General features: G+C 34.5%; 9 protein-coding genes, 1 long non-coding RNA gene and 2 other non-coding genes across 25 annotated transcripts in view; 5 read left to right on the plus strand and 7 right to left on the minus strand.

Moving 5' to 3' along the window:
* The first annotated feature begins 396 nt into the window (after positions 1-396).
* LOC132059457 (uncharacterized) lies at positions 397-7,319 on the plus strand. 12 transcript variants are annotated; one of them, XR_009415583.1, is made up of 9 exons: positions 397-546; positions 1,803-2,696; positions 3,114-3,299; positions 3,502-4,119; positions 4,390-4,710; positions 5,976-6,119; positions 6,247-6,311; positions 6,462-6,761; positions 6,929-7,319. XR_009415583.1 is itself a non-coding variant. In XM_059452093.1 (6 exons), exons 2-6 carry the CDS (start codon positions 1,835-1,837, stop codon positions 5,993-5,995), a joined length of 2,007 nt encoding a protein of 668 aa, XP_059308076.1. In that variant the 5' UTR covers positions 397-546; positions 1,803-1,834; the 3' UTR covers positions 5,996-7,319. The 12 variants fall into 12 exon arrangements, 1 of the variants encoding a protein (XP_059308076.1); XR_009415582.1 differs by having other exon boundaries at positions 5,976-6,311; XR_009415581.1 differs by having other exon boundaries at positions 6,247-6,761.
* A 985-nt stretch (positions 7,320-8,304) lies between these two features.
* On the minus strand, positions 8,305-8,863 carry LOC132031203 (uncharacterized). Its single transcript, XR_009408183.1, has 2 exons — positions 8,543-8,863; positions 8,305-8,494 (listed from the first exon to the last, which is right to left on the minus strand). It is a non-coding gene; the product is annotated as an uncharacterized LOC132031203 (long non-coding RNA).
* An 8,431-nt stretch (positions 8,864-17,294) lies between these two features.
* On the plus strand, positions 17,295-19,288 carry LOC132031212 (uncharacterized). The gene is made up of 2 exons (XM_059421093.1): positions 17,295-17,467; positions 18,240-19,288. The coding sequence occupies exons 1-2, from the start codon at positions 17,408-17,410 to the stop codon at positions 18,834-18,836; spliced, it is 657 nt and encodes a 218-aa protein (XP_059277076.1). The 5' UTR covers positions 17,295-17,407; the 3' UTR covers positions 18,837-19,288.
* A 765-nt stretch (positions 19,289-20,053) lies between these two features.
* On the minus strand, positions 20,054-26,368 carry LOC132059499 (uncharacterized). The gene is made up of 9 exons (XM_059452124.1): positions 26,066-26,368; positions 24,469-24,534; positions 24,305-24,391; positions 24,186-24,218; positions 24,012-24,094; positions 21,053-21,114; positions 20,900-20,954; positions 20,536-20,606; positions 20,054-20,434 (listed from the first exon to the last, which is right to left on the minus strand). The coding sequence occupies exons 1-9, from the start codon at positions 26,310-26,312 to the stop codon at positions 20,401-20,403; spliced, it is 738 nt and encodes a 245-aa protein (XP_059308107.1). The 5' UTR covers positions 26,313-26,368; the 3' UTR covers positions 20,054-20,400.
* Positions 26,369-29,929: 3,561 nt separating this feature from the next.
* TRNAK-CUU (transfer RNA lysine (anticodon CUU)) lies at positions 29,930-30,002 on the minus strand. Its single transcript has one exon. It is a non-coding gene; the product is annotated as a tRNA-Lys (tRNA).
* A 1,334-nt stretch (positions 30,003-31,336) lies between these two features.
* Positions 31,337-31,409, minus strand: TRNAK-CUU (transfer RNA lysine (anticodon CUU)). The gene has a single exon. It is a non-coding gene; the product is annotated as a tRNA-Lys (tRNA).
* A 1,967-nt stretch (positions 31,410-33,376) lies between these two features.
* On the plus strand, positions 33,377-36,328 carry LOC132059505 (uncharacterized protein At4g22758-like). The gene is made up of 3 exons (XM_059452134.1): positions 33,377-34,101; positions 34,871-35,078; positions 35,870-36,328. Exons 1-3 carry the CDS (start codon positions 33,838-33,840, stop codon positions 36,109-36,111), a joined length of 714 nt encoding a protein of 237 aa, XP_059308117.1. The 5' UTR covers positions 33,377-33,837; the 3' UTR covers positions 36,112-36,328.
* Positions 36,329-37,341: 1,013 nt separating this feature from the next.
* Positions 37,342-43,258, plus strand: LOC132059516 (protein cornichon homolog 4-like). Its single transcript, XM_059452144.1, has 4 exons — positions 37,342-37,590; positions 39,984-40,165; positions 42,606-42,728; positions 42,815-43,258. The coding sequence occupies exons 1-4, from the start codon at positions 37,519-37,521 to the stop codon at positions 42,855-42,857; spliced, it is 420 nt and encodes a 139-aa protein (XP_059308127.1). The 5' UTR covers positions 37,342-37,518; the 3' UTR covers positions 42,858-43,258.
* A 2,906-nt stretch (positions 43,259-46,164) lies between these two features.
* On the minus strand, positions 46,165-49,196 carry LOC132059523 (uncharacterized). The gene is made up of 8 exons (XM_059452153.1): positions 49,178-49,196; positions 48,212-48,339; positions 48,054-48,110; positions 47,827-47,919; positions 47,526-47,604; positions 47,252-47,376; positions 46,832-46,975; positions 46,165-46,749 (listed from the first exon to the last, which is right to left on the minus strand). The coding sequence occupies exons 2-8, from the start codon at positions 48,335-48,337 to the stop codon at positions 46,507-46,509; spliced, it is 867 nt and encodes a 288-aa protein (XP_059308136.1). The 5' UTR covers positions 48,338-48,339; positions 49,178-49,196; the 3' UTR covers positions 46,165-46,506.
* A 2,300-nt stretch (positions 49,197-51,496) lies between these two features.
* Positions 51,497-52,050, plus strand: LOC132067329 (uncharacterized). The gene is made up of 3 exons (XM_059460528.1): positions 51,497-51,622; positions 51,724-51,780; positions 51,922-52,050. Exons 1-3 carry the CDS (start codon positions 51,497-51,499, stop codon positions 52,048-52,050), a joined length of 312 nt encoding a protein of 103 aa, XP_059316511.1.
* An 8,885-nt stretch (positions 52,051-60,935) lies between these two features.
* LOC132059533 (uncharacterized) lies at positions 60,936-66,660 on the minus strand. 2 transcript variants are annotated; one of them, XM_059452158.1, is made up of 8 exons: positions 66,494-66,660; positions 62,694-62,821; positions 62,536-62,592; positions 62,309-62,401; positions 62,005-62,083; positions 61,744-61,868; positions 61,324-61,467; positions 60,936-61,241 (listed from the first exon to the last, which is right to left on the minus strand). In XM_059452158.1, the coding sequence occupies exons 2-8, from the start codon at positions 62,817-62,819 to the stop codon at positions 60,999-61,001; spliced, it is 867 nt and encodes a 288-aa protein (XP_059308141.1). In that variant the 5' UTR covers positions 62,820-62,821; positions 66,494-66,660; the 3' UTR covers positions 60,936-60,998. The 2 variants fall into 2 exon arrangements, with proteins under 2 accessions (XP_059308141.1, XP_059308148.1); XM_059452165.1 differs by lacking the exon at positions 66,494-66,660 and adding an exon at positions 66,450-66,469.
* A 2,132-nt stretch (positions 66,661-68,792) lies between these two features.
* The window catches only part of LOC132059545 (AT-hook motif nuclear-localized protein 1-like), a 6,409-nt gene continuing 5,748 nt past the window's right edge, over positions 68,793-69,453 (minus strand). The window contains exon 5 of one of the 2 annotated variants that reach the window (XM_059452175.1): positions 68,793-69,206. In XM_059452175.1, coding sequence (XP_059308158.1) covers positions 68,967-69,206 — 240 coding nt within the window. In that variant the 3' untranslated portion in view covers positions 68,793-68,966. The remainder of the gene's footprint in view (positions 69,207-69,453) is intronic. The other variant, XM_059452182.1, reaches the window with a different exon arrangement.

Here is a 69,453-nt window from a genome sequence, read left to right on the forward strand (position 1 = left end):
AGAAAAAAATCAGTCTAAACATAAGATGAATTCCTTCTTCGTAGATTAAACTAACGTCTGATGTTTTGAACTTGAAAAATCTAATTTCATACCCGAAAATTCAAAATATGAATTGTCAAAATCAAACTTCATATCTCCCGGTTAAAGTTAAACTTTGTCAATACTAACTTCTGCCTCAAGGCTTAGAGTTTAAATTGCATTCAAACTTCAGACCTCAGATTAAAACTTCATATTCTAAAGTTTTAAACTTCAAAACTCCGATAATTTTTAAAATAGCAATCCTAGAAACAATTATTTGTCCCCTTTCCCTCCTATAAATAAGAAGAAAAAAAAAATATGGGCGGGGCACCCGACCCGGATGATAAACATGTGGAGCAGCCCAAATAGATGAAGCACGTGAGCATCACGTGATAAGGCAAAAAACCGATCTTCTCGCTAACTCGCCTTAAAATCGGCTAGGCGAGTAAAATCAAATTCATCGCCGTAGTCTTTCATTTCCTCGGATAGCCAATCGCCGATTTTTTCTCCAACCACAATAACCACCAGGTCAATTTTTACTCTCCAGTGAATATTCTAGATCCTTCTATAAACTAAGTTGTGAATTTTTTGGTTAAATCATTAATTAATTCACAAAACTTAGTTAAACTGATAATTTTATGAGCTAAACTAGAATTTTTTATTTACTAACTGGTTATTTCCTTGAATTTTGTTGTGGTTATTGTTCTTTTCTTCCAGTTGCATTTTATGTTTTAGTCATAGTATTATCTTGTAATTCCTTGTCCTTCGATATAAGTTATTATTTATTGTCTCTTGTACTTCGGTTATCCTATTATTTTGTGGTAGTTATTGTTCCTTTGTCTTGTCATGCTTTATGTACTCCCTATGTCTCAGTTTACGTGATACATTTTTCTTTTCAGTTTGTTTCAAAAAAGTGATACATTTCTATATTTAGAAATAATTCAACTGAAAACTTTCTCTTTACAACCATACAAATATTTATGACTTATTTTAGACCACAAGTTTCAAAAATCTTACTTGCCTAGTCAAACTATATCACATAAATTGAGATGGCCGGAGTAGTATTTTGTCATGGCCTCTTCATATTTCATTCTCTCTTTTTTTGGACTGCTTTTCTTGAGCTTAGGGTCTGTCAATGTAGGGATAAGGTATGCGTACACTCTATCCTCCCTAGACCCCACTTATACTGGGTATGTTGTTGTTGTTGTTATGTTTGACTGGGGAGTTTAGGATATCAATTTGACTTGTATGTTTTATCAGTGGAAGTTGAAGAAAAGTATTAAGTAATAGTTGAAAAAATAGTTTGAAAGATAGCATTTTAAGTACTCAAATGAATTTGAAGTCATGAAAGCTATACAAAACAACATTTTATTGGAATGGTGTCAAATAGTTTTGAACATTCCATAATAGAAAGGGGAAAAATAAGGTCTCAGGTTCAAATACCAGCGGAGGCAAGAATGGTAGGTGATTTCTTCTCATCTATCTAAGCCTTGGTGGACAGAGTTACCGGTACGTGTGCTGGTGTGAAGTAGCAAGTACCCCGAAGAGTTAGTTGAGGTGCGCACAAGTGGGCCCATACACCATGATTATTAAAAAAGAAGAAGGGGGGGGGGGGAGGAAGGAGTTTTTTTTTTTTTTTTACTTGGTTATTGCAATGTCATGCATTCTTGCTTACCTGATTACACTATTCATTTTTCCGTGACAATGTTTTCATCTTGTGCTAGTTTGATATGATGAAGTGTGCTGTAGTTTACAACTCATTTATAATAGTATTACTGGTACAGGGAAAAAAATCTGTCTTGGTTAGTCTATAGTTATGGTTAGAGGAAGAGATGCCTGTTGGGAACATTGTGTCCTTGTTGATGCTACTAGACAAAAAGTAAAATGTAACTATTGTCGGCGGGAGTTCAGTGGCGGGGTTTACAGGATGAAGTTTCATTTAGCTCAAATAAAAAACAAAGACATAGTTCCATGTTCTGAAGTCCCGAATGAGGTAAGGGATCACATTAAAAGTATTTTGAACACTCCGAAGAAACAGAAAAATCCTAAGAGAGCAAAACTGGATCAGGCGGCTGTCAATGGTCAGGAAAGTAGCTCTTCAGCAAGCAGTGGGACCCGTCCCCATCACGGATTTAATGGAGAGAACGGTAGTCCTTGTCCGTCTATTATGTTTGCACGCCGTTCTCCTCCAGCAATTGATGATGTTCAAAAGCAAAAACAGGTCAATGCTGATAAGAAAATCGCTTCGTTTTTCTACCACAATGGAATTCCCTTTTCAGCTGCAAAGTCCTTGTATTATCAGGAAATGGTGGATGCGATTCTCGAGTGTGAAGCGGGGTATAAAGCTCCAGGTACTGAAAAATTGGGCGGCAACCTTTTGGAGAAAGTTAAAGTCGATATTAACGATTGTTACAAGAAATTAAGGGATGAATGGAAAGAAACGGGATGCACGATCTTGTGTGATTGTTGGTCTGATGGAAGTACGGGAGCCAAATCCCTTGTGGTATTTTCCGTGGCATGTGCTAAAGGGACAGTGTTCCTTAGGTCCGTAGATGTATCTGATCATGCAGATGATCCTCATTATCTATTCAGGTTGCTTGAATCAGTTCTTATGGAAATTGGTGTTAAATATGTCGTCCAAGTAATGACAGATAGCTCTGCTGGTTACATATATGCAGGTAAGGGTGTCAAATGGACGGGTTCGACTGAATTTGGCCGGGTCAAAATGGGCTGAGTTAATAAATAGGCTGGTTATTGACCCACCCAAAAGTTACTTGGACTGAAATGGGCTAAAAGCTGGTCATAACCCAACCCGCCCAATTCTTACTAAATTTTAATTTCTTTGTTTGTTCTTTTATAATTTTAGTACCTAATAAAACTATTGTTTTTCTTTAAGATGACTATATATATAACACATATTAAATTAACAAAATATCTTTTTAAAAATATTTTAATAAAGTTTCTCATGGGTCAATTTAGGCCACATATCAGCCCAATTTTATGGGCTGAAATAGGCGGTTCAATGACCAGCTCAAACTTGGGCTGATTTGGTGGGTTATGTTTTCATGGGCTAATTTTGCCACCCCTATATGCAGGAAGGCTTATCATGGACAAGTACCCTTTGGTGTTCTGGTCTCCATGTGCTTCACATTGTATCAATAAAATGTTGGAGGATTTCAGCAAGAACGACTGGGTGAATGTTGTCCTTGAAGAGGCAAATACAATCACAAAATACATATACAGTAATGACTGGATTCTAGATATGATGAGAAAATTTTCGGGCAAGTTACATATTTGACTAGTTGGTCAAAAATAATTACATTCACTGGCCAAATATACACTATTATGTACCAATCAAAAAATATACACTATTATGTATCAAAAACGTATATTTTATGTATATTATACGTTAATATACAAAAAATATACATTTGCTATTATTTCTGTTTGAAGCTATTTATGTCAATTTCTTAAAATTTTCAGGTGGAGGGGAGTTCGTTCGACCAAGAATTACGAAGTTTGTGGCAAATTTTCTCTCATTAAGGGCCCTTGTGATTCAAGAGGATAATTTGAAACACATGTTCTCTCATGTGGAGTGGTTGTCATCCACGTACAGTAGGCACCCGGATGTCCAAGCCATAAAGTCATTGTTGTGCCTTGAAAGATTCTGGAGATCCGCACGTGAAGCTGTCTCGGTTTCCGAACCTCTGCTTAAACTGTTAAGGATTGTCGATGGAGACATGCCTGCTATGGCATATATGTACGAGGGATTTGAAAGAGCAAAAATTTCCATCAAAGCATTCTATAAGGATGTTGATGAAAAATATAAGCCGATTTGGGATATCATTGACAGGAGATGGAGCATGCTGCTTCAATCCCCGTTACATGCAGCAGCAGCATTCCTTAATCCTTCTATTTTCTACAGCCCGAGCTTTAAGATTGATTCGAGGATCAGGAATGGTTTTCAAGAAGCCATGACGAAAATGGCTTCCGAGGATAAAGATAAAGTAGAAATTACTAAACAACATCCCGTATACATAAATGCCCAAGGTGCTCTAGGGACTGAATTTGCGATAAAGGGAAGGAGGCTGAATGCCCCAGGTAGATTAATTTTTCAATCGCCGGAAGTACACTTGCATAACATAAACATGTTAAAGGTGGATGTCAGGTTTAATTCAAAGTATTTTGAACCTACCATCAAACATAATGGATCATTTTTGTCATTTTCTCTACATAAACATGTAGTTTAAACTCTAATATTGCAAGTCAAATAATCCATTTTAGGGAAGAAGTTGATAGGTTGATTATACCATTAACATATAGGAAACAAGATCTCTAATTGATTCCACATTTTCTCCCTTGTGTCCTCAGCTGATTGGTGGATGGGTTATGGTTACGAAATTCCAACTATACAGAGAGCTGCTATACGGATTTTGAGTCAACCGTGTAGTCTTCACTGGTGTAGATGGAACTGGAGCACTTTTAACAGTGTCCATGGCAAAAGACGGGACAGGTTGGAGCTGGATATATTCAATGATCTTGTTTATGTGCATTGCAATCTCTGGTTACAGGCAATTGTAAGAAGTAAAGATAGCAAATGTAAGCCAATCAATTTTGACGAAATAGACGTCGGCGCTGAATGGCCTACTGAAGCTGAAGTTGCATGCACTACTTCACCCCTTGAAGGCAGAGGTATTCCTTCATTTAGTGAATTATCTATAAATGTAAATACAAAGCTCCCGTTTGTCCGTACAAATTCTTCACTGTTTCTCAAAAAGAAAAATCAAATCGTGTTTGTTTGTACATTGGACTTATTTTTTGAAATAATATTTGAAGACGAGATATTTCAAGTGGAATTGTTTTTCACTCACAAAATTTCAAATTTTTTAACTTTTTCCAATTACTCCCTCTATTTTAGTTTGTTTGTCTTAGTTTGATTCAGAACAAAGCTTAAGAAAATGAAGAACACTTTTAAATCTTGTGATCTTAAACTAAAGATGCGTGTAATGTACCAAGATACCCTTTGAATTTTGTGGTTTTACATATGCCCATGTAGGATATTGGGTGTAAAGAGTTACTATATATAGAAAGTGACATTCTTTTTGAAACAGATAAAAAGGGAGAGTAAGACAAACAAATTGAAAAGGTTTGAGTACTATTTTTCTCAAATATCACATTTTTTGTGTCCAAACGCCTACTAAGTTTTATTTCTCTAACTTTTTATTGGCCTATCTAAAACAATAAATACCTCTGGAATATCTATAAATGGTTGCACAATTCACCCCTTATATCATTGATGTCCATCTATAAATTGAAATACTTCCTGGATTCTGAATTGAAAGTGATTTGAATATATTGATAGTTTTATCTCTGATCTGTGTTTGTGACCAGGCAGTGATTCTTTTCGTTTATTAACCTGGAACTTCTTGCTATCTGGCTTTAATGTCATGGTACAAAGTCGACATTGCTAATAAGTGAATTATGGTTAGATAGTTGAGTTGCATATGCTTGGGAGGGGGGAGCTTTGGCCTAAACCATGCATTTGTTTAAAAATCCACTTACTACGTATAAATAATTTATTCATAATCCAATAAACTGACTTTCCTATAATTTAGAACCTATGAACTTAAAATCTTAGCTCCGCCTCTGGGCCATATGCCATGATCTTAGTTGTTGGTATGTGTCTGTTGTGGTTAAAGAGTATCCACTATTCATAAATAGAAGTTATGTAGCTTATCGCTTTAGGTTGCTTTGCATGGATATCGTTTTCCTTCTCTTATTTCTTTTCATTTTTCCCGGGATGGCGTGGGAGGAATGGTCAGTGTTTGACCAATTGAATATGATTTTTGGTCCCTACTTTCTATGAAAAAAACGAAGAAAATGATCTTCAGTCAAATTCTCATTCATAGCAACCAGTATGCGTGTCTTCTTGATAATTTCAACGTTTTATTTTGAAGGTTGGTTAGACACTTTCTGAGGCACCCTGCTAGTCAAGCACTCAGAGTTGAGAAGAAGATAGATTTGTTCTCGAAACCCATCATCAAGAGGTTCATGATTGCAAATTGTAGAACGTTTCTATTGAAGCACTCATGCCAACCAGGGTAATGGTCTAGTGCATATGAATTGGTTTTGTTTCTTGCTTAATGATATGTGGAATTACCTCATTAGCTACTCTTGATAAATGATCGATATAATCGCACACTTCAGCATTCTACGTTGAATATACAGGAGAGACATATACGTGTGAAATTAATGGAATGTTAGAACAACCAAAGTAAGAACAGCTCCAGGAGGTATCGGTTTTACATTTCTACAAGTTTTCTTTCTTCCAACTAAGCTTCTCTAAAGCTTAGGACAGGAAGAACGAAAATGATCAAAACCATTTCTTTGTCGATAAGGAGAATGCAAGTTACTGAAAGAGTTCTATTGTGCTTTGATTGCAGTTATGACTCGAGGAGTTTTTGGCCTGTCTGTTCAGATACTGAAGGAAGTCACTAAAGATATCCAATAATTTTTCTAATGATGCCAGTTGTGCGCGCACACTTTCCACCTCTTTGTCATTCCTCTTAACGTGAGGTCAGCATCCGAGATATCGCAATTCAATTTCTGCTGAATGATGACAAATGAGTGTTGTGCAACCCCTAAACCACTCCAAGATCAAGTGAGTGAAGCCGCCAGATACTTAGTGTTGGTGACTTTCCATTTCTTTCACGGCTGGATGAAGTGAATCAGCATCTTCAAATGTACGATTTTTTGCATTGCTTCTCTTATTAGTTCTAGGTCATTTTGTTATCATTTTTGTGTTATTTGTTATAGTAGTTTATGCTGCGGTTTTTATTTTTCTCATGCTAATTATTAGTTGGAAAAAGAATATATTAGGAATTGAGTAATTCATTGCATATCCAATTAGGCAGCTGCAGCTGAGACGAGCTATTGTTGAAGCTCGTCCCGATTTGATCCAGAGTTTCCAGAGCATGCCGATGGTGGGAGTTCCAACGAGCCAAAACGTGGAGGAGAAGACTCTGATGAGCCATATAAAGTGGACACAGAAGTTGCACCCAAGAGTATGGCCTAGATCCAAAAATCATGGGAATGCAGGTTTAATCTCAGCTGAGACAAAGAACGATGTGATTTCTTCTCATCTGCCTAAGCCTTGGTGGTTAGAGTTATCCGGCACAAGGCAAGGTGGCCTTTCTAATGCGAATATTAGTCTTTGTAGCTCTCTTTGAAACTTCACAATGTGAGTTTTTTATTCATGCTATGCTGGCCCCTCTATTTGGGCAATACAATCGATTGCTGGATTATCAGTGCAAAGAGATTAAGCAAATTTAATCGAAACTTGAGTTTGTGTTGGAAATTATTAAGTGGTTGTTTGGTTACCGAGATTAAGATATTAACTCTGAGATAAAGAACTTGAGAATACATTTATCTCATGTTTGGTTATGGGTATTAGCTAATACGTACCAGTATAGATTTTATACAAAAATATTGGTATTAGCCATCCCATGTTGGATGTGGGATAATAATCCCAGGATTACAATTTGGGACGCCTAAAGATTTCATTTTCTTCAAAAGAGCTCTCATCTTCTAACTACTCGTCTTCGATTTAGAGTATAGATATATAGGTGAAAATTATTAAAGTTCTATTAATTATTAGAGTTTGAATCAATAATTTTAGAAATGTAAGGGGTTTAGTAGTAAAATTTTAAAGGTTGAACCCATCAAATTAAGATCCTAGATCCGTCTCCATAAAACCACATATAGGCACTCTGAAGCATAAAAGTCGGTTGGGACACTATTAAACCAAACCCCCTCCCCCCCACCCCACTCCCCTTTAATTTTTTCCAAAAAAATATTTAGAGCCCCAAATAAGTTTTAAAATAAAACCCTACATTGCTTTAAAGCAACTTTTTTTTTTTCAATTAAACCCTCCCTTAAGAAGCCCCAAATAAGTTTCTCTCCCATGACCATGTTTAAAGATAATGGTCCCTTGATCGTCTTTGAATCCTAGATCCGCCTTTATGTGTATATTTAATTGTCTTTTTAATCTTAATTTCTTACATAACGTGTATGTTCAATTATCTCTTCAATCATGATCAGATCTTACAAGTATAATTCAACTCATGTATGTTGTGAGTCTTGTGACTATTTTAAAAGGCAACAACACGGTTAGGATTAAACTATTGACTGCTACAAAACTATATGTTAAAAGATATAATAGTTCTAAAACCCTTAGTGTTATAAAACTATATAATTGAAAATAAACAAGAGAAACAAACTAATAACTTTGTAGAAAGGAGGGAGAGATTGTATTTCACTTCTTGTTGATATCCCTTACAAATTGAGAACTTAACCATCTATTTATAGAGATGGTAAATCTCTTGATGAAGTCATCAATGACAACACCAAGAGTTAAAATCAAACTTGTGTTGCTTCATTTTCTTCATTTCATACATGCCACCAAATGTACATGTACCTTGCTTCATTTTCTTCATTTCATACATGCCACCAAATGTACATGTACCTATTCTTATTTAGGACATGTGGAAAACCTAGACTATATGGACATTCATATATATATTTTATAACACTCCCCCTTGGATGTCCATTGATAGATAATATGCCTCGTTAAAACCTTACTAGAAAAAATCCAGTGGGAAAAATTCTAGTGTAGGAAAAAGAGTACATATTTCTAATAATATACATTTTGGTTGCCTCATTAAAAACCTTACAAGAAAAACCCAGTGGGACAAAACCTTGTATGGAAAAAAGAGTGCAACATGTATTAACTCCCCCTGATGAGAACTTCAAATTCAAGTATTTGAGTCTTCGCATTCCAATCTTGTGCACCATCTTCTCGAAAGTTGCGTTGATAGAGACTTGGTGATCAAATCAGCCATATTATCACTTGAACGAATCTGTTGCACGTTGATATCACTATTCTTTTGGAGCTCATGTGTGAAGAACAACTTTGGTGAAATGTGTTTTGTCCTATCTCCTTTTATGAATCCTCATTTCAATTGGGCAATACATGCTGCATTATCTTCATATAAGATTGTGGGTATTTTATCACATTTCAAACCACACTTTTCTCAAATGAGATGTATCATTGACCTCAGCCACACAACTTCACGGCTCGCTTCATGAATAGTTATTATCTCAAAGATGATTTGATGAGGTAGCCACAATAGACGCTTTGAGATCGCCAAGATATGGCAGTTCCCCCACAAATAAATACATAGCCTGTTTGAGATCTAGCTTATGGGTCGATAAATACACCGCATCGGCATAACCAACAAGATCGGTACCGCAATTGCTAGAATAAAATAAGCCCAAATCGATAGTCCCCTTTAGATACCTCAATATGTGTTTAATTCGCCCGTTGTCTCGTTGGAGCACAACTATGTCTCGCTAACACATTAACCGAAAATTCTATGCCGTGCCTCGTGGTATTGGCAAGATACATTAGTGCACCAATTGCACTAAGATATAGTACTTCTGGACCAAGAATTTCCTCATTCTTTTCTTGAGATCGGAACGTATCTTTATTCGCATCAAGTGATCGAACAACCATCAGAGTACTTAATGGATGTGCTTCATCCATATAAAATCGTTTGAACACTTTCTTTGTATAGGCAGATTGATGGACAAAAATGCCATTTGTCAAATGTTCAATTTGCAAACCAAGGCATAATTTTGTCTTTCCAAGATCTTTCATCTCAAATTCCTTCTTTAAATAATCAATTGCCTTTTTGAGCTCGCAGAGTTCCAATAAGGTTTATGTCGTCAACATATACAAAGAAGTACAACAAACTCCGATATTACTTTCTTTATAAAAACACATGGGCAAATTGCATCATTTGTATAGCCTTCCTTTAAGAAATATTCACTAAGGCGGTTATACCACATACGCCCGGATTACTTCAAACCATTAATAGATGACGTGCCTCGTTAAAACCTTATTAGGAAAAAAAAAACCCCGTGGGAAAAAGTCCTAATGAAGGAAAAAGAGTACACATATCTAGTAATACACTTTGAGAGCTGCCTCATTAAAAACCTTGCCAGGAAAACCCAAATGGGACAAAACCTTGGTTAAGGGAAAAAGAGTACAGTGCGTATTTGCTCCCCCTGATTAAAGCATCACATAATTCTTGACGATGATGTAACAAATCTTGTATACCAACTTATCATATCTTGAGATTGACAGAGCTTTTATCAGATCTGTCAAATGATCATTTGACGAACTGGTTGATGATTTGCATCTTCCTTTCTCAGATAGAGTTGCATCATCGCCGTATAATATTGTTGCAATCAGGACAAGTACATCATGACTTGCTTCATAATTTGTTGTTGTCTTTCTATGATTTGACTGTCATGACAATAATCCTTCATGGAAATAGATAACACATCTGGATTGAATTCTTATGTCGATCAGATGAATGCCCTGTATGTCCAAAACACTTGACAGTATTGGGTAGGACAAATACATTCATGTCAGGGCTTTCATTTGCAATATGCAGTTGATCTATTTCAATAACTCCATGTTGGAGTAAATTATATCATGCCTGTAGTTACAACAAGATATATAAATGCATCAACTGCACAAATATATGGTACTTCAGGACCATTTCATTTTTCTCATTTCAGCAGATATAATCAAGTGCTTTTGGAAACTCTTCAAGAGCTCCAATAATATTCAAGTCACCAACTTGCATAATAATATGAAAGGTTCTGATTATCATATAGAGACAAGGGTAAACATGATCTTATTGGTACCCTTCGTCAATAAATATTCATTAAGGCGATTTCAGTACATTCATTTAATCCATTTAAGGATTATAAACAAGTTTCCCAAGAATTTGTATATGCTTCAGGCATTTTGAACCCTTCAGAAATTTTCATATAAATTTTGTCAAGTAATCCATATAGGATGTGAAAACATCTATTTTTATTTAAATGATATGACATCTTCTGGTGTCTGGACAGCAGGTCAAATAAGCTTTATGCTTACCAAGATGCGTCATTTCACTTGATAATAATTTCTACGTCAAAGATGCTTTAATAGACGTAGAATTTAGATCCTCACAATCTTTTACAATATTGCGCTATATTGTACCAAAGATATCGTCGACGATATATCATTTGTATCAGTTCTCAATGTGACATAACTTATTGAGATCTCATCACTTTCATTATTTTTAGGTACCTAACCTCTCATAAGGTTTCATAAAGTCTTATGTCGTAGGCTCTTCAAGAGCACATTGCCTCCTTATAATGATCATTGATCATTTGCTCCTCTTTCTTTTCAATGATTATTGCATTTGGAACCGATTAATCTACCACGCTTCATGCATGCTGTAGACTCTGTCCTTCAGGGACATTAGGAGCATTTTGCAGATGAAATATGAAATAGTTGGGTCAGCAAATGCTTCCAGCATTTGACTTGAATTATCTGAGGATCATACTGATGATAATTCACAACATATTTCTTAGCTGCTTATTCTCTCCCCCTTATTTTAGTGACATATGTCCCCATTTTCTTTGGGAAAATCCATCTGTGTGCATCATGATATATCCATTAATTATGTACCGCACATCAAATGCTAAAAGATGGAAATATCTAGTTCCTGACCCTGAACCAAATATGAGGGGAGAATTTATCAAAATTTATTGATCTGAAGCATACAAGTGTTGTTGTATGCAATATATCATATCTCGCATCAACATCTCAAACTCTGTTCTCATAAGCAATGGTTTGGCTATATTATGGAGGCATTTAATGCCAAACCAACTTAGATATAAATCAGCATTATCAAGATGATTGTCTTGATTACATATTCTAAAAATTATGCTTTCAACTCAATCATTTTGAGCAAGCAACTTCGTAAATGTCAAACTGCCAGTTGACAATAAACATACATGTGACCGTCTCATGGATGCATCTATTTAAGACATCACATTGAAGGTGAGTGGGCCCACATTCACCTTTTATATTTTTCAGAATTTTGGGGATTCAGTCCCAACATTAGCTGGTGTAATCAACTTATCATGAGAACAAGCAACACAAACAAATTCTTGAAGAATCTTCTAGTTCTTCAATATGTTTTTAATACTCAATTAGCACATCAGATTTAAATCAGGACGATCAAAATGGTCATGTCAACTGATAAAATTATCTGTACCCGTAGACTTCAAGTTTACTATGACGAGTGTTATTTCTTTTAATAAACTTCTGGTTTACTATTGCATGAAATTGTATATCAATAAACTTCTGGTTTATTGTGGTATATGATCTCATCATGCTTGGGTAACATTTCACTTGTGTATTTCTTACCCATAGTAACTTGAAGATATTTAATATTCCGATCATTTGTAGTCTCAATATGATAACCAATTTTATTGTTAGTAAACTTCAAAGTCTACTACAATGTTCCGATGTACCAATTACGATCTACGATGAATGGTATTATCATATATAACATCTTCAAGAGACTTCAATTTATTTATCATAATCAGATATTATTTGGACATTGCTAGTGTCATGATACTTGTAAATAAATAATTATCTCTTCTGAAGCCTTTGATCATTAATTTCCATTACCAAATATTTCTTAAATACTTATGGTACCATGAAAGCAAATTTTGACACTGCTGGTGTCACAAAATAAACATTGAATTCTAAACTTCAATATTTCAAACATCTCCTTCAGGGAGATTCATCATTAACTGAGTATTTTGTATCTAAGCTCAAACACATAATAATCAAATCCTTCATAAAGAGATATATTAATTGTTATTTCCTTCAAGGAAATCAATAACAACTAACCATAATGTATTAATGTGGTTATAGGAGAAAGCATTCTACTCTGCTTCCTTTTGTCTTAGAATGATACTTTGATATGTTTCGACGTACGACAGGTACGTGTAGCAATGTCTGAATTTCATACCACAAAAATATAACATCTACATTCCTTGTATTTTATCCCTTCAGGAGATAAGTCGTGGTATTTGTTCATTCACTTCGGGGAATGAAACCTGATTATTTAAATGTGCTTGAAATACGACGCTCATCAATAGCTTGTTATTTTGCTCAAACACAGGAAGACATTGCTTCAGAGTATTTCTCAGATATTTTGGTAATTCTTTCTGCTTCAGGAGTAAAGTTTCAGAGTTTTACTGCTTCGGGAGTAAAGTTTCAAGTTTTACCACTTCGGGGAATGGATCTATATTATCACATATTATCACATTCACTTCAGGGAATGGATCTATTTGTAACATTTATCAAAAGTTCTCATTCTTCAGGAATAGAACAAAATTATCTCTACGTGTTCTGAGCATATCAAATTATGAGAGCTTAATACCTCTTTTAAGATGTTGCTACTTCAGGAGCAAATCAAGGTATAATCATATCTTCAATTGTAATCACAATATGCTTATGATAATATTATTACTTCATGTGACATAGGCATAAATTAAAAAATATCATAAAAAAACATGATTAAGATAATTTAAATATTACATATCTGGATAATTACAAACTAAACTTCCGTGTTGTCCAGTAGTTAAAATTTCATGATTAACAAGAATAGATACAGATAGTGGCTATATTCAACAAGCATTTGTGCAACATCTCAATTACTTACCTTTGAGGTTGAGTAATAAAGCTACGAATTCAAAGTGCAAACCTTCCTCATCAAAGGTTTTCGTAGACAGAGTGTTCGGATCAATATCATACCCCAATCAAAAGAGCAACTCGTCAATCTATTTGAATCCAATTAATAGTGGTAGAGTCTCGTGCTGATAACGTGTTATAAAACTATATAATTGAAAATAAACAAGAGAAACAAACTAATAACTTTGTAGAAAGGAGGGAGAGATTGTATTTCACTTCTTGTTGATATCCCTTACAAATTGAGAACTTAACCATCTATTTATAGAGATGGTAAATCTCTTGATGAAGTCATCAATGACAACACCAAGAGTTAAAATCAAACTTGTGTTGCTTCATTTTCTTCATTTCATACATGCCACCAAATGTACATGTACCTTGCTTCATTTTCTTCATTTCATACATGCCACCAAATGTACGTGTACCTATTCTTATTTAGGACATGTGGAAAACCTAGACTATATGGACATTCATATATATATTTTATAACACTTAGCTTATACTTAAAGCTTTGTTCCTTTCCATTTAAAACCTCTCACTTTCACTAACGCCGACTTTATGAAAGTCAATAAGTTAATACACACTAGATATTAAATTAAGTAAATTTATCAACGAAAAAAATAATAATTGTTTAAATGAACGTGAATTGAAAAATTCTCTTTTCAAACACAAATGGGTGGCAAAACTACATTTATAGTAGGTGCAAGGAGGTGTTGACCTTTGGAGCTTCATTTGATTGTACAAAAGAGAAAAAAAAAAAAACAATAAAATCATGGTCGTGTGGAAAGTACAACTAATTTGGAAATCTGACCGACCAATGATGGAGGAGTACATAAATGGCTAAAAGTCAATGCGAGCCTCAGGAATAGAATCGTCTTTAGTAGATAGTGTTTTACCCTCCAAGTGGGACTTCTTGGTGCGAGTTGGGATTATTTGGGCCCCAAAATGGGCATTGAAGATCGAATGGAAAAATAAAAATGGTAGTCAATAATTTAGACGATGCAAGCTCTAAATTAACAGAATGGATTCTGAAATATATATAACTTTATCTATACTTACTTTTGACATAATATAGTGCAATGAATTTTACTGAACTTGTGAACTCATTATTGAATCCGCCACTGATTGAATGCAGGGGCAGACAAGACTTGCGTGAGAAGAAATCCGAAGAATAGACATATTTAAGTAACAACTACATTAATTAAGAGCCTGTTTGATAGGTTTAAAAAAACATAAAAAAATCGAAAAAGAATAAGCTGGGTAGTCCAACTTATTTTTTTGTCACAGACAAGATGTTTTAAAAACGGGCTCATTTTTTTGGGCTTATTTAAGACAAATGGCTTTAAAATGCCACCAAACACTTTCAAAAGTTGAAAAATTTTTATGTCGTTTTCGAACTTATAAGCCAATCCAAACGGACTCTAAAAAAGAGATGGGGCATCAATACTAAGTCGCTATATTTATTTCACTCAAGATTGATTTTTTTTACCAGGTGTTCTATTAGCGGCTTTGGGAGGTATTCCCGTTTAGCATATTTGTTTAAAGGATGGATCTTATAGTCAAGCTCCCCGTTACCTTTGCACTAGAGGGTCAATTATCGTCCAGCTCAAATGAGTTGAAGTCCACGTACTAACTGGTGAAAAGATATTTAAAATTTAGATCACTTAAAAGATAATTACAGGTAACTCTATGCAATAGCAACAACTAGTAATTCAAAATAAATAATAAGTATAACCTGTTATCAATGAATAGTAAAAATACACTTATCATACGAAAATATTTAATATATATATATATATATATATATATATATATATATAACTTAAATACTATTCAAATTAAGACAATAAGAAACGAGCTGTCCTAATTGGAAAAAACATGCCATCTTTATTACGTTTGCCGTGTACAGCATACTCTCTACTTGTATATTTTTCATAGATATGTATGTATGGACAGAGATTTGGATGCTACTTTTTGCTTCTACGACTTAGCTTGTTCATAATAAACTACTTCATTTGGGAAAAAAAAAAAAGAGAGAGAGAGAAATAAGGATAGAAAACGTCCTATTTGTTATACCACATAACTTGTGTTTGGTAGACGGGAATTAATATTCTCTTGAAAATAAATAATTTTCGTATTTACTTTCTGGTGTTTGATAAAATAAGTTCTCTATTCCAAACATTTTCGAAAAGTAGAAGACAAGTTTAAAATTTTAGTGCACGCAAGACCCTGAAGTCTCCTCCCACGGACACATCTTGGCTGGGAAAGCATAGAGATAGATGATGCCTAGAAGTTGTCATTTCTATTCAATACGATACTACATAATTTGACTTAAAAGGAAAATAAGCTTTGCTTCTTTGGACGCTAGATTCTCCCGTGGTTCGCGAGAAGGAAGAAGGATATTGCATTTGGCACGACACGATGAAGATTATTATTCAAGAGTAATGACATGTAAAGAAATCTTGCATTGGTAGGGAATCTTTAATTGGCCTTAAATGACGCAAATTCAAATTAATGGAGGTTTCAACACAAAAACCGAATAGAAGAAAAAAGAAAAGAAAAGAAATATCCAAGTTCAAACATGACGAATTCTTCTCAAACTAAAGTTAGTAGAGGAGAACACATGACATGGCAGTCTCACCGACTAACCGGCCAATGAGAAGAAAGTATAGATAAAAATATGCAATTGGCAGCAAAGATTCGTTTAGGAAGAATTGGATTACACAAGTAATGACAGCCATTGGTCTTAGCTTCGAATAAAGTAAACTCCCATACACACGGTGCTCACCTAAATGACATTTTAGGATAAGTTATATTATACACTAAGGGGTGGTTTGGTTGATGGTATTTGAATAATTAATCCCATTTTCACATGAAATAATATATTGTGTTTGGTTGGCCGTATAACGAAAATAATCTCCATACAACTAATGTGACATTTGATTGGGGGTGTTAAGTACTCCTTCCATCTCAATTTAAGTGTCTTAGTTTGACTGGACTGAAAATTTAAGAAACAAATGAGACTCTTAAATCTTGCGGTCTTAAACTTGCCGTACAGAATTGAAAAATCTACTAAATATAGAAAGAGACATTTTTTTAAACATACCAAAAAGAAAAGTAAGACACTTAAGTAATATCTACATTAATTTACGCAGGAGTTTATTATTATTTTATGCGGTAAAATATGATATAAGAGTACGCATATCAGTATAAAATTTCTCATAAGATGATCCACTGTTTGATTAGCAATATAAGAAATATTAATCACCACATAACTAATGCAATATTTGTTTGGCGATATTAAATAATAGTATTATCCGTTTCATTAATTGAATTACTAAATTAATTTGCTGTGTAGAGTCACTTGTTATCTGAGTTAGGATAAAATCTTAACTTTTGTAAGGGTGAGTGGAGAGGGGCATATATTAAAAGAAGGAAAGATTCAAAATCTACAAAATTTTAATCCTAATCCTCCCACGTTGGATTTGCCTGGATTAATGTCAACTCTCTAAAACTGACCTTTTCATTTCTTACTTTTTTGGAAACTCATTAATTTAACTTCTTTTTGTCACCTATAAAACTCTACACATTTTTAGACTTTTTGTCTTAAACATAAACATTATCTATTTCACCACCTTTTGAAACTTTGGTGCAAAGAAAATCACAATTTTCCCCACTAGAAATACACAAAACAAATTTTGAAAACAAGATATATAGAGAATGAAATTGGTTTGGTCTCCTGACAAAGCATCTAAAGCTTATCTTGATACTGTTAAATCGGTAAGTCAATCGTTTCCATTTTTGTTTCCACGAATATATGTAAAACAAATTTAGAATTTATAGTTAATGAGTTCGTAACAGATATTATATGGTGAAGAGTGAATTGTGACTTTTTCTAATTGACATTGCCTTTAGATTTAGCTTCGTTCAAGTCTTAATTCAAATAAGGAGATGTTATTAACTCGAAGTAAGCTACTTTTTGATGTTTTCTTGTATTACAATTTTTGTACTAATTTGGTCGATTTAAAATGGATGTATTATTAACAAACATTCTATTAAGGAGCATGGTTTTGACTCTTCTATGTGGTATTCATTCTCGTTTAACTCTTGAAATCACATCCAGTCGTGGAACAACCGGCAAAATTCAACCATTCACATGATTTATTTCCCTCACTTGTTTCTCATACCTCTATTGAAACAGAATGTTGCATGTTCTTTCAACGATTGGTTATTCCTCATTGTTCATATATTTTTTCTGAGGTTGGAATACAACTCATATCTCTATTGTAACAGAATGATTTCACATTTTTTTCATCGATTGGTTATTCTTCTTAGTTCATATATCTTTTTTTTTTTTTCCAATATTTATAAAATCTAAGTTGAGAGCCCAATAAGACGACTCGACTTCTTCCATAGCCCGCCCCCATTCCTTCTGCTTACAACAATCCAATAATTTCTCCAAGTAAAAAAAAAAAAAAAAAAAGTAAACATTTCATCATCTGATGCCAAACACTTTTGATGTTATTTGACGTACAATAATTTCTGTATGCAGTGCGAGTCATTACAAGAATCCAACGTAGCGGAATTAATCTCAGCCATGGCTGCCGGATGGGACGCGCAAATGATCGTAGAAACTTGGTCACGAGGCGGCATTACATCAACAAGCATAGGTCTCTCTAACGCAATTCATGAGACAGGTGGTAGACATATATGCATAGTCCCAAATGAAGACTCAAAAAATGAGTATAAATCAATTATGGAGGAAAAAACAGGAATGTCACCGGAAATTATTATTGGTGAGCCTGAAGAAACATTGGAAAATTTAATTGGGATAGATTTTTTGGTGGTAAATTGTGAAAAAAATGATTTTTCGAGGATATTAAAGGTGGCTAAATTAGGAAATAGAGGGGCAGTTTTGGTATGTAAAAATGTGAGTTCAAGAGTTGTAACGGATTTTAGATGGAAAAGTGTACTTGATGGAAAATCAAGAATTGTACGGTCTGTTTTTTTGCCTGTTGGAAAAGGATTGGATATTGCACATGTGGGACCCACCGGAGGAAAAAGTGGTGGGGCCCAAGGGAAGATGGAAAGAAAATGGATTAGAAGATTTGATAGAGAATCTGGTGAGGAGTTTGTGATTCGAAAATGATTATTTTATTTTATTTTAACAGTGGTGTTTGAGTCAGTTTGCGAGGACGTCGACTAATTCTTCATGTACCTGCTACCAATGTTGCTCAGACTCTTCAGAAATATTAACGGGTGTGTGTCGGATATTCTAAAAATACTGCATTTTGAAGAATCCGACTGCCTCCCATCAACACGGGTATCGAGTAACTATCACTGAGACTTGAACATATGAAAAAAAATCACACAGTCAAATTCTTTTGTTTTTGTTTCTTAAAAAATTGTTTTCATTTTTTTTTCTTATTATTTTTTTCTTTTATGGGGCATTTTTGGGTTCTGTATATAGATCATTACAAAGTTGACATTGTATTGTACATTTGGTTTGCCAGTTGGGTTTATGCTGGTGTGATTTTGTTGACATTGTATTGGACATTGTTTGATAGCATTTGAAACAAAGAGAAAAGTTAGAAGATTGAATTGATGTGCTATGAAAGCTTTACATTTAATTTGTCTTAGTGGAAAAATATAAAAGAAAAACTTAAGCAGGGCAGAACATGTCTGAGCAGAGAAGAGCACTAAAAGTTGAAAATAGGTAAAAATTACTATGGCAGAGTGAATTAGAACTTCGCTATGAGAATTTAACTCAGAACACCTACCTACTCTAGTATCATATTAACTTGTTAGGTGAGGTGTGTCACACACTTCAGCATTTATGATAGTTGATCAACAAAGAGCATTTAACATACTCTTGCTTACTCTTTGTGACTGTCAACAAGTCGTTCTTGCTATTCACAAGTAGTATCCACACCACTAAAAGGTTCTAGTAGGGTGATAAGTACCCTTCTAATCCTTAACTAGAGATTTCAGATTCGAGCATGGAGTCTTTTGGTAGAAAGCGCTTTACCCCTAACTTATCATTCTAATCAAAGAATAAATTATCAAGATGGTGATAATGATCAAGATGGTGATAATGATAGCCTATCATTTTCTAAAACCTCCAATGATCTGTCACTTAACTGATGAGAATATACAGTAAACATCAGATTGCGTGACGTACTTGCTGTAAAGAGAAACACACACTCAAAGAAAGAAGGAAATAAGAAACATTTTGCAGCAGGTAAGTTAACTTCAACATGCCCTCGTCTTGACCAAAATTTCAGAACGTCGTGTTGACACACTAGTGTCCGTGTTCAGGGCAAATAATTTGAACGCGCTAGACACAAAATATAAAATCAGAGTATGTTAAACTCAAAAAGACTTTGTAATCTTGCCAACAACATCTACTTAAATTATTATCACATAGCCTTTGTTCATGTTCTTAGAAACAATGGATTATTAGTGGTTACAAGCATATGAGAATAACAATAACCATTTGATCTGAAAAATGCTATAGGCTAGCTAATACATGGCGTCTTAGCTGTGGATAAAAAGAAACAAAAACATGTGCCCCGTCCACATGGACCATTCAGCCACGCATGAATTATAATCGACAGCAGAAGAAACTATAAACCAGAGTTTCTTCAGTAAACTTTTGATTTCACAAACCCCTCATCCGTCGACCTTTTTTTTATATAACATAGACTTGCTTCTCATGCAAAATTCTTTTCCTTCCCCATAACAGCCCTGAAATAGTACAAAAGTATTTTAGGGGAGTGCTAGATTACAGATACAGAAGAATGGTGAGAATGGGATTTGCAAAGAATAAAATGGTTGAGAGTTCTTACAACTTGGAAAGCTTTCTCGCAAGCCCATCAGAAGGTGGTAGCGGAGCATATGAAGCAGCGTTAATTATTTCCTGTTTCATCACACCACCAGAAGTGGTTATTTAGTTTTCCTCAACAAGCATCACAGGCAATTAAGGACAACAAGCAAAAACATTCTACGGCTCATATCTGAAAATATCATAGTTTGTCTATACTCTATACCCAACTGTGCTTATATGTGGTTCCTTGTCCTTGTTCTACCTCTAGGCGCTAGATTTAGATTGAATAAACGCACCAGTCCAACAGAATCTTAATTAGAGTTTTCTTTTGCATAGCATATCTTTTACTACCTTTGTGCGAAAATAGAAAATACACGCAATAATACCTGAAATTTCCCAAGCAATTTCTGCTTTTTGGCCACAACATCTTCAAAATTATTCCTAGAAAACAAATAGAGCAGGATAGTATTATGCCACGGTAAAGGACAAGCAAGAGAAACCAAGAACGAATTGGAAATCACTAGAGATCAGATTTTAACTCTTGTTTTCTAGTCTTAGTTGAAGTAAGCACAAGCTCCCCATCCTTGATCCGACTCTTTTCCTGCATGGCCATCAGAATTTCATTTTCCTATAGTCAAGTGCTAAAAAAAGAGGGCATGATGTCCAGATTGGACAGAACATAGAAGCAGTTCACTTATTTTTGACATCGTAATATCAGAACCAGCAAAGATGTTTATAGTTAAATCAATTGAGATATGAGATACAATATGGCTTGTTTTAAGTCGTTTATAAAGCTTAGATTCTCTAGTACTAGCATGTCGAATTATGCTTATGAATGAGAGAGGAAGAACCTAATAAGTTGTCTTGACTAGTGGGTCTGAGCCTCTGACTAGGACTGTTTCAATTGGTATTACAGTAGGTACAGCCAGTCAAAAGTGCGAGGGCAGAAATACTTCTATTTAATTATCTACAACATGCTTCCTCACGTGCGAGCTGATCCTTAGTTAACAGGCATTGGTGAGACTCGAATACAGAACGTCTACCTGCTCTGATTCCATGGTTGAACCGCATAATAACTTCATCTAAGAGTTAATGTTGTTAAAAGAGAACACATTTATCTAGTTATTCTAGGTCTGCAACACTTCTTTTACGCTAAAATCTTTTGATAGCGCACCCTTAAATAAAGAGAAAATATCTCTTTGTTAGATCGTAGAAATTGTTTGATATTTTGCTAAGAGTAATAAAACAGCTGAGTTGCACCAACTCAGGCCAAGCAGACTTAAAAGGGAACATTTCCTAGGAAAATGCTTCCAAGACACAAAACTCGGCTTGCAACAGAACCCCTCAAAATCACCTAAAAGATATGTGCTTTTTGAGAAATGGCAGAAGCAGAAGCATGTAACATGAGAACTATTTTCTAGGAAATTAAATAAAATAGTTAGATAATCCCTTTTTCTATTTTTTCCCTTTTTATTTTTTTTATTTTTTTGTCGCGGGGGCGCTGCCAGGGGAGGGGTGGGTTTGAGAAACGCCAAGTTCCCACCCAGCGAAGACAGCTAAACATAGACATCAGAGACAGTTTTTAGTCCCACTGACAAAACCATAAACTACTGAGAGGGATCAATTAGAACAAAAGTCTAGATCAAGGATTTAAATAAATATAATTAGTAAATACTTTATTAAGGAGCAACTGTGAGCATTAAGATCAATATTAAGAGCGAGATGGATCAACATTCCATGTGAACTAATTTAAAACACATCTGCCACCTTCCAAGAGAAGTCTCATACCAAGATCTCCAATTCTACTAAAGGATGTTTTAGAATCCAAATGATGGGAGAGAATACTTGATTAGTACAAGGACGGAAATGGTAAATCTTAGTGGAAGTGAGATGAAGGGATATCTTTCATCGCTTCACCCTTTTTCACCTTTAGCAGGCCCACCAAAAAAAAAATTAATCGGTTTACTCGGTTAATATTTTATCTTGTTTCAATAACTTTGAGATATAATTCTAAAGAGCAACTGTTGATTGCTTCTGTAAATCATTTTTTTCATTTACATTGTAATTTATTTGAGATATAGCCAACCCCGACTTGTTTGGGATTGAGGCGTGGTAGTTGTAGTAATATATTTGAAACACATAGGCAAGGTTTTTGGCACAAATAATTACTTTTAAGTCAAATTCCAGCCTTAATTGTAGGAGAAAAGTAAGGATGTAGAATATCACCCCCTCAAAATCCTATCCCTAGCCATCTCCTTAGCATGATGATGAGGTGTTTAAAAAACCATATGATCTTGTATGTGAATAAAACAATTCTGACTTATCTTAATGTTGCCAGAAGCATATGCCCTGGACTCAGAAAAGCTGAGACTTGACTTGAATTCTAAAAGTAGGAGAAGATGTTGCAATCGGAAAACTTGATCAACCCCTCCCCCTTTCCCCACATGAAATACACCTGGAAACACCGTTTTTAACAATATTTCCTGACAGCTCTCTATTTATCTTTTTCCTTTCATTAAAACCAAAAGTTATAACTTGAGGGTGGTTTATGGTAAGAAACCTCACCCTTCCCTATATTCTATGATCTGAACATTTCATTTATCGGGATGCATACTAACAATACTTCTGACAATCTTTTTTTCTTTTTGTCACGAAGCTAATTCTTAAGTTAAAGCTGTAGGAATCGACAAGGTCACCAAACTGACCAGATCACTCACCTCAGTCAATGTCCTTCAATCCAAATATTAGAGAACCATAAAGAACTTTGTGGTGCTGAAAGACTAGGTTATAGGGAGAGAAAGTTAGTCAAGGAAATGTCGATGTGGGAGTAGCCACATAATGTTCCATAGATGTTCTCTGACTCATCAAATTTGTCATATCTATTCTCTCAAGTGCTTCTGTGCTTGCAAATAACAAAGGGAACAAAGGGGGCTACAACTATATTTCTGCAAACTAAGATAAGAGTTAAAATTAAGTCATAGTCATTCAACCAGAGAGCGTACAATCGACACATAAACAATAAAGATTCAAAGATCTAGTTTTCCTTTTGTTTAGGATTCAAAGGTCTAGTTAATTCCACTTGAACTTCCTTTTCTCAGTAAAATTCGAAATGCAAATATTCTAAGAATTTTTTATAGGAGAATGATATTTTTTTTTTGATTAAGCACCGGGTGTCCGAGTCTCTTTGAGCCCCGACTAATCCCGGGGGTGCACAGGCCCTCGGCAAGGAGTTTCCCGCATAGGAGAATGATATTTTATTAAACCTAGTACCAAGAAAGTACTGCAAAAGTACAAAAAGGAGTATTGCATCTTCAAGAAAATAGCTCTCAACACACAAATCATAAGAAATTATTTTATTTCTATGATGAAGTCAATTTGAAATAAAGAGAAAGAATGGAAATCCGGAACTGATTAAAAGCAAGATGAAGAAAAGCACAGCGACCAAGTTTCAAGTGACATTTCCTCAAGGACATAATGTTAAAGATTAAAAAAACTAACCATGAGCATGATCCTCTCCCTGACTCTTTCACTCAACCAATCAGCATTTTTGACATCAAGCTTCATAATAATTTTTGTGCCAGCTGCAGATAAATACAAATGTTTTTTGTATAGCATTTAGGGAAGAACTACTTTATCGGGAAAAAAAAATGCCAAGTCAAAGAACTAACAAACCTGTGTTAATACTTCTAATACGATTTTTGCTTGCTGCAAAAGGAAAACAACTTCATTGATACTTACACATATAAAAGTCAATGGAACTGCTTAACATATTCTTTCAAATAAATCCTTACGTGTGCTGGTATTTTGCTTCTGAGCTCCTTTCTTCTTTTTCTTCGCGTTCTTCACGTTAAGCTTGTTTGTCTTACCCTTTGTGGCCGCTACACAGAATAACCAATTTTCTCAGACATACGTGCCGTCTATGTTGTCCGATATTGTAAATCAAGAATAAATCTACCTGCATTAGTATCTTCTGTATGACTTCTAGTGTCAACATATCCCGCAAAGCTCACAGAAACATGACCTGTGTGTGAAGGTAACATTGAGAAGAAAGCGGACCAACCATACTTAATGCAAATATCTAAATTTTAGTTTTAGGCAAATGCAGTAATCTAGTCCAATTTAGCTCCAAAAATTTACCAAATTAAACTCTCAATAAACCAAAAGCGAGGAAATAGTGCTAGATATTTTGGAGCTAAATCAGACTGATAATGCATATGTTTAAAAATATACTTCTTTGCCATTTTACAGAGGATAATTGCAACTTATCATACTCTTAGTGCAGTTTCCAAATATCTAAATTTCAGTTTTAAACAAATGCAATAATCTAGTCCAATTAAGCTCCAAAAATTTATCGAATTAACTTGCAATAAACCAACAGTGCCAAAAAAATTGTGAAGGAGGGAATATAATTATTAATTTCAAAGAAACACATTAATTAGTCTGATCAAGCTCCAAAATGTCTAGCACTATTTCCCTTCACGTGATTCAAACCAAGTAAACTTCAACTAACATTCCAAAATATACTTTTTCACCATTTTACAGAGGATAATTGTAACTTATTATACTCCTTAGCTTTAAACAAATGCAGTAATCTAGTCCAATTTATCTCCAAATATTCATCACATCGACTCTCAATAAACAAAAAGTTCCAAACAAAGTGGTACAAATAGAGTATAATGCGATTACAACTACGAATCAAGTAAAATTGAGTATAACGTAATTATAACTGTGAATCAATTAAAATTGAGTATAACCATAATTACAACTGCGAATCAAGTAAAATATACTTCTTCACCATTTTACAAAGGATTTTGCAACTTATAATACTTTTAGTTGCAGTTTCTTAATTTCAATCAAATGCAGTAATATATCCCAATTTAGCTCTAAATATGTACCAAATTTAACTCTCAATAACCAAAAACCACCACACAAATTCGGATGAATTGAGCATAACATAAGTATAGCTACAAATGAAGCAAAATTGAGTACCACATAATTATAACTACGAATCAAGTAACATTGGGTATGACCTAGAACTACGAATCAAGTATAATTGAGTATAACGCAATTACAACTACGAATCAAGTAAAAATGGAGTATAACTAGAACTACGAATCAAGTAAAATTGAGTATAACGCAATTACAACTACGAATCAAGTAAAATTGAGTATAACGCAATTACAACTACGAATCAAGTAAAATTGAGTATAACGCGCAATTACAACTACGAATCAAGTAAAAATGGAGTATAACTAGAACTACGAATCAAGTAAAATTGAGTATAACGCAATTACAAGTACGAATGAAGTAAGATTGAGTACCACATAATTATAACTACGACTCTGGACACCCTGGACAAAAAATTACAGTGTATATTTAGGGTAAATTTTCTGTGTTCATGTACATATATTAACTTTTAAACATCCTGAACATATATTACAGTGTATATTTAAGTCTAATTATTTTTTCAAACACCCTGACTGAAAGTCCTGGATCCGCCACTGGGAGGGAGTATAACGTAAGTAAAATTGAGTTGGGGATATTGAATATACTTAGCGTAATTTTAGGAATAGGTGCATTTCCAGTAGAATGAGTTCGTTCATCAGCTTGAAGAAGGTAATTATATACCGCCGGTAATCTTCGTGGAGCTGTTTTCTTCTCCAGGTAACTGAAATCCGACGACGCAAATCGAACGGCACCACCGCCGCTCACGGTGGCGCGTGGGAAGATTGAGCGCGTGGCATTAATGCTTAATAATTGCCTGGCGATCTTAGTGGTTTGCTTTAACATTGCTGCCATTTTAGGGATGAACAAAGGCTTAAACCCTAAGGGACACCAAAAGCTCCACTATTTTCAAGCTTACCTTGTTGAATATTTTAAATGAACAAAATGTCAAAAATGCCCTTAAACTATATTAAATTGAATAAAAATATCCCCGTTAATAGTTCGGTCTAAAAATGTTACTCCTAGAAAATATTAACTCATAGACAAAAATAGATAATTTGACTAAATTATCCCTAATTAAATAAAAGATTGAGATTTGATCATATAACACTTAATAAGGGCAAATATGAGAAAGTAAAGTTAATTTTTTCTTGATTTGCTAAGTGAATTTTTTTTTTTTATTCGGAGGGAGTAGTTTGGTTCAAATATGGAGGGCCCTATTATTTCTTAATTGGGTTTAATATATCTTTTTAAATATAATTATTTATTCTCTTTTTGAAAAAGGGTCAGATTTGTTATGTACTCTCACAAATAAGCTATATTTTTTCGTTGTTATAATCTTTTAATATATTTGCCCTCGTCATTTAACTTTAGGGCACTATTTGCTCATGCACTCTATGTTCGGTCATATTTACCCTCCGTCTATTAAATGCCCTTCTCCCGCCTTTATTTCCTTACGTTGCACCTACGTATAATTTTTTTCTCCCAATTTAAATTTAATTACAATTAAATCCGACCCACCCATTAAATCTGACTATGTAATAAAAATAAACCCAACTAGCTCCCCCACCGGCCACTGAAGCTCGTTGACATGGAGGAAGCAGGACAAGTTACTAAAAGTTGAAGCTTTAGTGTTATGTCATCCTATATTACTCCGTAGTTGTCTCAGTAATGCTTTCAATTAGAGATTGTACTAGTTTCCTTTTTTGCTTTTAACATTGCTGCCATTGAAGAATATACAATGGCCTAAACCCCTAGGGCACCCAAACCTTTACTCTTTTCAAGCTTGTTTATTGTTTAATTCTCTTTCAATGAAAGAATTAACAAAATATACTCTCTTTTTTCACCACAACTATTAAATATTTTAAAAGGTATTGTCAACCATAAAAGATTAAAAAAAAAAAACATTAGCAATATCATGTTGAATGTCTTTCATTTACTTTTGAACATGTTAATAGTTAAAAGTTCAGACTAAATATAAAATGTGTTAAATTTTTCTTTTCTTTTTTTTTTTTTTTTAGGTTTCTTACTCGATGTACGGTAATTGTTGTTTTACAATATATAAAAGTTATTGTTCCGAGTTCAACTTGAAAATAAATGTTTTAATCATTGTGTGTATATATATTTTCGAATTATCAATCGAGGTTCGACACGCACTTTGAGATCCCAATTTGTTCAGATTCACTTTGCATAAGGCTAATTAAAGGGAAACACATTCCCTACAGGAATTCTTTCATTTTCATGACTCAATGTGACACGTACAGGGGCGAATTTATGTGTAAAAAATGGGTCACGTGAACACATGGTCACCCGACTAAACTCAGTATACTATGTGTATAATTCGTATAAATATATCTAATATTAATTGAAGGAACACATGGTCAAACTAAACTAAATGGGGCACTGGTTAGGCTCCAGACTCAAGTGCTCAAGGTTGAGAGATCGAATCCTTGATAATCTTTTGTTGCACGTTCTATTCCTTTTATTTCTTCATTTCCCTTCTTCTAATGCAAATAAAAATGTAGTGCTTGAGATTTGAACTTGGAACCTCAAGGTAAATTTTGAACCTCCTAAACCTTCGAGCCAACTTATAGTCTTTGGGCTTATGGGATTCAAAATTTATAGATGTGCATAAAAAATAAAAATATTACCACATATATAGTGTGTATTTGTCGAGGGGGTTCGGGCGAACACTTTGCCGCCCCTGATGGTGAACCCATCCTCTTAAATTCCTGGATTCACCTCTAGAGACGTAGTGAAATATACAGACCTAACCATGATTATTTAATGTATATTTTTAACGTTATTAAATCACTTAACTAAAATAAGTTATGTTGATTTGGTGTAAACGAACGGATAACTATTTACCCCTAAAGGATCTTATTTATAGCACCATAATCGTCGGTGGTATGTTAATCTTTGTAGTGTATACACTTCCATTCCTTTTTAGGCAGAAATATACTACTAATCTAGCTATTATATCATTAATAGCACATTACTCTGTCGGCAACTTTCAACTATGAAATCATCAAATTTTTCCCTATAATTTTGTATATTCTTTATATTTTCTTGAAGTGAGGATTTGCTTATAGACAATGAAAAATGGGACGATGAATGTTTTGATCATCAAAATTCAGCTTACTTTTAGACGTAGAACGAATTGGGTATCGATTTTTTTTTTTTTTTCCATTAGATTTTGTGTACCCGCTTTAAATCCTTACTAATCCAAATTCTCCTCACGTAAGGCTCATCAAAGGGAAAAACTTTCCTATCAAGATTTTTTTCATTTTATGAGCTCAAATCCGATATATTCAGTACCTGTTTTGGATCCTCGAGTAATCCGAATTCGCGATGCATAAAGACTCATTAAAGGGGGGGTGGAAACGCTTGCAATGACACAAGTGAAAAACACATCGTTGCCTTAAGCAAAATGTCATAGACTGTTAAACTATTAAATTTTGTATGGAAACGTTAAATTATTACTCCTTTATATTTACGCTTTTGTATGAACATGTAGAGTTGCCACAAAAGGAATATAGACGGTGCATATTTTGATATTACAACTACTACGTCATGTAACCGCTTGCTAACTTGGGCAATTGGCTACTTGGATAATTCAACTGACCTTTTTTAGTAGATTTTTTTTATTTTTTATAGCCATGGTGTTCAAGCCAAGTTATGTGATTCGACTGACTTTATGTAATACTACTTGTTATCTCCCACTAACACAAGTCAGATAACACACAATTTATTAGAATCGCAATATGTTGCACTTGATCTCTTATCTTAGACAAAACTTGGTGTCATATAAAAACTCTAGAGAAGTGTCTTGAATAACTAAAAAGCTAAAATAACACCATATTCTCACATCAAATATGAGAAATTCGGAGATTAGACATCTTTACATAGGTTAAAGTTTTCCATGAACTGCAAATTCCATCCGTGCACCCTAAAAACAGTTACTGGAGTCAGTTTATTTGAGTATGTCAATTCTGTTTTTCTTTAAAAAAAAAAAAAATTCACTTGTTGCTTGTTATCCTTCTTGAGCCCAACTCCCGAATTCTCGTTGGAAGGTCCCACTTTGGAGATACAAAGCTCCTTATAAAAGAAAACCCCATCCAATGCTCGAATTCGAAACCTTCGGTCAAGTATGTCAACTATATATGTGGTGAATAAGATTAACATATAGTAAGTCTTCTACAACTACAAAATGAGGCCAGTGTCCAAATTTCTTCGTCTCTTGACTTTCTTCACAGTTGAAAATTTTAACTCGATTCCCTTTTGGTCTACGTGTCGAACGATATAGACAAATAATCATTTGCTAAGTCCACACAACGCTACATTCTTTCTGTTTAATAAGAAGACATTTTGCAAAACAATAATTGATTCCCTCTCAAGTAATACCTAGAGCTGGAATGGAACTAAAGTTGTTGACTGTTGCAAATGGGCACAAAAACCGAAAAAAATAAAAACGCCCACCGTGGGGCTCGAACCCACGACCACAAGGTTAAGAGCCTTGCGCTCTACCAACTGAGCTAGACGGGCTCTTGTTTCTATAGTCTTGTGTTTTACTACTATTAATTCGTTTTGGGCTAGTCGTTTTGGCAAGTGACCTATTAGTCCCTCCTTAGCGGATGTCGACGGTTGTCCTATTTTCTTAATCAACTAACACCCTTAGTGGAATCTAGGTTAGTATGCAGTTTGGCATCGTGACCCGACTTTGGTTCATCTCGCATGGTCAATTCAGCTTACCAAAAATCACCATTTGGATCTTTTGATTCTGTAGTGCGGCTTAACAAATTAGCTACGCAGTCAAGCAGTTTAAATTTTGAGAATATGTCGTTGGTGTTGCATTTTGAATGCTTCTAATCATTGGCTTTATCCGGTAGAAGTGATAGAGATTTGAAGATTATCACTTGAGAGTTTGTGTTGGAGCTGAGGAAGAAAGTAGAGCACATTGGGGTTGATAGCCTTTTTCTTCTCAAGTTGAACTTCATATTTTATTTATGAAATTGTTAGAAATCAGTTGGAGGAAATGGGAATATTGTAAGATTTCCTACAACAAAAAAAAAAAAAAAAAAAGTCACATAGGTGGAGCAAACCGGGAAAGTGCACAAATATCTGATTTTATGGCCGTTGTTTGAGCTGTAACAGAAGTTAATTTTTTTTAATGAGATCAAACAAATAAGTTTTAATCATCAGCATAAACCCTTCATCTAACCAACGTGATCACCTCAATATGTGATAAGTGTAAAGCAAAAATAATAAAACACAAATCAAAATTCTGAAAGGGAGAAGGAAATAAGACCCAACACAAATATGAATTTTCTAGAAAACTGTTGCAAAACTCTTGAGAATATGTCGTTGGTGTTGCATTCTGAATGCTTCTAATCATTGGCTTTATCCGGTAGAAGTGATAGAGATTTGAAGATTATCACTTGAGAGTTTGTGTTGGAGCTGAGGAAGAAAGTAGAGCACACAGGGGTTGATAGCCTTTTTCTTCTCAAGTTGAACTTCCTATTTTATTTATGAAATTGTTAGAAATCAGTTGGAGGAAATGGGAATATTGTAAGATTTCCTACAACAAAAAAGAAAAAAAAAAGTCACATAGGTGGAGCAAACCGGGAAAGTGCACAAATATCTGATTTTATGGCCGTTGTTTGAGTTGTAACCGAAGTTAATTTTTTTTTAATGAGATCAAACAAATAAGTTTTAATCATCAGCATAAACCCTTCATCTAACCAACGTGATCACCTCAATATGTGATGAGTGTAAAGCAAAAACAATAAAACACAAATCAACATTCTGAAAAGGAGAAGGAAATAAGACCCAATACAAATATGAATTTTCTAGAAAACTGTTGCAAAATAGAAAAACAGCGCCCACCGTGGGGCTCGAACCCACGACCACAAGGTTAAGAGCCTTGCGCTCTACCAACTGAGATAGACGGGCTTTTGTTACTATAGCAGTGTTCTTTTATATTGTTATCGAGGCTAGTTGCTTCAGCAAATGACATATATTACCCACGCTCGTTACTGGATGTCGACTTCCATATAATTGTCTCGTGATCTTAATTGAACATCTTTTGTGGAATCTAAGTTAGTGTCCAATTGACATCTAACCCAACTTCTGATTCATGCTAGTTCTGCTTAAGCCATCTCCAACCTTGCACCATTTTTTATACCAAATGCTATTTTGGTGTGAAAAATGGTGTTTTGGAGCTCCAACCTTGCATCATTTCTTACACCATTTTGGTGTGTGAATAGTGTTGCACCAAATTTGGTGCAACACTATTCATCCACACCACTACTATTCATCAATATTTTTTATTTTATTTTATTATATAACACTTTTAATTTTTTCATTTAGGTCCCTAATATACCTGAATATTTTTTATGTAATATCTTTATAGTATTAATTTTGGTGTAATTTTTATAAATTAGTTTTCGTATATATTAATTTTATATAAAATTGTAAGTTAATTTTATGTAAGTTATAATTGTATAAAAAAAATATAACCATCACAAAAAATGAAAAGTGCAAATATAAAATATAATATGTTGTTAATAAATAAAAAAATGTTCAATAACATAATAATTTAAAATTGAAAATACATTAAAATTAAAACACAATGTTCAATAACATAATACATTAAAATTATAACACAATGTTCAATACATTAAAATTGAAAATACATTAAATAATATAATATAGAAGAGAGAGAAGAATATAAAAGGAATATTCTTTTTTAGTGTAAAAAATAGTGTAATGGGTTGGAGTTAATTTTCACTATTTTGGTGTAAAAAATGGCGCACAAGGTTGGAGATGCCCTTATGGTCCATTTGGAGCTCTTGATTTCGTCATGTTGCTCAACAAAGCAGTCACACCATCCTATGTATTTAATTTAGGGAATATATCAAAGGCATTGATAAATATTTGAATATTATAGTGTTTGTTGATCCGCTGCTATCAGCCTAGACTAAGCTTTGCTTTTGTCTTGGTCTTTACCATATCAAACTAAGGTAAATTTCTTATAATAACCCCGATATACTAGATTATTAAAAGTTCAAAGCAAAATGTCGTTTGTTAAATACTTAACGTGCTACTCATATGGTCGTGTCCAACACTAATATAAGTTTAGTCATAATTTATTTTGTTGGTGGGGATGATGCTTAATTAAATGGTTGACATGATTTCTTTTTAAATTTACCTATTAACACAGTCCATCTGTATTGTTTCACTTGCTTTTCGTCTTAAAAATTAGATAGCCGAATTAGATTTTATGATACATCTTTTACTTTTTATTAATTCAAACTACCATGTATTTTAAACTTGGTACTTATTTTCTTGCCCTTTTCAATCTTAATTTTTTCTTACTAAATTGAATACCACGTCTTATATGATCAAGGGGTGTAGTGGAATGTTTGGAATCCCTTTTATCATGGTTAATTAAATTAAGGTTCCGGGTTCTACCCCTGAATATAGAGAATTACGAAGTCTCATATAATCAAGGAGTCGGTGTGGTGAGATGTTTGGAAACTCTTCATCGCCGTTAATCAAATTAAGGTTTCGAGTTCGAGCCCTGAAGATGTAAAACCGCTCTTTGTACGTTGTACGTAGGAAGCGCCTTGTCCCCATAAACATGTCTTATTCGACGGAAATTCAAATTAGTCGAATTAGTCAAACTTGCAATAAAGTGGAGGGAGGGTATAGTCATGGGCATTGTACTAGTACCATCATTTTCAAGTTTAGCGTGTCTTGCCCATGTCAAGCAATGGGAAGAAAAATTAAACTACAACGAGGAAAAAACATAAATTAACAACTTTTCAGTGTTTTCACGCAACCACGTTAAACATCCCCCATTAAACAACTGCCTCTACTATGAAGCAACCTCTTTACATGTCCCAAAAGAACTTCCTTTAACACGAAGCAATTAACTATTCCATTCTTGACTTTCTTCAATATTCCTTTCTCTTTGCATATGTTCACACATTCATCGGCTCGCAGGTCTATTTTCACAAATCCAATTCTCGATAGTAAATAAAATTAAGAGTCTACGTACTCAAAGAGAAGTCACTTCGAAAGCAAGGGAATCCATTTTTCTCTGAGATGCCGATAATCTGGTTTTGGTTGGTGCTATAGTAAGAGCATTAGAAGAAAGATACGGTCTTAATAAGATCCACTACTATTGAATCCATTCAGCAAACTATCGCACGTTTTGCATTATATATCTATATGTGTGTGTAAAAAACACAATAATAGAGTTAGATATACATTTCAAAACTCACGACGTCTAAATTCTAAGTACAACCTTTGTTCTTTTTGATTTTCCACCTGGTGTCCTGTATCCGTATTGAGGCCCAACTAAATTCATATTCCAATGTCACTGACCCCGATGAGTCAACGGACAACTAGGACCGTGCCACGACGAACATTATTAAAGCAGCATAGGGCAAGAAAGAGTATAGAAAGATGTAAATCTGAGCCTTGTCTTTGGAGAAATAATGGAGTTGTTGGTGAAAATGAAAATGATTGTCGACGAGATGTGACAACGTCGTTGGAGGTCCTTTACCGGCCACAAACTTGTTCGGACATATTTTTTTCTCCGGATTATCTTAATGCTCCGTCTCCACAGAGTACTCAGGTATTATCAGTTTTTGTTCTTCATTTGCTAATTCGAAAAAATTCACTGAATTATCTTTGTTTGGCATCTCAAGGGCATCTTTTGGTTGCTTGCTATTTAATTTATCATGTCATAAATTAAGATGAAATGTGTATTAATTAAGTATACTTTAGACCACACCTAGGGCTCATGATGGGATAGAGAGGATCCTTGCACCCTAAACTAAAGGATGCGTGTTCGAACAGAAAAAATTCTGGTAGACGCTTCTTCCTTTAATGCACCTTATTACACAGCATGAATTGGAATTAGTTAGGCTAGTGAATTTTGAATACTGAATGGTTATACCAGAAAACAAAAGTTAGTTATAGTTTAGTGATAAGATTGTGGTTGAAGACATGTATCATGTATTCGTTGAATTGGTATAAATACCAAGTGCAGATAAAGTATTTGATCACCTAGTAGGGGTGGATGGGATGGTTGGAATCACTTACTCTTAACTAGATGTTCCGAGTTCAAGCTCAGTGAATGGAGAACTTCGTAGTAGGATTCCCTTAATGAGCCTATCCTTAGAGAATTCAGATTAATTTAACCAATGAACTTCTCAGCTCATGTTTTTAATCTTCGTACACTATATGATTTGCTATTTCTTGAGTCGAGAGTCTATCGGAAACAACCTCTCTACTTCTCAAGGTTGAGGTATGGTCTGCGTACACTCTATACCTTCTCCAGACCCCACTTGTCGGATTACACTGGGTACGTTTAAATTAGATGAAACTTGACTTGTTGGCAGGGGTACAATAAGGATGCAAAAGTTGTGGTTAATGTGACAGTTGAGGGCACTCCTGGACCAATTCGAACCATGGTCAAGTTGGGATCAAGTGTCGAAGAGACCATAAGACTTGTGCTAAATAAATATAGAGAAGAAGGCCGCAGACCTCATCTTGATGAAACTGATTCTTCATCATTCAAGTTGTACACTTCTCACTTCAGTCTTGAGAGTAAGTCTTAAACAAAAAATTTAACGTTTTGTCCTCTTTATGTAAACGAAAACCATGGATTAGCATTCGCAGAGATCGGTTATTTTATATTTTATTTGGTTTAGTTATTTGGTATCCAAAGCCCACTAACCAACTAATTTCGAGCCGAATAGGCCACTATGGGGTAAAACAGTTCTTTCCAAGAAGTTCTCTATTCTCATAACTTGAACTCTATAGTATTTTAAAGGTTATGAGATCCCAATCATTCACTACACACCTTGTTGGTCTAGAGATAGGTTATTATTACAACAAGGAAAAGGTTTTTTTGGTGATAATAAAAATGGCCACAATAACTTAGACATTTCTGTTTTGAGAAATCACTTCATTAACCTTGTGAAAATGGATAGATGTTTGAGCAATAGAAAACTATTATGATGCTAAGAGGTTGCAATACTTTAAATTGGAATAGGATTTCACTTCTATGCGGTTATACTGACAGTCTAAATAACTTTTATACGTGTTTTTAATATGTTGTAACAAGTAACAAGTAACCTAACTTGTTTTCTAGGTCATTAATTCCCACTTATTTTGGACGGTTACCCGTAATGTAAAAAAAAAAAATTACATTGTACTTATAGAAGTTAAATTCATTGAAATATTGGCTATGTGCCTTGTATGATATCATCATGTTTTAAAATTTCCACTTTCCATTGGAAATGTAATTTTATTTTGGGACAACTACTAGAAGTAGTGAATGTTAAGTACTAAATTTTTGTTTTTCAGTAGTAATACTTTTTTATGTCTTGAAATAGGCTTGAGTAATTCAGATATGATTGGAGATGTGGGAAGTAGAAGCTTTCACCTTCGCAAGAGTAATAGTAATATTGGAAATAATTCAAGTCAGCGAGAAACAACAATGGAGACAACTTTAATGGAAGCAAGTTCCAATCCACTTATTGTTCTCTATGGATTTTTTGCTCTGAAGATCAATAAAATCATAAGAAGATCAAGCAAGCTTTGGAAATTCCTTGGTTGTATACAGTGTTTTGGATAGCTAGTTAAGTCAGAGGCGAATTTAAAATGGATTCAACAAGTTCAACTGAACTCATTATGTACATTCAACTCTGAATCACTTTACATATGCAAAATTGTTAAGAGTAACATGAGTATTAGATTTGTTACTCTACACATATTATTGCTTCATGTAAAGTGATTAATTAAGTTCACATACAATTTCACTTTATTGTGATATCCAAATTATTTAGAAACAATGCCAAGACTGCAAATTGAAAAACAAAAAGAAAGAAAGTGATGAATTTGACTTGCAGAGCTCAGGCCTTATTGTTGATATGTTGCTAAATAGATAGTTTTTCTTTCTTTGGTGTTGTTACACATTCAAGTGGACAACTTCTTATAGCCAGTTTGGATTATCATTTCTCATTATTTCATAATGTATTGTATTATTTTATTAATATATAGTATTTGGACATATCGGCATCGGATAAAGGGGGACGCGTTTGAGGACTATATGTGATGTAGGGATGACAACAAGGCGGAGATTACAGGGTATGGCGGGGAGCATGATGCGTATTTATTTGAAAAAACAAATTGGGCTGGGTTGCGATTTCAACCCGTCCCGCCTAGTTTGATATCCCTAATTTGATGACACTAAGGTTATAAATTGTAGTTATTCTAATTTAAACATATAGTACCAAAACTAGAATTCCGAATCTTAAATGATGAAATCTAAACATTGTTACTTGAACCGGGCCACATTTAGCGAGTTCACAAAAAAATTATTATACATTATCATAAAGTCAAATGAATACACGACAAACATTTATAAGTACAAGGTGTTTATTATATCAAATCAATTCAATTTATCATAGTTAAGTAATTTAATGAAGTGAAAATATATACTATTAATTAATCATAGTTAAGTGAAAGTTGTCTATGTTCAAACACAGTAAAACTTATCCACACTCGATCTATGTTTACACCAAACAATAAATACATGACATGTGCTTGTACATAAACTTTTACCACTTAACCATGATTAATTAACATGCCTTTTTGCCTTAAAACATCATCTAACTAAAATACATTTACATGATTCGATGTAAATACCGATTTTCGTTAAATACATGTTATGTATCCATTAATTTGGGGTAAATACCCCCAATATTAAGTTTCTACCGTGAATATTAAACCAAACACTAGTTTTCTAGATTTTGTAGTGATAATTTTACAATTAACCAAAAAATTGATAATGACATACTAATTTTTTTTTTTTTTTTTTAATTATTGAGAGTCCGACCAGATCAACAAAACTATCCTGACACCTTTCTTCACAGAACAACAAAAAAGCGGCGCAATACGCACCCGGCGTTCCGATCACAATCTCCAGTTATCTCTACTCTTATCGTGCGCCTCCAATCTTATCGTGCACCAGTAGGCTAAAATGGGAGATATATTGATATGGCTACTATTCTTCTTTATAGTTATAGCTATACTTGTTATGCTTATTTTTCAGGTCAATTTCCTTAAACACCAAAATTCAACCTTTTATATATCTTTTTTCTTCATTATAATACTTTTTTATTGTTTTAGAGCAATATTTTTTCCTTCTAGCAATGATTAGTGGAGAATTATAATTAGCTTACTTCTGTGAATTACGAGGATATTGAAGTGGAATGTTATGCAGATATTAGTAATACATGGATTAGTTATAAGGGAATTTATGTCATGCAGGTATTAATAATACATGCAGAGTTTAGTTATTCCATCATCTATCGTGCATTTAATAATACATTAATTTTCTCATAACTTATACATGTACTATTAGTTATACGGGTTTTTAAATTACAAACCAAGCACCATATTAAGAGCCCGTTTGGATTGGCTTATAAGTTGCCTATAAGTTCGTTTTCAAATTTTTTTGAGTGTTTGGTAACCAACTAAAAAAATGCCATTTTGTCTTAACATAAGCCCAAAAAATTAATTGGGCCCGTTTGGCTTAGTTTCATCTAAAAAAGTTTATAAAATTTAAAAAATGACTTATAAGCCAAAAAAATAAGTTGGACTACCCCAATTTTATTTTATTTTTGGCTTATAAGCTGTTTCCAGCTTATAGGCTGCTTTTTTTAAGCCCATCCAAACAGGTTCTAATTTTACAGATGAATAACTTACCCCCTGACAAGCTACTAGTGTGGTATTAGTTAGGGAAGATTTAATACCTGCATAACTCACCTCCAAACCAGCTACCAAACGACCATTGATTGGGCACGTAGTTTAAGAAACGAAAGAAGACTTTTGGAACTTGTCGTCTTAAACATATCATAACATTTTTGTGGCTATAATAAAATGGACAATTTAAATTAAATTGTTTCGAAATTTAGAAAGGATCGTTCTTTTTTAAACGGGCTAAATAGGAAATAAGTTCACATCAATTGAACCAGAGAAAGTACTATGAAATTGAGACAGATAAATTTAAACGGGCTAAATAGGAAATAAGTTCACATCAATTGAACCAGAGAAAGTACTATGAAATTGAGACAGATAAAGGTGGTATCTCATTAGTTGGGACTTGGGAATAAGGCTTTGTTGTTATTCTTACACTTGATAACAAGTCTAGTGTCCCAGTTTTTTTTTTCTAAATTTGGTTAGAGACTTATATGTCCTTTGCAGGGATAAAGCTGAGTTTTTTAGAGAACAATTAGTTTAAGGAATATATCATTTGCCTTAAGACAGAGATTATTTAGTACTAGAAAGTAATGGTTCTGATTTCTGAATAGAGCAGACTGACATAGTGGATCATGTAGCTGATCCCAACTAGTTTTGGATTGAGGCCTAGTTGATTGATCGAATTAGCTAAAGATTTTTGAGTTCCTGAGGAGGTGTCCTATGATTCAAGGGTTAAGAGTATCTTGTCGCAATGGTCCATAGAACTTAGGGTGTGTCTGGTATGAAAGAAAACGTTTTCTTGAAAAACAAGTGGGTTTCTTACTTATTTTCTAGTGTTTGGTAAGTAAGAAAAAAATATTATCCCAAGAGCATTCTAGCAAAACACTATGCGGGTGGATTGGGAAGGGAGTGGGGGTTGGGGGCATTGGGTAGGTTGGGAGGACACAATAAACTTGAAATATTCACTAATGAAACTTGTTTTCCCTACTTCCGTTAGAGAAGCTTATTTTTAAGGAACTTGTTTTCCTAGAAAATGTTTTCCAGAACATTTTAAACTACCAATCACGGAAAAATTGGTACCAAACACACCTTTAGTCATGGAATTACAGTTATTCTTGTGCTGGCTGCTATGGTTTGTAGAAGAGTCGGATCTTCTTCAACTATTCGTGCACAGTACCGTATGATTGTGCCTAAGTTTATGTAGGGGCTGATATGCAGAAATTTCTGTCACCTATTTGAGAGCTTCATCAATAGCATTCTGGTGTCTAGTTTTGAAAAGAGCTGTATTTGACTATTTTGGCATTCCAGTCTAAACTCTTAGGGATCGTTTGGTTGCTGGTTAGAGTCATGCAAATATAAGTGACGGAGGGATTAGTTATGCATGTATTGACTATTCCATCTTCTACTCTGCGTAAGATAATACATAGATTCCCTAATAACTTATATATGTATTAGTTATGCCGGACTGTAAACTTGTAACCAAACACCGTGCGAGATGTGCTCTACATAACAACTAAAATGCTACCAAACATGGTACTAGTTTAATACATGAATAATTCACTTCCTAAGCAGCAATCAAACGACCCCTTAATCATCAGATGCTCTGAATCATGTTATTGTTTGGAAACCTGTTCGATTATAACTTAACCAAAACTACTGTGAAGTCGCAGTTTTTCTGTTTATTTTTCTTTATTGATGATTTTTTTTCTTTTTTGAAGTCTGACAATTTGAAATTCATTACAGCTCATCTGCTTAACTGACCTAGAGTTTGACTATATCAACCCATACGATACTGCATCTCAAATAAACAGAGTTGTTTTGCCTGAGTTCATCACGCAAGGAGTTCTGTGCTTCCTCTACCTGATTAGAGGGCATTGGGCTATGTTGCTTTACTGCGTTCCATATCTATACTACAATGTCAGATTGTAAGTTCTCTTTTCCTTTACTGCAATACTGAAGTTAAGTTTTGGTCAATTTTAGGTCTGCCTGTTTTTGAAAAGAAAATATGAGTAAAAAGATGCTGAGACGGCATGGTAATTATATGCGGACTACCATGCTTATTGTTTTTCTTTGATAAGTAAATTACCGTGTTGATATCAACATTTCTTTTAGGCTTCATATATGTTAGAGATGGATTAGGTCATGATCCTCCATTGATGCACATTCTTTGCTACTGTATGCAGTATTACTCTCTCCGTTTCATTTTATGTGGCACTATTTCCTTGTTAGTCTGCTCCAGAAAGAATGAAACCTTTATATGTTTGGAAATACTTTAACTCTGAACTTCTCATTTTACCCTTAGTGACATTTATAGACACCGAGATCTCATGGCATGTTCCAATAGTTTTTCCTTCTCTCAACTCCGTGCTAGTTAAACTACGCCTCATAAGTTAAGATGGAGGGATTACTTTTTATCATTATTTTGTATAGAATGCTATCTGTAAACTAAACACTCTATCTTTCCTTTCCTTATCGTTGATGGTTTTCACGTATCTTCATTTGTCAATTATTCCTTGGAACGGAGGTCGATCAAGATGTTTCTTTGCCAGTTTTGCTAACACAAAAAGTTTTTTTTAGTCTTTGTTAGGACTCAGTATTAAATTTTGCATCCAACGGACTCTTCTGCTTAATTTTCCATTTGCAGTCTACTTGTCTTGTGGTCTCTCTAGATCGGTATGTTACTGTAGTTCTTTGAGATAAAGTTGTTTAGTCTGTGCCTGGATTTTAGCAAATCTGGGTCATAATGCGGTGAGCTTGTTCCATCTCAAGTGCAATCAGGAATGTGTGCACTTGGGCAGGCTCAAATGTAGCATATCTGAATAAGTAAAGAAAAAGAAAGGTGAACAGGAACGGAATAAGCTTTACGATCCAAGATGAGTAACCGAGTTCTTCTTCCTATGGTTGGCACGAGAATCCCTCTCAAAGGGGAGGAATCAGGTTTGATTTCCGGGCTTATTACCAACCTATGAACAATGGTTTGCCCTTCCGTTCTGTTACGGTAATCTTTGCAGTCCAGGTTTCAATTAGTCAACATACCTATTGCATTAAATCTTTGACTATCGCAAGGAGACTCTTGAAGTCCGATAGTCTAAGTTCTCTTGATATACTACTTCCTCCGTTTCAATTTGTTTGTCTTACATCCCTTTTTAGATTGTTTCAAAAAGAATGTCACTTTCTATATTTGGTAATTCTTTACACCCAACATCTTACATGACATATTTAAGACCACAAGATCCAAAAGGGCATTTTGGTACATTACACACATCTTTATTTTAAGACCGCAAGATACGAAAGTCTTTTTTTTTTTTCCTTAACTAAGACATACAAATTGAAACAAATGGAGTATTAAAATCTAAATCTCAACTCCTTGCTCTTTGGTTAACATGTTGGAGCCTTGTGTCCACTAATGATGCTGAGAGCACCGAGTTGAGAAAACCTCGGCTCCAGAGAAATATATTAAGGTTACATTGGATTTTATTACCTTGACAAAGTTTATACGGGGAATGGCGTCTGGGGTGGTATTGAGATGAATATATGCTTACAGTTTTCTTGCTGATAGCAGCTTGAGCTAGGCTGGTTGAATTCTGTAATGAGCGAAAGGGATATACAAGTGTTGGAGATTGTTTAACTTGCAATCAATTCATATATTAGCCATGGAGACTGCAATCAATTCATATATCCAATTTCCTTCCATTTTACATAAGAATTATAGTGAGGTTCCACTTAATTGCCGTAGAGATAATTGATGCTCTAGCCATCTTGTTTTATGTATGCTTTGACAACACTTTATACGTTTATTCTTAGAGAGGCATTTTTCATGTCTAAATTTTCAAATATGATCATGATGTGCCCATTTGCTAGGGTGAAAGTGAGAGAACATATGACAAAAAAAAAAAGAAAATGTGATAAAAGTCTGTTCCTATAATCTCTTTCTCCCCTCCTGCTTTCCTGTTATTCTATTTCTACCTTTTCACTTCTTTTTCCGGGCCTCATTTCAGCTTTTAGTTATTGATCTAGTTATTATCTTAGCCAATTAGTTGTTGGGTTTGCAAGTGTACTGACACTACTATTTGGATGAGAAAATATGTCCATTTGTCTCTATCTACATTAATTATATTGCTTTTCCTTTTCTGTTTGCTAATTAGTTCAAGTTTGCTCAATTTGTTGATGGTTTACGGAGAATGGAAATTTTTTGTTACAGAGTGGTAGATTATCCCATAAGTGACTATTAAACATATTATGGCTCACCACCAAAGTGTATAGTCTAATGGTACTTGTGTTTGCCGCAAATCGTTACTACTTGTGCTTTATCGGATACATATGATCATTATGCAAACGTCATCTGAACTCTTCTTGCGTTTTTAGGTACATGCAAAGACGGCACCTTATAGATGTTACCGAGATTTTTAATATGCTTAATTGGGAAAAGAAACAACGGATTTTCAAACTCGGCCACATCGTAATTCTGCTTCTCATTTCATTATTTTGGTAAGTTACTGTGTGTAAGCTCTTTGATCGTTAAAACCACCTCAAGCAAAAGCACTACTGACAAACTCAATATTTTCTTTCTGTAGGGTGATTTATTCTGCCTTGGAGGATGATGAGTTAGATTTATAGCTCTATCCCCTCTTTGCCTGTCCTCCTAGTTCATTTTTCTGGCAAGTTTTAGTGGTAACTAATGATAGATTAGGCAGCAGATTCCTCATCTTCTTATTTCATTTGAAGCTTACCTAAACCCCGTCGTGTATACAGCTTTTGAGTGACGATAGTTTTTAGGATCCATATATGTTGTGGAGTGCGAGTTTGCCTCAGAAAATGACATGGCGGTGCACGCAAATAATCTGTAATTTTCAGCCTTTTGTATCTTTTTGTGTTTGATCTCCCGTCTCTGGTTATATGAGATTGGTGAGATTGAGAATGCAATTTGTAGGATGATAGATCTTAGATTCTTGAGTTCTTATTTCCTGTTCTTTGGATATTGAATATGAACAAGAATGCTGGTTGCTTTTGTTGATAACCTTTTCGTTTTTTCATCTTTTTTTACCAACTCTTGTCTATTAGTTAAAAAATGATCTTTGAATGTTCTCATGAATTTAGGCTTAGTTGGTTGATTGGCTTTATGTCCTTTATGCGATAACTTTTTTTTTTTTTTTTCTAACTTATTTGATATTGAAACTTAGTAGTAGCAGTTGTTGTTATTGTTATTGTATCTAATAACTTGGTTTTTTAAAAACTACAATGAAGAGGCGAGCGCTGGGCGGATTTATACCTCTAAGCAGGGGTGGCTCAAGAACGAGGCTAGTAAAGCCGTTGCTTTTGGCACTGGCTCAAAGGCGAGGCTAGTAAAGCCATTGTTCTAGGCCCCAAACTTTCAAGGCCCCAAAGATTTTTAAAGATGAATTTTAAGATTTTATTCTCTTAGACAATCGGGCAATTTGCACGATTTTCCTTATTCGGGGGTGGTCTTTAATTTTTTTCATTCGCCAAAAATATCCTGAGGTTCTGGGTTCGAATCCCGACTTAGTCAAAAAAATACGCAAGACAGAGTTTGGTCACATAATTAGGCCTATTCGGGCAAAAGTTAGGTGTAAGGCCTAAACTTTTGTAGATTTCCAGCAGAGTAAAGAGAAAAAGTAAATTTTTGCCTTAAAGCACAGGCAAACCTCTTCCTTAAGGCAAAAGAAAAACAAATTTTTTTGTTTTGCCTTAAGGCAGACCTTTCTCTAAGCCTTGCCTTGCAAACTTTCAATTTTTGATTGAGCGGGATTGAACCCGGAACCTCGGGGTAGTTTCAGACTTTTTTAAGTGAAAGGCAAAAATTAAAGACCAACGCCTTTGAATGGTTATCCGTGCAAAAAAAAAAAAAAATGAATGTAGACAATATACACTACTAGGAAAACAGGCCTCTATCCAACCGTTGCAATAGAGTATATGTTGCAACAGTTAGAGCCGTTGTGATGGACCCTTTTTCCTAACATCACACTTCTAAAATTAAATCATTACAGTAGTCCCAAAACTGTTGCGATAGACGTACATTTGGCAACTGTTACTAGAATCGTTACAGTAGATGGCTCTATGGTAACGGTTATATGAAAAAGAATAGTTATTGCGACAGTTCAATTTCCCACAATATTTTCCCTCCACTAATTTTTACTAGATCCGCCAAACTCTCCTTTCTTTAACAAAAAATAATTCCTAAATAATAAAACTAAAAGGTTTTTCTTCACTCTTCCGCATTCCGTAGAAGAGTGAAATGTTGATGAATGCTGAATAGCGAAGAAAACCCCTTTAGTTTTATTATTTAGGGATTAATTTTTATTAAAAGAAAGGAGAGTTTGGCGGGTTTAGTAAAAATTAGTGGAAGGAAAATATTGGGGGAAATGAAACTGTCGCAAAAACTATTTTTTCTTCATATAACTGTTACCATAGAGCCATCTACTGCAACGACTATTCGTATTTGAATGTAATGGATATAAGCTAGATTTATATAATGAATTACAGTTACTTTGGGATGGAAATGTAATGGTAATGGTTGTTAGTTTGTCTTTTTAAATGCGTACATAACATAATGTATCCGACTATTCGTATTTGAATTGTTTGATTTTTGCTCTGAAATTGCTTTTTTTTCTGTTGCATTATATTTGGTTTGTCAAAACTTGTAATGTTTTTTTGTTATGTCTAGGGGAGTCTGATAGAGTGCAATGGATAGAAAATAAATCTATATAACGAATTACAATTTACAACTAGTTTGGCCTGGAAATGTAATAGTATTAGTTGTTATAAATGCGTGAATAACAGAATGTATCAGATTATCTGTATTTAAATTGCTTGTTTTTTGCTCTGAATTTGTTTGTTATTCTTTTCTGTAGCATTACATTTGTTTTGTGAAGAGTTGTAACTTTATTTTTGTTGTATCTAGTGAAGCTGGATAGAGTGTAATGGATATAAATTAGATTTACTGAAAAGGCTCAACTATATCATCGAACTATCAAAAGAGGCTCATTCATGCCACTCGTTAATAGTTGGGCTCAAAAATGGCCACCGCTGTTACCATTTGGGTCATATATGTCATTACTCACTAACAAAACTCTTCTACTATCAGATTTTGCCATGTGATGTTATCTGAACCCTTCATTTTATGAGTGACATATATGAGCCATTTCGTAGTTCAGTGGCATATTTGAGCTTTTTCCTAATTCCTATATAAATCTCAATCTTTTCTAATTTTATGTAACAAGCTTATTAGGACAAGTTTGTCCCTTATATTAATAGGATTATTATTTTACATAAAAAAATTATGCTCTTTTATTTAATTAGATTATGAATCTAATCTTATTGTACATCTTTCACAATTTTTACGTATTTTATGGCTCTATAAAAAAATTAAGAACACATAAAATTTATGTAAGAAATAAAAGTACACTAATGAGGTGTAGATGGATAAGATAAGTTACATAATGTAAAATTTGGGGCGTTAATAGGGGTCGGGAAAAGACTCAAATATGTCACACTCACATGTACTTACTCATCTACACCTCATCAGTATACTCTCTTTTATACCCGACTCAAACTGGTCATCCTATACACTTCTGCTTCAGGACTCTTTCCTTTGTAATGAGAACTAGCCCGTTCCACTTCTTCCAATCAAATATCTGAAACTGTAGCATGACAGAACGAGCATTTAGCATCCTCCAGTATACCCCCCATTTATTTTATGCCAAGAGGATAGTTGGAAACAATTGCCTATTTCGTCTTGAATTCTTATGGCGACACTTATACACTTGTGGAGGGAGTGTACTCACGGCATATGTGAACCACTTATGTCGTTCCCACTTGTACCTGCTATATTATCCAAGACCTAAAGGCTGAGGAATCGATCCTCACAGATAGAAGAAATACTATATTCCTTCAAAATGTACAAGAGTCAAAGAGAAACATCTGTAAATTAAAAGAGAAAAAAAAATCTTGAAGATCATTTTTAAACAATAGTAATAAAGACAAGATCATTTTTAAACAATACAGTATATAAGCATCCACCCCTGATCAACAAAACAATAGACTCCAAAGTGCTCAAACAACTAAATTGCAGACTTCATGTACTCTCTGAAGGTCCTAAAAATCTAACTCTTACAAATGATCACATGAACACCACTACAAAATCAATATAACAGAAGTTTGACTTCACCCCTACAAAGCATTCAAGAAGTCTATTTGCAGTTAGCCGAAAAATATTAGTGAGGTTGAACTACTATATATAGGTAATCCTTCATGCTTCCTCTTCATTTGCTTTTTCAGCAGCTTCGATCTCCGAATCAAGTTTGTTTATTAGCTGCTCGCTTACATGTTTTGCAACGGATATCATGTCAAGTATGACGCTAGGGTCTAACCCTGCACCTCCTCGTTTGGTCAACCCACATATTATTCCTTGTCTATTAACAGAAATAGAAACAGCTGAGCTCATTAGGGATTCCTCTTCTGAATTTGCATCGACAATGTAGTGCCTCCCAACCTACAAATAGAAGGGAAAACATCCACGTTGCGTGTAAGTAACAGCCGGATAAAATGGATTCAGATTAAACGGATCGAGTTACCTTTGTCAAAGTAACTATGACAGGTACTCCACTGGTGTCAAATTGCAGAAACTCTTCATCACTAACATCCACATCTGCCTGCTCATCGGATGAGGCAGCTTCGCGAACCTGAACTCTTGGAATACCTGTATTGCTCAGTGCTGCCTGGAAGAACATCAAGTCATAGCGATAATAAGACACTAATAAGAGATGCACCCACTGCGAAACTGCATCGCTGCTTAAAATGTCTCATTTAATATATTCTCTTTCAACTGTCCCATTTTTCCTTGCAAAAGCTTCTTGATTAGTCAGAATATAGGAAATAATGCTCTTTCATGGTGCGTTCTATGTATCACAGCATCTCTAAAACAGTCAAACCAAGTAATATTCACCCTCTTTTTTCTTGCTAGTACATGCTGAGGAAGCGTTGTTAGAATATACCTTGATGGCAGCACCTAGCGCGTCCAGTAGATTTCCGTCAGAGCTAATGACAAGGCAATCGACATACAGATCCCAGCATACTTTTCCTTCTTTGATCGAGAGAGACGCTGGATCGATTCCAGCCCCTGTAAAATGAAAAACACCACAAGATTATCAACTCGAGAGATGCATAAGTGCAACATTTACACCAATAGCTGGAAAAATCCCCAGTAGCAGAAACGTTAATTTGGTAGACAAAAGTGTGGATTTTCCTTTCTTTCTCATAGGTAAATACCTGCTCCACTTTTACCGCCCAAAAGACACCGCTCAAGTGCTGTCGAGAGATCTGCAGACAATTCCTCACCTCCTCTGCCCTGCATGAATCAACAGAATCGGAACTGATAACTGATAAAGTACTAGCAAAGGTATGTCATAAGAAGAGATTTACAGTACGACATTATGTTTAGAAATAAGAAAGGTTATTTCCATATATAGAAAATGAAGAGGGAACTTAGGTTGGTGCTTGGATCAAATTATTTAACAAAACTATGAAACAGATAAAATACTTGGAAGTAAACTGAATCCATGTAGACAACCTCAAATGATGGCTCTGCGGTGGGACTGCACTCAACGAAAATCGAAACCTTTCCTTGGTCCGGATGAGATGCACTTGGTCTTCCAAGTTCTGCCTGCAATAAAGTTCAAATGAAACAACTTCCATGACAAAATTGCTAACGATTATTAAGGAAAAAATCAAGATAGCATCATCAAATCTAAAATTAGAAATACAACACGTGTTTCAATGTCCAGACTGTAATAGTACCTTGACACTGGCAATAACATCAGTTGCACCCAACTTGACTCTTGCAGATCCATTTGCCTTGTAAGAAGCAATAAATTCAATATTGAGCTTGAGTTGTAGCAACAAAAACACTTAACGACAAACGTTTTATCTATATAAAAGAACATTCATTGCACTACCTGAGGAATAACACCTGTTTCAACATATATAGGTCGATAAGTTAGCCGTTTTCTACCATCATTGCGCAGATCCTGAGCAATACCACCCTTAATAAAGTTCTTTTCTCCAACAGATAGCCCTACCATCTCTGTAAGTGAGTGAAATTATACAAAATCACTCCTTATAACAGTTCATAATATTGGTAGAAGGATTAGAATAAATCATATGATGTTTATGACTTTCATCCCAAGTGCTGAAAACTCAAATATAATGGTAAAATTTTCTATTTTACGTTCATACTATCCTTTTTCCTATTCATATAATATAATGAAGTTTCAAAAACAAATTACTTCCTCCATTTCAAACAGAGTGGTGGAGGTTAGAGTCCTATGACAAGCTACCTAAATGTTTTTTTGTGTGAACTCAAACATTGATTTATTTAAAGTTCTTCCTCTCTCCCAATTTGGTTGACGATACTTGAAGTAACACCAACTTAAGAAAGACAGGAAGACTTTAGACATATAAGCTACACAAGCACGAAGTACAACACAAACACCGTCGATATCAACAAATCTTGCCAATTCCTGTACATGTTTACATCAATTCGTAGAAGACACATTTACATCAATACATTAACTAATCCTCATTTTTACACGACGAGAAGGAAACAGAAAATTTGCAAGGAACAACATATATTATCCTTTCAATCATTCTTTAAAACTTCTACTTTCCATTTTCTTTTCCAACTCTAGAAAACACCTTTCATAGGTTGTTTTTTTTTCTGAAAAAGGTTCCAAGAAAAGTGCAAGTAAATCACTCTGAAAAAGGCAAAAAAAAAAAAAAAAGTTAAAACTGAGCATTCCCTTAAATCAAACAACATAAAAAAGGGATTTTTTTACAAAAATATACAACCCAACATAATATATTACAACTATTTTCAGTTTACATTCACATAACCAACTTTTTTTTTAACAAACTATACTTTCTATCTGTCAAAAAAAATATCTACAGTGTTTTAGGGGTACTTACAAATTTGATTTTGTTTGCCTAAAAAGATGGAGAAAAGAGCAAAATTTGAAGTGTGTAATATGAATTTGGGTCCTAAAAATAGGGGTTTTAATATGTTTTGCTACCCAATTAGATTCAAAGAATTTGGGCTATTGTCATTCTTCTGAAAGCTGAATATAACTTGTAATTTGTTGTTAAAGGAACATGTGTAAAAGGAGATGTGCAGATGTCCCGATAAAGAGGTGTGAGAGGTTGGCCATAGTGGGATTGAGGAGGGGTAGAGGTTGGCCTAAGAGGGATCGGGGTGAGGTGATTATACAGGACATGACACAATTTTAGCTCAACGAGGACATGACACTTGATAGGAGGGTGTGGAGGTCGAGAATTAGGGTAGACGGTTAGTAGATAGTCGGGCGTTTTTCTTTTCCATTCCCGGAGTATTAGTATTATACTTGTACTTTCGTATTCTTAAATTTCTATTACTGCTGCTTGTTTCTTTAGCCTCGGTTATTGTATTATCTTGCTTTTGTTTATGATTGTTGCTACTGCGTTCTTTTTTATCTTTCTTTGAGACGGGGGTCAATCGGAAACAACCTCTCTACATAGGGGTAAGGTCTGTGTACACCCTACCCTCCCCAGACCTCACTTGTGGGATTACACTGGGTTTGTTATTATTGAAAGAATATGTGTATTCAAAATTTGGTATAATGAAACTTTAGCTATAAGTCTCAATTTTAAACATCCTTTAAGAAGTGAGACTTTAGCTATTCCTGTAGCTTCTCCATAAATATACTTCAGAGCTCGTTTGGTACGAGGGATATGGATAAATAATCCCGAGATTACATATGAGATGAGTTTATCCCACATTTGGTTGGGATAAAATCACGGTATAACTAATCTCGAGATTAGTTATCCCGGCATTGTAGTGTTATTTTATCCCTGTGAGAGGGTGGAATAACTAATCCCATGAGAAGTTACCCTGGGATAACTTGTTTCCAACCAAACGACCCTTCAAAGTGAAAGTTTTATAAGTGAATATGTGCAACATGTGCAGCTTCTGGGGTTTTTGGGTAAAATGGTTTTGGGGATCAACAGGTTCTTTAGTTTTCTAGGGATTTTTGGAGATGAGTAACGTATTCTTAAAGTGATTTACTAACAATGCTACCCTTAGCTTAACAGATGGTGCGGTTAGTTCGTGTCTTTGTTGTTAGTTTTAGTAACATTGTTATAGGTTGGACCAAAGCTATCCACTTTTGTAAGCTTAAGGGACATTTTATATTCAGCAGTATATATAAGGGATCAAAATATTCCTATACCCATACTTAAGGGACTGTTCTGATTTTTTGCTGTCCAGTTATTTTATTTAATAATCTAATCTGTCCAAGGAATCATCAAAAACAGATATGCACATGAAGACTTCCAAATGCAAAATTAAGTTGTTGATGAAATTCAAAATTTGGCATTTTCTCCTTAGATATAAGAATACAAAAATTAATATACTTAGAGCTCATTTAACAAACAGAGATAGAAGTTTCTGAAAAAAAATTAAACAATTCAGGAAATAGACAACTATATATGTCTTCATTGATTGCAATACCTTGAAGGTTGAGATGATTGAGCGAAAGCTCATCTGCACCATAGTTCAAAATCTGTCAAAGAGAAAAAAAAAACAACCTATGAAAGGTGTTTTCTAGAGTTGGAAAAGAAAATGGAAAGTAGAAGTTTTAAAGAATGATTGAAAGGATAATATATGCTGTTCCTTGCAAATTTTCTGTTTCCTTTTCATCGTGTAAAAATGAGGATTAGTTAATGTATTGATGTAAATGTGTCTTCTACGAATTGATGTAAACATGTATAGGAATTGGCAAGATTTGTTGGTATCGACGGTGTTTGTGTTGTACTTCGTGCTTGTGTAGCTTATATGACTAAAGTCTTCCTTTCTTTCTTAAGTTGGTGTTACTTCAAGTATCGTCAACCAAATTGGGAGAGAGGAAGAACTTTAAATAAATCAATGTTTGAGTTCACACAAAAAAACATTTAGGTAGCTTGTCATAGGACTCGAACCTCCACCACTCTGTTTGAAATGGAGGAAGTAATTTGTTTTTTGAAACTTCATTATATTATATGAATAGGAAAAAGGATAGTATGAACGTAAAATAGAAAATTTTACCATTATATTTGAGTTTTCAGCACTTGGGATGAAAGTCATAAACATCATATGATTTATTCTAATCCTTCTACCAATATAATGAACTGTTATAAGGAGTGATTTTGTATAATTTCATTCACTTACAGAGATGGTAGCGCTATCTGTTGGAGAAAAGAACTTTATTAAGGGTGGTATTGCTCAGGATCTGCGCAATGATGGTAGAAAACGGCTAACTTATCGACCTATATATGTTGAAACAGGTGTTATTCCTCAGGTAGTGCAATGAATGTTCTTTTCTATAGATAAAACGTTTGTCGTTAAGTGTTTTTGTTGCTACAACTCAAGCTCAATATTGAATTTATTGCTTCTTACAAGGCAAATGGATCTACAAGAGTCAAGTTTGGTGCAATTGATGTTATTGCCAGTGTCAAGGTACTATTACAGTCTGGACATTGAAACACGTGTTGTATTTCTAATTTTAGATTTGATGATGCTATCTTGATTTTTTCCTTAATAATCGTTAGCAATTTTGTCATGGAAGTTGTTTCATTTGACCTTTGAACTTTATTGCAGGCAGAACTTGGAATGAGGGTAAGGTTTGTGTACACCCTACCCTCCCCAGACCTCACTTGTGGGATTACACTGGGTTTGTTGTCATTGAAAGACCATGTGTATTCAAAATTTGATGTACTGAAACTTTAGCTATAAGTCTCAATTTTAAACATCCTTTTAGAAGTGAGACTTTAGCTATTCCTGTAGCTTCTCCATAAATATACTTCAGAGCTCGTTTGGTACGAGGGATATGGATAAATAATCCCAGGATTACATATGAGATGAGTTTATCCCACGTTTGGTTGGGATAAAATCACGGTATAACTAATCCCGAGATTAGTTATCCCGGCATTGTAGTGTTATTTTATCCCTGTGAGAGGGTGGAATAACTAATCTACGGGATAACTAATCCCATGATAAGTTACCCTGGGATGACTTGTTTCCAACCAAACGACCCCTAAAAGTGAAAGTTTTATAAGTGAATATGTGCAGCTTCTGGGGTTTTTGGGTAAAATGGTTTTGGGGATCAACAGGTTCTTTAGTTTTCTAGCGATTTTTGGAGATGAGTAACGTATTCTTAAAGTGATTTACTAACAATGCTACCCTTAGCTTAACAGGTGGTGTTGTTAGTTTGTGTCTTTGTTGTTAGTTTTAGTAACATTGTTATAGGTTGGACCAAAGCTATCCACTTTTGTAAGCTTAAGGGACGTTTTATATTCAGCAGTATATATAAGGGATCAAAATATTCCTATACCCATACTTAAGGGACCGTTTTGATTTTTTGCTGTCCAGTTATTTTATTTAATAATCTAATCTTTCCAAGGGATCATCAAAAACAAATATGCAGATGAAGACTTCCAAATGCAAAATTAAGTTGTTGATGAAATTCAAAGAAAGAACAGTCCTTTTTCCTATTCATATAATATAATGAAGTTTCAAAAAACAAATTACTTCCTCTATTTCAAACAGAGTGTTGGAGGTTAGAGTACTATGACAAGCTACCTAAATGTTTTTTTGTGTGAACTCAAACTTTGATTTATTTAAAGTTCTTCCTCTCTCCCAATTTGGTTGACGATACTTGAAGCAACACCAACTTAAGAAAGAAAGGAAGACTTTTGACATATAAGCTACAGAAGCACGAAGTACAACAAACACCGTCGATACCAACAAATCTTGCCAATTCCTGTACACGTTTACATCAATTCGTAGAAGACACATTTACATCAATACATTAACTAATCCTCATTTTTACACGACGAGAAGGAAACAGAAAATTTTCAAGGAACATATATTATCCTTTCAATCATTCTTTAAAACTTCTACTTTCCATTTTCTTTTCCAACTATAGAAAATACCTTCCATAGGTTGTTTTTTTTTCCTTTGACAGATTTTGATCTATGGTGCAGTTGAGCTTTCGCTCAATCATCTCAACCTTCAAGGTATTTCAATCAATGAAGACAGATATAGCTATCTATTTCCTGAATTCTTGTATCATGTGATGAATTTCTGTTTAATATTTTTTTTTCCAGAAACTTCTATCTCTGTTTGTTAAATGAGCTCTAAGTATATTAATTTTCGCATTCTTATGTCTAAGGAGAAATTATTACATTCTTTACACGATTTTCCTTAATGCTAAATTTTGAATTTCATCAACAACTTAATTTTGCATTTGGAAGTCTTCATGTGGATATCTATTTTTGATGATCCCTTGGATAGATTAGATTATTAAATAAAATAACTGGAGAGCAAAAAATCAGAACAGTCCCTTAAGTATGGGTATAGGAATATTTTGATCCCTTATATATATTGTTGATTATAAAACGTCCCTTACACTTACAAAAGTGGATAGCTTTGGTCCAATCTATAACAATGTCACTAAAACTAACAACAAAAGACACGAACCTGTAATGTTTGGAGCAAGACAGTTTGGTGAGCTAAGGGTAGCATTGTTAGTAAATCACTTTAAGAATACGTTACTCATCTCCAAAAATCCTTAGAAAACTAAAGAACTGTCGATCCCCAAAACCATTTTACCCAAAAACCCCGGAAAAGCTCCGCATGTTTGATTTGCATTATTCATTTATAAAACTTTCACTTTTAGGGGTCGTTTGGTTGGAAACAAGTTATCTCAGGGTAACTTATCCTGGGATTGGTTATCCCGGGATTAGTTATTCCACCCTCCCACAGGGATAAAAAAACACTACAATGCCGAGATAACTAATCCCGAGATTAGTTATACCGCGATTTTATCCCAACCAAACGTGGGATAAACTCATCTCATATATAATCCCGGGATTATTTATCCTTATCCCTCGTACCAAACGAGCCCTAAAGTATATTTATGAAGAAGCTACAGGAATAGCTAAAGTTTCACTTCTAAAATGATGTTCTAAATTGAGACTTATAGCTAAAGTTTCATTACACCAAATTTTGAATACACATGTTCTTTTAACAACAACAAACCCAGTGTAATCCCACAAGTGAGGTGCCGGGAGTGGTAGGGTGTCTACCTACCCCTTACCTTGAGAAGGTAGAGAGGTTGTTTTCGATAGACCCTCGACTCAAAGAAAGATAAAAAAGAACGCAATAGCAACAATCATAAACAAAAGCAATATAATACATTAATTGAGGCTAAAGAAACAACAAGCAGTAATAGAAATTTAAGAATACGAAAGTACCAAGGATAATACTAATACTCCGGGAATGGAAAAGAAAAACGCCCGACTACCTACTAACCGTCTACACTAATTCTCGACCTCCACACCCCCCTATCAAGTGTCATGTCCTCGGTGAGCTAAAATTGTGTCATGTCCTGTCTAATCACCTCACCCCGATCCCTCTTACCGATCCCTCTTAGGCCAACCTCTACCCCTCCTCAATCCCACTATGGCCAACCTCTCACACCTCCTTATCGAGACATCTGCACATCTCCTTTTACACATGTTCCTTTAACAACAAATTACAATTTAGAAATTATATTCAGCTTTCGGAAGAATGACAATAGCTATAAAAAAAAAAACTGCTTCCAGAAATTCACTAGCAGCTTGACAGATGGAACCGTTAGTTTGTAGCTATTCCAGTTAGTTTAGTAACACTGTTATAGCTTGGACCAAAGCTATACACTTCTGCAAAAATAGGGGATGTCTTCGATTCAGCAGTATATGTAAGAGATTAAAATATTCCTATAACCATTCTTAAGGGACTATCCAGGTCTTTTCTTCATAACTGGATGTGTGTTTCAACTTCGCATCAGAGATTAGTGTATGTGTGTTTCTAGCACAAAAAAAAAAAAAAAAAAAAAAAAGAACTTTGCATTATAAAAAAATAAAAAAATTGCATCAGTAAAAATTGAGCCTAGGTCACTTTAACTATTTTGATTAATATGAGCAACTTCGAAAAGCTATAAAAATTGAGAAAAAACTTAGAACACCTCGTGTTCTCTAAAAAGAATGGACGCCGAACAAATTGATACGAACGAAGTACTATAAACCACAACTCTTACAGCTAAAAATCTGTTTAAAAAAATATTTACAATGAATGGTAACAGGGTCATCTTTGTTAGAACCGAGAGAAACACTTGTTTAGCTTAGTTACAACCGCCATTATAACACACAAAGCAAACTTTTTAGGTTTTTGTTTTAGGGTGTGTTCTGTATGGAGAAAAATATTTTCCGGAAAATGTTTTCCAATTTTCTCATGTTCGATTGGTCAAAAAAAAAATTTATGATATTGGAACCTGCAGCCGCTATCATTCGGGTGCGCACAGGTAAACCCAGCTCCTGTGCAATAGCTCGCAAACCATATAGGAGAGATAACCCGTACTAGGTAAGCCCCGTGCGACGAGCACGACCCAAAAGGGAGTTTTGAACCTGAGACATTCATTATGAAAGCCTCATGCTCAACCAACTGAGCCACCCTTGCGGGTTGGTCAAAACAGTGTTTAGGATGGCGAAAGGCGAGGCGTGTCGACAAGGGCTCACCTCACGCCTCATGGCGAGGCGTGGCGTGGCGAGCGCCTTTTAGGAGCGAGGCGAGAATTAACACAAAAAATTAAAATATTAAATATGCATATATAAATACCCAAAAACTCAAATACTCAACAAAATACTAGCATATATTTCAATTGAAAAACAAAAAGTAGATAGTTGATAGTTGATACTAAACTCTAAAAGTCTCCAACTAGATAGTTAATAAGTCATAAGGTCCCTAAGTGTTAGCATTAACCAAATTATAACGAAGCAACATCTATTCTTCTTCAAGATCTAAAAATTCTTCAACCACAAGGCTAATCTGCTGCCGGCCGGCTGCCGGAATGTCAGATCTACCTGGAAAAGGCTAATCTGCTGCCGGAAAAAGCCAGCCAGGCCGGAAAGAAAGAAGAAATAAAAGAAGGAAGAAGGAAGAAGGAAGAAGGAAGAAGGAAGAAGAAGAAGAAGCAGCAGCTTACCTGAAAGTGGCTGAAACTGAAGGTGGCTCTGCTGCTGCCGGTGGAAGTTGGAATAAGAAGAAACCAAAGAAGGAGGAGGAGGAGACGCAGCTGCTCTGGAAAAATGATGAAATAAAACCCTACAAATAAAGCCTGTTTGGATGAACTTTTCAAAAAAAACAGCTTATAAGGCTTAATTTTTTGATGGTAAAAAAAAAGTTTAGATGTGTACTAACATTTTTTTACTGTGTTTATAATTAATGTTTTTAGAACATAGATTCCCAGAAAGGTCTTAAAAAAATAGGCCTAATTAATTTTTTTAGCTTATTTTGTTTGAAAAAAATGAACTTTAAGTGCTAAACACTCAAAAAGTTCAAAAAAAAATGATATAAAAACATTGATAAAGCCCAATCCAAACGGGCTCATAATATTTTACTCTTTCTTCTCAATACTAGTTATCGCAGCACGTGCTTAAGTCCGGGTCCAAACTCAAAATATAAAAGCCTCTATTTTTATCGCACTTTTTTTTAGTAGACCTTTCTGGGCCATCTAATTTCTCCACATACCACATTAACTGTATAAACACAGTAAAATCTCAAACAACCGCGTGATCTGTACAGCAAAATCTGAAATGAATAACAAATTACCATCAAAAAATTAAAGTAACTCAGGGTTTAATTAGGGTTGAAAAGTTCAATTAAATAAAAAAGTAGCTCAAAAATAAGGAATTACCGTACACATTCAAAAACAAAATGAATATTCAGATATGAATTTGTGTATACATAAATTTCACATAATAATGCATGAAATTAATTAAGTATAGAAAAATAAATAAAGAGAAAAATTGATTACAGGAACGTAGAAAAGAGTCGTTGATCGGTGAAAGGAAGTCGGTCAAGCAATAACGTGGATATATTTTTTTAGCCTGATTTTAATTTTAATTTTCTTAAGCCCGAAATAGAATACAAATGGACCAACAGACTTGTTATTTTGGGCCTCGTATCTTAATCCCACAGCCCATTTTATTTGCTTGATAAAAAAATAAAAAATAAAAAAGGGCAAATATTAGTCATTTTTAGGCTACTAATTACTTGCTGTCCCAATTTTTGTGATACTTTTCTTTTTAGTTTATCTAAAAATAATAATACATTTGTATATTTAAAAATAATTTAACTTAAAACTTTCGTTTTTACCATTTATGAAATGATTTACAACCACACAAAAGATCTATGAATTGTTTTAGACCACAAATTATATAAAGTTCTCTTTTTCTTAAATTATGTACCTAGTCAAAGTATATCACATAAATTGGAACAGAAGGAGTAAGATTTAATCAGGGTTTTAAAAGTAATTAGAATTTAGCCGCTTTATAATGAGTTAGACAAAATATCCTGAACTAATAGCTTATTTGGATGGGTGTTACCTACTGTACTGTATTGTACTGTTAATTTAAACACAATGTTTGTTTTAATTGCTACTTTAATTTTATTGTACCGTATCATTAAATCCATCGTTACGTAACGACAAAAAGTTTCATTTTATGTAACCACCGATTTGGTGTTATTGCGTCGTTACCTTATTTTTTGTTATCATTTTGTCTTTACTTATTATCTTATAATCATATATATCCTTTATCATACCTTTTTATGATAGCTATACACATTGTACCCTGCTTTTCTTGTAGTTTTATCCTTCAAATTGTTGACGTCTAACATTATGTAACGATACAATCTAGCCAAACATTGTATTCATCAAAACAATACAATACAAATAGAATACAACACAATACAATATAATACAATACATTATAAAACAATACATAAGAACCATCCAAACAAAGTGTAAACCTGCCTTCTTAAAGTCTGTTTGGATGGGTTTATAACTTATTGCTTATAAGTACAAGACATAAGTTAGGAATCCTAACTAACTTATGGCTTTAGGCTTAATTTTGTTATTTTGTCTTAGAACTTTTTTTTTAATTCTTACCAAACACTACAAAAGTGCTTAAAAGTGTCACGACCCAAAATCCCCAAATGGTGACTAAGTCGCGAAACATAAACAAATTGCAGAATTAATAAAGAACAACCATAACAAATCTCATAATAAGTCTAATAATAATAAAGATATAAAGTAGTCTAAGTCAATACATCTCCCAAAACCTGAAAGTCATAAGTATAAGAGCGACTATCCAGAATACAACTCTGAAAACCTGAAATGAAGAAAGACAGGAAATAAAGATAAGCGTGAAGTCCGGCGCTATGGGGACCCTCATTAGCTCACCCTGGACTCCAAAGTATGCTCCAAAATGATCGACCGTAATCCCGACCTCTACTCGTGCTCGGTCCGAACCTCGCACACAAAAGATGCGAAGAAGTGTAGAGTGAGTACGGAAGCACGTGTGTCGCAAAGATCGTTGACCAACTCTAAACTATAGCAACGACGAGGGCTGGTACTTCCGATACTCATCTCTGTGTTGTGTTAGTCTTAAGTTTCACAGTTTATAAGCATCCAAGCATTTGAAATAAGGAATTCACCAATCAACCAAGTCATAAAGCTTACACCTTTCCCAAAGTTCAAATTAAGGTGGAAAATGGGTGGTTTTGGTCGGATTTGGGTAGGTTGAAAATGGTTTGAACAAAAAATGAAACTTATCCATATTTCATGTGGGTAAAATATGGGTTGGGTGATAAATGGGTGGGTTAGTTATGGGTTAGCCCATATTATATAAGTGCAATATTATTTCAAGCGTAATGTTTATAATTTTTTCTTTTGTCAAATTAAATTAATGTTTTCGTATATTTATAATTAAATACGGAAAAGGGCCAAATATACCCCTGTACTATGAGAAAAGGTTTAAATATACCCCTCATTATACTTTGGGTCCAAATATATCCCAGCCGTTATACTATTGGATCAAATATACCCCTCCTCCATTAAAGTTGTCCAGGGTGGACATCCTATCCTACGTGACACTGACATTTGATGAGGTGGATGCCACGTGGCATGCCACCTCAGCACCCCTAACCCATTTTACCCCTTCCCTCTATTTGTTCTTCCACCGTTAAAATTCTCTTTTCCTCTACTATCATTGCCACCATTTCCACCACTAAAGTTAGAGGTGGAGGTAGAAACCCAGTACCGGAGAAAATCCACAATCAAGCCTCTAGCAATCACACCAAACAACCAAAAGAAACAAAGGAATACAGAAGTTACAGTGAAAAGTGTCCGGCATAGTAGAATTTCAGATGAATTTCTAAACAACCACTAAAAGACCCAACCCATAATTTATATCTAAAAATGATTAAGGTCAACTAAACTACAAGTGAAATAAAGTCCACAAGTATTAAAACTCAGAATGATTTCCTAAAAAATGACTTATATAAAATTTGTAACTTATTACCAAAAATACATTCCAATAAATTTCAAGTGAAAAAGCCCAGCTACAAATGAAAATTGCAGTGACGAATGTAAGAAATTGGTTAAATTTACAAATTTAACTAAGCTTTCAGTTACAAATTGTCCAGAACTGCATATATTCAACATATGCATACATAACGGGTTAGGGGAGGGGTGGCAATGATGGCTCACAAATGTTAGGGGTGTTCATGATCCTGTTGGGGTTAGTTAGTACTTAAAAGATGACCAAATCATTTAAGTCGATTTTCCAAATACAAGAATCAAATCAAATCAATTAAGTCAGTTTTTCCTTAAGTCGGTTTTTTTGATCTTTTCGGTTTTTAATAAGATTATTATTTTTCTCAACCATAGACATAAACTGAATTAATTACAGAACAGATGACTACAAGAAACTATTCAATTCATGCACCAGTTTCCTCACCAAACTGAGGCTCCAAACATTACAGGCTACGTAATGCTTCAAAAGTAAAAAGCAGCCAACATGAAGACATTGAAGAAGTGCCTTGCTGATTATTGAAGTACTCAATGTACAGGAAACTATTATCAGCTAAAGCTTTTGTAAGACCACATATAAAATTGAAACTCTGATAAGATTTGCAAAAATTGAATCAATAAAATTTGAATGATAATCCACCTAAAGCAACACAAACCATAACACAGACCATAAGTATCATCTTTGCAACAAAACAAAATCTAACAACATGGTCTGAGTGTCCCCAAGAAGCTATAAAGTAAGGATGGGAGTCCAAAGCTATCCAAAGCTATAAAGTAATCTATAAAGTAAGGATTGGTTCAACACTGGTTCTAGCATCCGAGTTCAAGCTAATCAATGCTGAAAACAGTATCTGGATATTCTGAAAGAAAAAAATTAAACATTTAAAGCATTAAGTAATTCACAGACATAAAGATATTCACAAGAGTTAACAGTATAAAGTTACCTTTTTCAACTAATTCAAGCTTTTGAATTTCCTCTATGAGATCTTCAATGTTGCATTCTTTAGGAGCTGACCAGAGCCATTGTTAAGTGCAAATAAGACTATCTTTGGAGACAAAGAACTTCGATAAGAATCAAGAATCCAACCACCGGTGCTAAAAGACGATTCAGATGCAACTGTAGAAATAGGAATTGCAAGAACATCACTGTTTGAGCCTTGTGTTATAAGAATTTATCGGGCCTAGTTTCACATTCAAGAAGTCTATTTGCAGTTAGCAGAAAAATATTAGTGAGGTTGAACTACTATATATAGGTAATCCTTCATGCTTCCTCTTCATTTGCTTTTTCAGCAGCTTCGATCTCGGAATCAAGTTTGTTTATTAGCTGCTCGCTTACATGTTTTGCAACGGATATCATGTCAAGTATGACGCTAGGGTCTAACCCTGCACCTCCTCGTTTGGTCAACCCACATATTATTCCTTGTCTATTAACATAAATAGAAACAGCTGAGCTCATTAGGGATTCCTCTTCTGAATTTGCATCGACAATGTAGTGCCTCCCAACCTACAAATAGAAGGGAAAACATCCACGTTGCGTGTAAGTAACAGCTGGATAAAATGGATTCAGATTAAACGGATCGAGTTACCTCTGTCAAAGTAACTATGACAGGTACTCCACTGGTGTCAAATTGCAGAAACTCTTCATCACTAACATCCACATCTGCCTGCTCATCGGATGAGGCAGCTTCACGAACCTGAACTCTTGGAATACCTGTATTGCTCAGTGCTGCCTGGAAGAACATCAAGTCATAGCGATAATAAGACACTAACAAGAGATGCACCCACTGCGAAACTGCATCGCTGCTTAAAATGTCTCATTTAATATATTCTCTTTCAACTGTCCCATTTTTCCTTGCAAAAGCTTCTTGATTAGTCAAATTATAGGAAATAATGCTCTTTCATGTTGCATTCTATGTATCACAGCATCTCTAAAACAGTCAAACCAAGTAATATTCACCCTCTTTTTTCTTGCTAGTACATGCTGAGGAAGCGTTGTTAGAATATACCTTGATGGCAGCACCTAGCGCGTCCAGTAGATTTCCGTCAGAGCTAATGACAAGGCAATCGACATACAGATCCCAGCATACTTTTCCTTCTTTGATCGAGAGAGACGCTGGATCGATTCCAGCCCCTGGTAAATGAAAAACACCACAAGCTTATCAACTCGAGAGATGCATAAGTGCAACATTTACACCAATAGCTGGAAAACCCAGTAGCAGAAACGTTAATTTGGCAGACAAAAGCGTGGATTTCTCATAGGTAAATACCTGCTCCACTTTTACCGCCCAAAAGACACCGCTCAAGTGCTGTCGAGAGATCTGCAGACAATTCCTCACCTCCTCTGCCCTGCATGAATCAACACAATCGGAACTGATAACTGATAAAGTACTAGCAAAGGTATGTCATAAGAAGAGATTTACAGTACGACATTATGTTTAGAAATAATAAGAAAGGTTATTTCCATATATAGAAAATGAAGAGGGAACTTAGGTTGGTGCTTGGATCAAATTATTTAACAAAACTAAGAAACAGATAAAATACTTGGAAGTAAACTGAATCCATGTAGACAACCTCAAATGATGGCTCTGCGGTGGGACTGCACTCTACGAAAATCGAAACCTTTCCTTGGTCCGGATGAGATGCACTTGGTCTTCCAAGTTCTGCCTGCAATAAAGTTCAAATGAAACAACTTCCATGACAAAATTGCTAACGATTATTAAGGAAAAAATCAAGATAGCATCATCAAATCTAAAATTAGAAATACAACACGTGTTTCAATGTCCAGACTGTAATAGTACCTTGACACTGGCAATAACATCAGTTGCACCCAACTTGACTCTTGCAGATCCATTTGCCTTGTAAGAAGCAATAAATTCAATATTGAGCTTGAGTTGTAGCAACAAAAACACTTAACGACAAACGTTTTATCTATATAAAAGAACATTCATTGCACTACCTGAGGAATAACACCTGTTTCGACATATATAGGTCGATAAGTTAGCCGTTTTCTACCATCATTGCGCAGATCCTGAGCAATACCACCCTTAATAAAGTTCTTTTCTCCAACAGATAGCCCTACCATCTCTGTAAGTGAATGAAATTATACAAAATCACTCCTTATAACAGTTCATAATATTGGTAGAAGGATTAGAATAAATCATATCATGTTTATGACTTTCATCCCAAGTGCTGAAAACTCAAATATAATGGTAAAATTTTCTATTTTACGTTCATACTATCCTTTTTCCTCTTCATATAATATAATGAAGTTTCAAAAAACAAATTACTTCCTCCATTTCAAACAGAGTGGTGGAGGTTAGAGTCCTATGACAAGCTACCTAAATGTTTTTTTGTGTGAACTCAAACATTGATTTATTTAAAGTTCTTCCTCTCTCCCAATTTGGTTGACGATACTTGAAGTAACACCAACTTAAGAAAGAAAGGAAGACTTTTGACATATAAGCTACACAAGCACGAAGTACAACAAAGACCGTCGATACCAACAAATCTTGCCAATTCCTGTACATGTTTACATCAATTCGTAGAAGACACATTTACATCAATACATTAACTAATCCTCATTTTTACACGACGAGAAGGAAAACACAAAAAATTTGCAAGGAACAACATATATTATCCTTTCAATCATTCTTTAAAACTTCTACTTTCCATTTTCTTTTCCAACTCTAGAAAACACCTTTCATAGGTTTTTTTTTTTTTTTTTTTTTTTTCTTCCGAGATTTTGAACTATGGTGCAGATGAGCTTTCGCTCAATCATCTCAACCTTCAAGGTATTTCAATCAATGAAGACAGATATAGTTATCTATTTCCTGAATTCTCGTATCATATGATGAATTTCTGTTTAATTTTTTTTTTTTTTTTTTTCAGAAACTTCTATCTCTATTTGTTAAATGAGCCCTAAGTATATTAATTTTTGTATTCTTATATCTAAGGAGAAACTATTACATTCTTTACACAATTTTCCTTAATGCCAAATTTTGAATTTCATCAACAACTTAATTTTGCATTTGGAAGTCTTCATGTGCATATCGTTTTTGATGATCACTTGGACAGATTAGATTATTAAATAAAATAACTGGACAGCAAAAAATCAGAACAGTCCCTTAAGTATGGGTATAGGAATATTTTGATCCCTTATATATACTGCTGAATATAAAACGTCCCTTAAGCTTACAAAAGTGGATAGCTTTGGTCCAACCTATAACAATGTTACTAAAACTAACAACAAAGACACGAACGAACAGCACCACCTGTTAAGCTAAGGGTAGCATTGTTAGTAAATCACTTTAAGAATACGTTACTCATCTCCAAAAATCCCTAGAAAACTAAAGAACCCGTTGATCCCCAAAACCATTTTACCCAAAAACCCCAGAAGCTGCACATGTTGCACATATTCATTTATAAAACTTTCACTTTTAGGGGTCGTTTGGTTGGAAACAAGTTATCCCAGGCAGTGTTTTGGACGGCGCGTGGCGACAAAAGGTGACAAGGGCCTGCCTCGCCTTACCTTAAGGCGAGGCGAGCGGCGAGGCGCTCGCCTTTTTGAAGTGCGGCGCCAATAAAAACCAAAAAATTAAAATATTTAATTGCAAGTATAAATAATCAAAATCTCACTAGCAATAACATATTAGCAAATATTTCAATTCAAAAATTAAAAGTAGATAGTAGATTCTAAAAGTTTAGAACTTGAATGAGTCAATGACTCAATAATTATTGAACAGAAAAAACAGAGGAGAAAATACAGTCACTGCCTCACTGGCAGTTGAGAAAAAAAAAAAGAGGAGAAAATAGAAAAAGAAAAAAACAGAGCAGAAAAAGAAGAAGAGAATAGAAGGAGGAAAAACAAAATTGCAGAAGTCGCCGGAAAAAAAAAAAAAAGAAGAAGAACAGAAGAAGAAGCAGAAGAAGAAAACAGAGGAGGAAGAAAGAAGAAGTGAAGAAGAAGAAGAAGAAGAAGGAGAAAGAGAGCGTACCTGAAAAGCTTGAAGGAGAAGAGAGGCAAAAAAACCCTAGCTGTTGTTTTCATTTAAGGCTTAAAAAAAAAAACAGCTTATAAGCTGGAAATAAATTATAAGCCAAAAAAAATAAGTTGGATAATCTAACTTATTTTTTTTTGTGTGAACTTTATAAAAGTTCTTCCTCTCTCCCAATTTTCGGTTTATAAACACCAACTTAAGAAAGAAAGGAAGACTTTAGTCATATAAGCTACACAAGCAAAGTCAAACGAGCCAATTAATTTTTTTCGAGCTTATTTTAAGCATTTTTACAAAATGGTTTTTAAAAAGTATATTATCCTTTCAAACACTTTCCATTTTCTTTTTCCAAAAAAACACCTTCGAAAAACGAACATTTTTATGGCGACTCGTAATCAATCCAAGGTAAACGGGCTATAAGTCTTCAACTTTTAATTTTTTTTTTTATTTTTTAAATACCCACTTATATCTGTCGCCTCGCCCCTTGACAGATGGCGCCAAAAAATCGCCTTAAGTATGGGCGGATCCCTTATATATACTGTTGAATATAAAATGTCCGCGCTGGATTTTGGTCCAACCTAAGGTGAGCTCGCCGCGCGGCCTAAAAGGCGGCGAGCCACGCCTCTAGCCTTTGGCGAGATGGCGCTTGCCTTTCTGTCAAAACCCCGGATTGGTTATTCACTTATAAAACTTTCATGGTCGGGGATAAAATAACACTACAATGCCGAGATAACTAATCCCGAGATTAATTATACCGTGATTTTATCCCAACCAAACGTGAGATAAACTCATCTCATATGTAATCCCGAGATTATTTATCCATATCTCTCGTACCAAACGAGCTCTGAAGTATATTTATGGAGAAGTTACAGGAATAGCTAAAGTCTCACTTCTAAAAGGATGTTTAAAATTGAGACTTATAGCTAAAGTTTCATTACACCAAATTTTGAATACACATATTCTTTCAATAACAACAAACCCGGTGTAATCCCGCAGTGAGGTGCGGGAGGGTAGGGTGTACACAGACCTTACCCCTATGTAGAGAGGTTGTTTCCATTGACCCCCGTCTCAAAGAAAGATAAAAAAGAACGGAGTAGCAACAATCATAAACAAAAGCAAGATAATACAATAACCGAGGCTAAAGAAACAACAAGCAGCAATAGAAATTTAAGAATACAAAAGTACAAGTATAATACTAATACTCCGGGAATGGAAAAGAAAAACGCCCGACTATCTACTAATCGTCTACCCTAATTCTCGACCTCCACACCCTCCTATCAAGTGTCATGTCCTCGTTGAGCTAAAATTATATCATGTCCTGTCTAATCACCTCACCCCGATCCCTCTTACCGATCCCTCTTAGGCCAACCTCTACCCCTCCTCAATCCCACTATGGCCAACCTCTCACACCTCTTTATCGGGACATCTGCACATCTCCTTTTACACATGTTCCTTTAACAACAAATTACAATTTACAAGTTATATTCAGCTTTCGGAAGAATGACAATAGCTTAAAAAAAAAAAGTTCCAAGAAAAGTGCAAGTAAATCACTCTGAAAAAGGCGAAAAAAAAAGAAGTTAAAACTGAGCATTCCCTTAAATCAAACAACATAAAAAAGGGATTTTTTTTTACAAAAATATGCAACCCAACATAATATATTACAACTATTTTCAGTTTACATTCACATAACCAACTTTTTTTTAACAAAGTATACTTACTATCTGTCAAAAAAAAAAATCTACAGTGTTTTAGAGGTACTTGCAAGTTCGATTTTGTTTGCCTGAAAAGATGGAGAAAAGAGCAAAATTTGAAGTGTGTAATATGAATTTGGGTCCAAAAAATAGGGGTTTTAATATGTTTTGCTACCCAATTAGATTCAAAGAATTTGGGCCTGTATATTTGGGTCATTTGCACGATTGTCGTTCAAAGGCACTTTTTGGCCCTCAAATTGTTGGTCTTTAATTTTTTCGCCTTGGCTGTCATACGCCGAGGTTTGAGTTGAACTCGCTCGATTAAAAAAAAAAAAAAAAAAAATCGCAAGGCAGAGGTTTGTAACAAACTTAGACCTATTCGGACAAAAGTTAGGCCTTAAGACAGACTCTTGTCCAAACTCTGTCTTATAAGGTTCAAATTCTGCCTTGCGAATTTCATTTTAATTATTGACTGAGCAGGAGTTCGAGCTCGGAACCCATGAGTTTTTAGGCGAAGGACAAAAATTAAAAACGAACAATTTGAGGGCCAAAAATTAAAGACTAGTGCCTTTGAAGGACATTCCGTGCAAGAAAATGGACCCACATTCTTTTTGGATTTTGCTAATATTAATATTTTAAAATTTTGCTAATATACATATTCCTATCAATGTGACGATATTTGGTATTCCCTCCGAGTCAAAAAGAGTATCCACTTAGCTTTTTTTTTATTTTTTTCTTGAGTAAAAAAGAGAGTATTTATCGAATCAAAAAAGATTTAACCTTATTTTTTTATATTTGTCGCTACTAAGTGTTATGTGATCAAATCTCAATACCTATTTAATTAGGGATAGTTTAGTCAAAGTACCTATTTTTTCTAGGAATTAATATTTTCTTAAACGGTGTGTAAATGGCTAAATGGATTCTCTTTTTTATCCGGAGATAGTACTAGTTTACTATGTTTATTTGACCATTTTTTTCCTTCATGTATTATTAATAATGATTAAAAGATATTAAATGGGTCATTTGCACTTCTGTTCCTATTCTGTGATGGTCTTGTCTTGCCCCTTAAGCTAAATAACCTTTCTGCAAGACATAAGTTTATATTTATGCATCATAATATTTACAAATTGTACCAGCGCCTTTAAGGAACTTATGCCTCACTAGACATAAGTTCGATTTTAAAGGGTAAAAATTGAAGATCAGTCCATTTTAAGGACTAGAATTAAAGACCAGCCTATTTGTAAGGGAAAACCATGCAATTTCTTTGGATTTTACTAATGCACATACTCCTACGTGACGATACTTGATAGTTAATTACTATGTCATGGAAGAAGGATTATATGAACAGATGAGATGTCGTCATTACTTGTGACGTGTTTTGGACCATATTAAAGAGCATAGACAAGGTAAGTTAAAATACACCTTCCTTTAAAAAAATTCGATTAATTTCATGAATTCTAAGCTTTGCTAAAATTGTTTTAAATGTTGGCTTGGGTTTATTGGAGCGGACAAACTTTCCCATGCAAGTTTTCAACATTATGTGATGTTTGGTAATATCTTATAGAATCGTACACATATAAATTGCATTGTTGGCCATCTTGCGACTTCTATTGAATGATAGCAATTTAAACCTTTTTTTTTTAAACTCGGGTTGAGAATCAATTGGCTATCGGTAAATGTTGAAGTACCATTTATGAAATGATCTACAAATTATTGTATCGTTTTCAGCAAAGTAATAATCGTTTTAACGAGTTTTAAAAAAAGTATTGTGAACTCCAGTGCCTATTTCACATGAAAAATGATTATTGGGCTAACCATGGAAAAGTTTAATGGACTTAAGGGTCACATTGTTTTAGGAAGATCATAGGTTATTATACCACGTTTGACTGTGGGATGGTCGACCTATGATCATTTATTATCCAAGGAAAGATGACATGATTGTGAACACATATATATATATGTTAGACCATCAACGTATATTAAGTTAAACTCAATTTTTTTTTAAGTCGGGTATATAGAATTAATAAGCGTAATTTAATCCATGAAAGCCACGTCCAGATTTATTGACCGGCCATCTTGAGGTTGTTTTATTTCTTTCTAAAGCCAAATATTTCCACCTTCGACCAAATGTCTCAAATTTGAGTTCGAACCTTGGAAATAGAGAAATTTTTAACATAAAAAGCTTTACTCCTTTAATGAACCTACACGATACGAATCTGAATTAACTTCAGATACCGGAAAAAATAAAGACGAACTACTTCCCATGCAGGCAACTATAATAGAGTTCACCCACATTCCATGAAGTGCAGGATGAAGCCTTAACTAAGATGAAATTCATTTCTGAGACCAATTATACATCTAAATTAAATCCTACAAGGAACGATCGAATAGAAAGAAAAATAAAACTACGACGAATACTAGTTCGAATTACTACACAGACCTCAACTGGAAAATGACACGCCCCGCACACGAGGCTGACAAACAAGTTAACAACAAATGGATGTGAGAATTAAGGATCGAATACCAAAACCCGAAAGATTTACCCTACGACGCAGGCAGCGTTACGTTGATGTCAGCCGGCTTATTTCTCGAGTCGGGTGCCACCGACGATGACCAGTTAATCGAGGAAGCGGGCATAGTTGGTTTTGCAGAAGAGTGATTATTGTAAGGTCCTTCAATATCTGTACTAGATAAAGGAACAACAGCAGCTGCTATAGGCTCCAGTTTGTTTTTCTTAGTCTTTTGCTCATGTTGATTTCCAGCAAGGAAGCTTCCCACAACAATCTGATTCGTAGTAACAAAAGAAAAAAGCGAATTTTCATAAATAGCACTATTTATGCTCCTAATAACAAATTATGGCAATATTATTGAGTTTTCAAAACATAACAATAGCAATAGTACACATGCAGAGTAAAAATCTGCTATAAAATGAAAAATCCAGCTGTTTTTTTGTAATAATTTACAAGTACTGCTAAAATGCATAATTAGTGGGTTTAAGTTATATCACATAATTTTCCCAAAAAAGAAGAAA

This window comes from Lycium ferocissimum, chromosome 1 (genome assembly GCF_029784015.1).
Source record: "Lycium ferocissimum isolate CSIRO_LF1 chromosome 1, AGI_CSIRO_Lferr_CH_V1, whole genome shotgun sequence".
Lineage (NCBI taxonomy): Eukaryota > Viridiplantae > Streptophyta > Magnoliopsida > Solanales > Solanaceae > Lycium > Lycium ferocissimum.

Excerpts from the sequence above, each read along its gene's own strand:
- LOC132059499 (XM_059452124.1), bottom strand. The coding sequence starts at position 26,312 with ATGGCAGCAATGTTAAAGCAAACCACTAAGATCGCCAGGCAATTATTA. Across the intron at positions 21,115-24,011 it reads GGGAGAGGATCATGCTCATG|GAAAAGAGTCGGATCAAGGA; the intron begins GTTAGTTTTTTT and ends ATGGCCATGCAG. Across the intron at positions 20,435-20,535 it reads GCGAGAAAGCTTTCCAAGTT|GGCTGTTATGGGGAAGGAAA; the intron begins GTAAGAACTCTC and ends GTACTATTTCAG.
- LOC132059516 (XM_059452144.1), top strand. The coding sequence starts at position 37,519 with ATGGGAGATATATTGATATGGCTACTATTCTTCTTTATAGTTATAGCT. Across the intron at positions 37,591-39,983 it reads TTGTTATGCTTATTTTTCAG|CTCATCTGCTTAACTGACCT; the intron begins GTCAATTTCCTT and ends AATTCATTACAG. Across the intron at positions 40,166-42,605 it reads CTATACTACAATGTCAGATT|GTACATGCAAAGACGGCACC; the intron begins GTAAGTTCTCTT and ends TTGCGTTTTTAG.
- LOC132067329 (XM_059460528.1), top strand. The coding sequence starts at position 51,497 with ATGGTAGCGCTATCTGTTGGAGAAAAGAACTTTATTAAGGGTGGTATT. Across the intron at positions 51,623-51,723 it reads AAACAGGTGTTATTCCTCAG|GCAAATGGATCTACAAGAGT; the intron begins GTAGTGCAATGA and ends GCTTCTTACAAG. Across the intron at positions 51,781-51,921 it reads ATGTTATTGCCAGTGTCAAG|GCAGAACTTGGAATGAGGGT; the intron begins GTACTATTACAG and ends ACTTTATTGCAG.
- LOC132059523 (XM_059452153.1), bottom strand. The coding sequence starts at position 48,337 with ATGGTAGGGCTATCTGTTGGAGAAAAGAACTTTATTAAGGGTGGTATT. Across the intron at positions 47,920-48,053 it reads ATGTTATTGCCAGTGTCAAG|GCAGAACTTGGAAGACCAAG; the intron begins GTACTATTACAG and ends ACTTTATTGCAG. Across the intron at positions 47,605-47,826 it reads CCGCAGAGCCATCATTTGAG|GGCAGAGGAGGTGAGGAATT; the intron begins GTTGTCTACATG and ends TGATTCATGCAG.
- LOC132031212 (XM_059421093.1), top strand. The coding sequence starts at position 17,408 with ATGAAATTGGTTTGGTCTCCTGACAAAGCATCTAAAGCTTATCTTGAT. Across the intron at positions 17,468-18,239 it reads ATCTTGATACTGTTAAATCG|TGCGAGTCATTACAAGAATC; the intron begins GTAAGTCAATCG and ends TTCTGTATGCAG.
- LOC132059505 (XM_059452134.1), top strand. The coding sequence starts at position 33,838 with ATGTCACTGACCCCGATGAGTCAACGGACAACTAGGACCGTGCCACGA. Across the intron at positions 34,102-34,870 it reads CGTCTCCACAGAGTACTCAG|GGGTACAATAAGGATGCAAA; the intron begins GTATTATCAGTT and ends ACTTGTTGGCAG. Across the intron at positions 35,079-35,869 it reads TTCTCACTTCAGTCTTGAGA|GCTTGAGTAATTCAGATATG; the intron begins GTAAGTCTTAAA and ends GTCTTGAAATAG.
- LOC132059533 (XM_059452158.1), bottom strand. The coding sequence starts at position 62,819 with ATGGTAGGGCTATCTGTTGGAGAAAAGAACTTTATTAAGGGTGGTATT. Across the intron at positions 61,869-62,004 it reads GGGCGGTAAAAGTGGAGCAG|GGGCTGGAATCGATCCAGCG; the intron begins GTATTTACCTAT and ends TTCATTTACCAG. Across the intron at positions 61,242-61,323 it reads TCATAGTTACTTTGACAGAG|GTTGGGAGGCACTACATTGT; the intron begins GTAACTCGATCC and ends TTCTATTTGTAG.
- LOC132059457 (XM_059452093.1), top strand. The coding sequence starts at position 1,835 with ATGGTTAGAGGAAGAGATGCCTGTTGGGAACATTGTGTCCTTGTTGAT. Across the intron at positions 2,697-3,113 it reads TGCTGGTTACATATATGCAG|GAAGGCTTATCATGGACAAG; the intron begins GTAAGGGTGTCA and ends CCCTATATGCAG. Across the intron at positions 4,711-5,975 it reads TTCACCCCTTGAAGGCAGAG|GTTGGTTAGACACTTTCTGA; the intron begins GTATTCCTTCAT and ends TTTATTTTGAAG.